The sequence below is a fragment of the Loxodonta africana genome, chromosome 1 (genome assembly GCF_030014295.1).
Source record: "Loxodonta africana isolate mLoxAfr1 chromosome 1, mLoxAfr1.hap2, whole genome shotgun sequence".
NCBI lineage: Eukaryota > Metazoa > Chordata > Mammalia > Proboscidea > Elephantidae > Loxodonta > Loxodonta africana.
Window position 1 is genome coordinate 188,866,559 of NC_087342.1, and position 57,483 is coordinate 188,924,041.

A 57,483-nucleotide genomic window follows, 5' to 3' on the forward strand; every position below is an offset into this window, starting at 1 on the left:
TCCATGTCTGATGAGTTGTCTTCTGGAATGGTTCCTGTCCTGGACCAACAGAAGTTTTGGGGACCATGACCGCCGGGATTCCTCTAGTCTCAGTCAGACCATTAAGTCTGGTCTTTTTCTGAGAATTTGGGGTCTCCATCCCACTGATCTCCTGCTCCCTCAGGGGTTCTCTGTTGTGCTCCCTGTCAGGGCAGTCATCGGCTGTGGCCGGGCACCAACTAGTTCTTCTGGTCTCAGGATGATGTAAGTCTCTGATTCATGTGGCCCTACCTGTCTCTTGGGCTCATGGTTATCGTGTGACCTTGGTGTTCTTCATTCTTCTTTGATCCAGGTGGGTTGAGACCAATTGATGCATCTTAGATGGCCACTTGTTAGCATTTAAGACCCCAGATGTCACATTTCAAAGTGGGATGCAGAATGTTTTCATAATAGAATTATTTTGCCAATTGACTTAGAAGTCCCCTTAAACCACAGTCCCCAGACCCCCGCCCTTGCTCCGCTGACCTTTGAAGTATTCAGTTTATCCCGGAAACTTCTTTGCTTTTGGTCCAGTCCAGTTGAGCTGACCTTCCATGTATTGAGTACTGTCCTTCCCTTCACCTAAAGTAGTTCTTACCTACTAACTAGTCAGTAAAAAACCTCCCACCCTCCCTCCCTCCCCCCCTCGTAACCACAAAAGTATGTGTTCTTCTCAGTTTATACTATTTCTCAAGATCTTATAATAGTGGTCTTATACAATATTTGTCCTTTTGCCTCTAACTAATTTCGCTCAGCATAATGCCTTCCAGGTTCCTCCATGTTATGAAATGTTTCACAGATTCATCACTGTTCTTTATCGATGCGTAGTATTCCATTGTGTGAATATACCACAATTTATTTACCCATTCATCCATGGATGGACACCTTGGTTGCTTCCAGCTTTTTGCTATTGTAAACAGAGCTGCAATAAACATGGGTGTGCATATATCTGTTCGTGTGAAGGCTCTTATTTCTCTGGGTATATTCCGAGGAGTGGGATTTCTGGGTTGTATGGTAGTTCTATTTCTAACTTTTTAAGAAAACGCCAGATAGATTTCCAAAGTGGTTGTACCATTTTACATTCCCACCAGCAGTGTGTAAGAGTTCCAATCTCTCCACAGCCTCTCCAACATTTATTATTTTGTGTTTTTTGGATTAATGCCAGCCTTGTTGGAGTGAGATGGAATCTCATCGTAGTTTTAATTTGCATTTCTCTAATGGCTAATGATCGAGAGCATTTTCTCATGTATCTGTTAGCTGCCTGGTATCTTCTTTAGTGAAGTGCATGTTCATATCCTTTGCCCACTTCTTGATTGGGTTGTTTGTCTTTTTGTGGTTGAGTTTTGACAGAATCATATAGATTTTAGAGATCAGGTGCTGGTCGGAGATGTCATAGCTGAAAATTCTTTACCAGTCTGTAGGTGGTCTTTTTACTCTTTTGGTGAAGTCTTTAGATGAGCATAGGTGTTTGATTTTTAGGAGCTCCCAGTTATCGGGTTTCTCTTCCTCATTTTTGGTAATGTTTTGTATTTTGTTTATGCCTAGTATTAGGGCTTCTAACGTTGTCCCTATTTTTTCTTCCATGATCTTTATCGTTTTAGCCTTTATGTTTAGGTCTTTGATCCACTTGGAGTTAGTTTTTGTGCATGGTGTGAAGTATGGGTCCTGTTTCATTTTTTTGCAAATGGATATCCAGTTATGCCAGCACCATTTGTTAAAAAGACTATCTTTTCCCCAGTTAACTGACACTGGGCCTTTGTCAAATACCAGCTGCTCATATGTGGATGGATTTATATCTGGGTTCTCAATTCTGTTCCATTGGTCTATGTGTCTGTTGTTGTACCAGTACCAGGCTGTTTTGACTACTGTGGCTGTATAATAGGTTCTAAAATCAGGTAGAGTGAGGCCTCCCACTTTCTTCTTCTTTTTCAGTAATGCTTTGCTTATCTGAGGCTTCTATCCCTTCCATATGAAGTTGGTGATTTTTTTCTCTATCACCTTAAAAAATGACATTGGAATTTGGATCGAAAGTGCATTGTATGTATAGATGGCTTTTGGTAGAATAGACATTTTTACTACGTTAAATCTTCTATCCATAAGCAAGGTATGTTTTTCCACTTAAGTAGGTCCTTTTTAGTTTCTTGTAGTAGTACTTTGTAGTTTTCTTTATATAGATCTTTTACATCTTTGGTAAGATTTATTCCTAAGTATTTTATCTTCTTGGGGGCTACTGTGAATGGTATTGATTTGGTGATTTCCTCTCCGATGTTCTTTTTGTTGATGTAGAGGAATCCAAGTGATTTTTGTATGTTTATCTTATAACCTGAGACTCTGCCAAACTCTTCTATTAGTTTCAGTAGTTTTCTGGATGATTCCTTAGGGTTTTCTGTGTACAAGATCATGTCATCTGCAAATAGAGATAATTTTACTTTCTCCTTGCCAATCCGGATGCCCCTTATTTCTTTGTCTAGCCTAATTGCTCTGGCTAGGACCTCTAGCACAATGTTGAATAAGAGCGGTGAAAAGGGCATTGTTGTCTGGTTCCCATTCTCAAGGGTAATGCTATCAGGCTCTCTCCATTTAGAGTGATGTTGGCTGTTGGCTTTGTATAGATGCCCTTTATTATGTTGAGGAAATTTCCTTCAATTCCTATTTTGGTGAGAGTTTTTATCATAAATGGGTGTTCGACTTTGTCAAATGCCCTTTCTGCATCAATTGATAAAATCATGTGGTGTTTGTCTTTCATTTTATTTATATGGTGGATTACATTAATGGTTTTTCTAATATTAAACCAGCCTTGCATACCTGGTATAAATCCCACTTGGTTGTGGTGGATTATTTTTTTGATATGTTGTTGAATTCTATTGGCTAGAATTTTGTTGAGGATTTTTGCATCTATGTTCATGAGGGATATAGGTCTGTAATTTTCTTTTTTTGTGATGTCTTTACCTGGTTTTGGTATCAGGGATACGGTGGCTTCATAGAATGAGTTAGGCAGTATTCCGTCATTTTCTATGCTTTGAAATACCTTTAGTAGTATTGGTGTTAACTCTTCTCTGAAAGTTTGGTAGAACTCTGCAGTGAAGCTGTCCAGGCCAGGGCTTTTTTTTGTTGGGAGTTTTTTGATTACCTTTTCAATCTCTTTTTTTTTGTTATTGGTCTATTTAGTTGTTCTACTTCTGATTGTGTTAGTTTAGGTAGGTAGTGGTTTTCCAGGAATTCATCCATTTCTTCTAGGTTTGCAAATTTGTTAGAGTACAATTTTTCATAATAATCTGATATGATTCTTTTAATTTCAGTTGGGTCTGTTGTGATGTGGCCCATCTCGTTTCTTATTTGGGTTATTTGTTTCCTTTCCTGTATTTCTTTAGTCAGTCTGGCCAATGGTTTATCAATTTTGTTAATTTTTTCAGAGAACCAGCTTTTGGCTTTGTTAATTCTTTCAATTGTTTTTCTGTTCTCTAATTCATTTAGTTCAGCTCTAATTTTTATTATTTGTTTTCTTCTGGTGCCTGATGGATTCTTTTGTTTCTTACTCTCTATTTGTTCAAGTTGTAGGTACAGTTCTCTGATTTTGGCTCTTTCTTCTTTTTTATGTGTGCATTTATCAATATAAATTGGCCTCTGAGCACTGCTTTTGCTGTGTCCCAGAGGTTTTGATAGGAAGTATTTTCATTGTCGTTGCATTCTATGAATTTCTTTATTCCCTCCTTAATGTCTTCTATAATCCAGTCTTTTTTCAGCAGGGAATTGTTTAGTTTCCAGGTATTTGGTTTCTTTTCCCTAATTTTTCTGTTATTGATTTCTACTTTTATGGCCTTGTGGTCTGAGAAGATGCTTTGTAATATTTCGATGTTTTGGATTCTGCAAAGGTTTGTTTTATGACCTAATATGTGGTCTATTCTAGAGAATGTTCCATGTGCACTAGAAAAAAAAGTATATTTTGCAGCAGTTGGCTGGAGAGTTCTGTATAAGTCAATGAGGTCAAGTTGGTTGATTGTAGTAGTTAGGTCTTCCGTGTCTCTATTGAGCTTCTTACTGGATGTCCTGTCCTTCTCCGAAAGTGGTGTGTTGAAGTCTCCTATTATAATTGTGGAGGTGTCTATCTCACTTTTCAGTTCTGTTAAAATTTGATTTATGTATCTTGCATCCCTGTCATTGGGTGAATAAATATTTGATATGGTTATATCTTCCTGGTCTATTGTCCCTTTAATCGTTATGTAGTGTCCTCCTTTGTCCTTTGTGGTGGATTTAAGTTTAAAGTCTATTTTGTCAGAAATTAATATTGCTACTCCTCTTCTTTTTTGCTTATTGTTTGCTTGATATATTTTTTTCCATCCTTTGAGTTTTAGTTTGTTTGTGCCTCTAAGTCTAAGGTGTGTCTCTTGTAGGCAACATATAGACGGATCGTGTTTCTCTATCCAGTCTGAGACTCTCTGTCTCTTTATTGGTGCGTTTAGTCCATTTACATTCAGCGTAATTATAGATAAGTATGTGTTTTTTATGTGTTTAGTGCTGTCATTTTGATGCCTTTTCATGTGTGTTGTTGACAATTTCATTTTTCCACTTACTTTTTTGTGCTGAGACGTTTTTCTTCGTAACTTGTGTATTCCTCATTTTTATAGTATTTGACTGTGTTTGCTGAGTCTTTACGTTTTTCTTGGTTTTTATTTTGAGTTATGGAGTTGTTATACCTCTTTGTGGTTACCTTATTATTTACCCCTATTTTTCTAAGTAAAAACCTAATTTGTATTGTTCTATATCGCCTTGTATCACTCTCCATATGGTAGTTCTATGCCTCCTGTATTTAGTCCCTCTTTTTGATTATTGTGATCTTTTACATATTGACTTCAGTGATTCCCTGTTATGAGCATTTTTTTTTCTAATTAATCTTGATTTGTTTTTGTGATTTCCCTATTCGAGTTGATATCAGGATGCTCTGTTCTGTGACCTTGTGTTGTGCTGGTACCTGATATTATTGGTTTTCTGACCAAACAATTTCCTTTAGCATTTCTTGTAGCTTTGGTTTGGTTTTTGCAAATTCTCTAAGCTTGCATTTATCTGTAAATGTGTTAATTTCACCTTCATATTTTAGAGAGAGTTTTGCTGGATATATGATCCTTGGCTGGCAGTTTTTATCCTTCAGTGCTCTGTATATGTCATCCCATTGCCTTCTTGCCTGCATGGTTTCTGCTGAGTAGTCTGAACGTATTCTTATTGATTCTCCATTGTAGGAGACCTTTCTTTTATCCCTGGCTGCTTTTAAAATTTTCTCTTTATCTTTGGTTTTGGCAAGTTTGATGATAATATGTCTTGGTGTTTTTCCTTTTGGATCAATCTTAAATGGGGTTCGATGAGCATCTTGGATAGATATCCTTTCGTCTTTCATGATGTCAGGGAAGTTTTCTACCAACAGATCTTCAACTATTCTCTCTGTGTTTTCTGTTATCCCTCCGTGTTCTGGGATTCCAATCACATGCAAGTTATCCTTCTTGGTAGAGTCCCACATGATTCTTAGTGTTTCTTCATTTTTTTAAATTCTTTTACCTGATTTTTTTTCAGCTATATTTAATTTTTTTTTTTGGTGTTAATTCCCTGGTCCTCCAGATTTCCCACTCTGCATTCTAATTGCTTGAGTCTGTTCCTCTGACTTCCTATTGTGTTGTCTAATTCTGGAATTTTATTGTTAATCTTTTGGATTTCTGAATGCTGTCTCTCTATGGATTCTTGCAACTTATTAATTTTTCCACTATGTTCTTGAATTATCTTTTTTAGTTCTTCAACTGCTTTATCAGTGTGTTCCTTGGCTTTTTCTGTAGATTGCCTTATTTCATTTCTGAGGTCATCCCTGATGTCTTGAAGCATTGTGTAAATTAGTTTTCTATATTCTGTATCTGGCAATTCCAGGATTGTATCTTCATTTGGGAAATATTTTGATTCTTTAGTTTGGGGAGTTGTAGAAGGAGTCATGGTCTTCTTCTTTATGTGGTTTGATATCAACTGCTGTCTCCGAGCCATCCCTAAGATATTGTAGTGATTTATTCTATATTTGCTCACTGAGTCTTATCTTGTTTTGTTTTCTTTCAATATACGTAGATGTGCTACTAGATTGCGCTTTCTGATTGTTATAGCCTTTGACTCACTTATGACCTATTACCAGCTGGTTTGGTCTGTTACCAGATATATAAGCCTGAGTCCATTCACTATTCTTAAGTAGAATCTGATTTTGGGTCATCAAGTGTGTGATGCAGACTGTCACCTATCCACCTTGAGAAGTAGTGGTGATAGTTGTGTGCACCAGATTCTAGTAGCAGCTGGGGCTCACACTTCAGTGGGGGCAGGATGCTGACAGGCTTCCCCCAAGTGTCAGTGAGGGAGGTGTGTCTCTATTCCTAAAACACCTTGGTGGGTGGGCTCTGCAGCTGTACCTTAGGCCCCCAGTGCAAGTACCTCTACAGATTGGTAGGTGTCACCCTCCTTAGACCCCTAAGGCAGGAGGCTAGGTGGTCTGGGGGGAGCTTCAGCCCTCAGTTCCCTGTTGTGGGTCAGTGAGGGCTCTGTTGATTACGCAGAGATATCAGACCTGGGAAACTTGTCTTTCCAGTAAATCTGCTAAAACAATTGCAGTCAGATCCCTATCAGAAATGCCTTTGCATTATAATAGCCACATTGTTCCTGTAGGGATGAAAACCCAAGACTGTGGATCACATATGTTTGGCTGCAGCTGGTTCTGTGTTTTTAGTCCAATTAGGGAAGGATTTTTGGTCCCTGGGTTTTTTGTAGTTGCTTGTCTCAGGCCAGAAGAATGGGCTAGGAAAAGACCAAAAAAAAGGAAAAGAAAAACCGCAGAGCAGCTCACTCTCTGGCTCAGGAAATTCCAATGTTAATGAAGCCGCCTGGGAAGGGGAGGGGAGGGTTCAGATAAACAGGAGAGAGTAGCACCCCAGAATATAGACAAAGTTACTTATCTTGCTTGGGATGACTGTTTTATCTGAGATTCCCAAGGGGCGCGTCGACTGCGAGCACTGGCTGGGTAGACATTGTCCCCGATGGTCAGGCCCTGTCCCTTGCTTGCGTTGTCTCAGAAGCCACGGTCAGTTCTTCCGCTCCCAGTCCAAAGCCCAGTGCCAAGTTTTCCCAGCTGGGACCCCGCACTCCTGGCTCCAAAACCAGTTACTGCCTCCCAGTGACTTCTCCTCCTGTCAGCCGCTTCGCTGTGCTGCTTGCATGCACTGGCTGGGCTTCTCCTGAGGTCAGTTTAGGGGGGTAGGGCTGAGCCCCGTCTTTGCGCTGTCACAGGATGCTGTGTTCAGCTCCCCTGCGCCCAGTCCAAAGCCCGGCGCCAAGGTTTCCTGACTGGGACGCTGGCTCCAGGCTCTGAAAACAGTCGCTGCTTCCCCGTTGTTCGTTCTCAGTGTCTGTCACTCAAGTCAACTCTTTAAATCTGTGTTTGTTGGTCAGCGTTCGTAGATTGTCATGTATGTGATTGATTCACTTGTTTTTCCAAGTCTTTGTTGCAAGAGGGATCCGAGGTAGCGTCTACCTAGTCAGCCATCTTGGCCCTGCCTCACATTAACAGGTTTGAGAGCTTTCATGAGAATACTCCTCTACCTTTATTCAAAGAAGAGTATGCTATAGTCATTTAAATCCTATATGATTACTGAAAAGTATATCAATTTCTCCTTTAAGCATATGTGATATTGTCATTATGTCTAGTGTTCTTTAACTAGAAATCCAGTGAAGTCTTTTAAGGAGCCCTGTATTTACTAAAAGAAGAAATGTCAATCTTTTTGTTATAGACTTCCAGAAGGCAAAAACCTACAAGCTCTCTTTTTAAATTGATTTCCTTGATAGTAAGATTTTGTTTGGAATGTGACTGCTCTGATCTGCACCATATGGCACTCACTACTTTAAGGGAAGAAAGCCAAATGGATCACCATCTCTCATAGAGGCACTCAAAGTTGCTTGCACATATCATGATTACAATCTTTTGACAAAATGTCAAGATACTGACTTTCACTTTCAGCATCACAGGGCTGAATTTTTGTTGTTTGTTTGTAGAAGGAGGAAAAGGAGGAGTAAAGGAGGAGGGGGCGAAGAGGAGAAGAGGAAATCCAAGGCATAAAGCTCAGAGCATCCTTAAATTTCAAGTGTATGACTGAGAGAGATCATTGTCACTTTAAATGTGAAAATAAAAATGTCTAATGAAATATTCTGACACAGCTATTTGAAGCCTTGATTCCTAAAAAGAATAATCAAAGGAGGTTTAAAAAAATAATTCTGGTTATTGCATTTAATTGATTTTTTTAGGCAAATCCTTGTTTACTAAAAGTCATCATTAAAAACCAGGAAAAAAAAGATGCAATAATATAAAAATTCCATGTTAGTGAAATGAAACTTTAACTTAAAAAAAAAATGAATCTTCACCAAGAAACTACATATTGCCCCTCTCCCTGTGACAACACCTCTGACTGTGGACTGACTGCTGCTAAACTGATATCTGGTTTGGGATGTGGGATTTTGGAAATAGAGTATATGGAAGGGTGGAAGAAGAACGAGGAGATGCCTGAGTAGATGTTTCCAGTGATAGAGGACTGAAATGTGCACAAAGTGTTTTTAGTGAAAATATGAATTATTTGTCATTAATATATATATTTTTCACACATTTCTTCTGGAAAAAAAATTTTATACACTGATCTTCTTTAATAAAAAAAATGTGGAAATGGATAATATCCCTGTCTGTTATTGATTTCTATATTTCTGTCTTAGATCGGCAAAGGAATTACAGCATTATATTATGATTAAATCACTTAATAGCACCGAACTCAAACTATTTCAATTTAGATGGTTATGTGAATATCCAAACCAATCAACAGTCAGGTCATGTTAAAGAAACCTATAATGTACTTAAAATAAATTAATGTTTAAGTAAATCCAGGTGAATGTCACTAGTCTTCACAATTAATTCAACTTTTGAATGATAAAATGTAGCTGCATTTATCTTCCTATTGGACATTTAAGATGTAGAATCCTTTTGCAAGGAAAAATACCCTAATTTACATACTATGCCAGAGTAACATAAGATTGTGTATAACGCCAAAGCTACTACCATAGGGAATGATAAAAATAAAGTTTTAGGTATGACAAAAAATCTTAAAATGAAACATATATGCCTTAAAAATTTTTGATCCCCTGTTACTTTAAATACTTTTTTTCAAAAAAGCAAGAACATATGTAGACTGTGGGGGGGGTGGGGTGGGGTGGAAATGTATCTTTATGTTTCATTAAATAACAATTTTGTTTAATTTAACATTAATTGCAAAGTGAGAAAAATATGACTTCAGGGTATGGTTTTTATACACTGTTCCACTGACTAATGGGGACTCTCCATGTCGCCTTCATTTCTCTGACTGATGCTTCTGTCAGCTTCCCCCCCAGCCCCCATCTTGCTCTCCCATATCTCTTCAAACTCTCCAACATATTATACAAGTTTACCAGTAATCTTTACCTTTTTAATGAAAAGCGTCAGTAAGTTGGCATTTTGATCACTAAGTTCACCTACATTGGTTAATACTTCATCCAGGTCTTCTCTACAGGCTAAATGTGCAAACATGCTTTATTTCTAACATTTAATATAGTAAGTACATTTCATGTTTTCTATGATTTCAATGGTTTACTAATACAGATACAACAGAAAATGTAATGTTATTTTGATAACAGGAACATATTACACAATTCTGAGTCCATTGCCATGCCCATAGAAAGTATTGGGATTAATTAAAAATTGTAGTTATTGTTGTTTCTGTCAAGCTGCCTCTGACTCGTAGGGACCCACGTGCGCAGAGCAGAACTGCTTCTTAGGGTTTTAAAGGCTTTGACCTTTCAGAAGCAGATTGTCAGGCCTGTCTTCTGAGGTGCCTCTGGGTGGGCTCTAACTTCCGACCTTTCAGCCAGTAGTTCAACACTTAAGCATTTGTACCACCCAGGGACTCCAGTTACAAACTAAATGTATTAAATCTGGCATGACCATATTTACTTTTAGTTCATACGATATACGTTGACATATGGAATATCAGAATCTACATAATTCCAAGCCAATTTCAATGGGAAGGTAGGAGGAACGATAAGATGCTTTAAAAATAACTCAATGCTTGAGTTAGGAAATTGGAGTTTGAAGGCTGGATCTGCCACAAACTACTAGCATTAAAAATCTTGACTTTTCAGGTTTTAATTATATATAAAATGAAGAGATTGAACTTAGTTTATCACTGAATGTCTTCTTACTGTAAAACTTGTTTAGGATTCTACTAAATCTGAATGTAGAGAATAGCAAACTATTCCAAGGAATTTTAAGTATTCTATTTTTCTTAAGACTTTGGTTTTGATACTATTCCTACGGTTCTTTGTTCCACTACATTCCACCACAGACCCATGGAATCAGAAAACAATGTGCATTTTTAAAAGCTTTTTTATTATGTCTGACTCGGGTACTCTCTCCTTTGTTGTTTCATAGCACTATTTCAAATTTGAAAATGGGAAATAAGTTCTTTTTCTTTGCTTGAAAACGTATCAGGGCATATGAAAGCTCTTATTTTTAAAAGCCTGAAAAAGAAATGATATTTTGTTGCAAATAACAGAATACGCAATAGGCAGATCAATGTGGCTTCATGTTTCATTATGCAATATTACCTTTTTCCTTTAGGGAAGCTGGAACCTCTGGAATCTTCACTTCTTTCGCTTTAACAGGCTCTGGAAAGAAACATTGAACATTTATTTGAAGCCAAAGTAAAAAGATTTGAGAACACATATATGGTGGAGTCAGTGAGTGATAACTAAGATGAAATCTGGGTAGAAATGGCACGATGCTTTCTTTCAAAGGTGATATGAATCATACAGAGACAAAGATACAACAGCATAGAATACAGCCATACTTCGATCGTTTTTATTTAGTGTAACTGTAAATTGTAGAACAAGCTGTGATCTACTTGCTTGCTTAAGAAAATGGACATTTGGATGGATAAGAACTTATTTTATCTGTAATTTAAAAAAATACATGACTTCAGCATCTAGAAGTATCCCAGAACTGTTATAATCAGCACTAACTGAGTTTATTCATTTCAGGCTATGTTGATTCAAAAATAAACAGCCAAGTGGAAAATTCTGCATATTTTATGCTAAATGTGGTGTTTTTGTCATAAGACTCAAGTGAAACAAATTTCAAGAATAACACAAAAATAAAATTTGAGACATCATCTGTGAATTTCCCAAATCTTAAACACTTTTACCCGAGCTAAAGTAAGTCAAACAAAACTTAATTTGTTCCACCAGCTTTAGATACAACGTGATTCTGAGAATACCATAGGATTCAGGGGTATATAAGGGCAATGACTTGGGACATCATCATACCTCCTCAACAGTCTGTTAAAAAATAAAAGGTAAACCAGTTTTCTGCCTCCTCTGTAATATTAAAGCTCAGAATTCATTTTACTGATGAGTTTTAATGTAGTGGGAAAGGTTGGGAAGAAAGAGATTTATCCTCATTGTTGTTGCTGTTAGGAGTTGTCCAATTTGTTCCAACTCATAGTGACCCCATGCACAACAGAATGAAATGTTGCTTGTTCTTGTGCCGCCTTCACAGTCATTGCTATTTTTGAGCCCATTGTTGTTGTCACTGTGTCAATCCATCTCGTTGAGGGTCTTCCTCTTTTTCACTGACCCTCTATCAAACATGATATCCTTCTCCAAAGATTGGTCCCGCCTGATAACATGTCCAAAGTACATCAGACTAGTCTGGTCATCCTTGCCTCTGTGGAGCATTCTGGCTGTGCTTCTTCCAAGATGGACTTGTTCATTCTTCTGGCAGACCATGGTATATTCAATATTCTTCACCAAAACCATAATGTAAATGCGTTAATTCTTCTTTGGTCGTCTTTGTTCAGCTTTTGCAAGCATATGAGGTGCTTGGAAATAGCATCTACTATCCTTACAGCCCTTTAATCTACTCCCACTTTATGCTTCAAGAAGAGAATGTGATGGTGGCACTTATAAATGGCAATGCCACTCTAGCAAGCACTTGTGAGTCCAGGCACCTCTGGTTGAGTCAAGACTAGATCTAGGGGTTCTATCAAAAAGACTGTGTCCCTCAAAGAAGGATTTTCGTGGTAGATAAACTATAGCCCTAGATATCCGTACACATGCAGATTTTAAAAAATGGTCTTGGTGACAAAGAAATGTCAGTGTTGTTATTTATAGTGCTAAGTGTAAATAGGGTAGATTTTTAAACTATCCTTCTGCATGTGATAATGAAATTAAGACCCACAGGTTGACCAACAACACTGGGAAGTTTTATTAGCTTCCCCCCACCCCACCCTGAGCTGATGAGAATAATCTGCTGTTCTGATTTTCCTGACTAAACCAAAAGAATTGATGTGTTGTGAAATGAGGAGTGGTGGTGGTGAGGACAGATGCTCAGTGGCGTGAAAGAGTGTAATGTTTGGGGTCTCAGAGTTCAAGATCGAGCACATTGATTTAAAAGGGTGAGTGTATACGTTCCTGTGAAATCAAAGCAGTTATAAAATATAGGACTTAGGGAAAGGGCCCAGCACTACTTTGCTTTAAGTAGAGAAGGAAGGAAGTGGTGGAATAAGAGATACAGTTATATAGGGTATTTGAAAATCATCACTTTAAACTCTGGAGAAAGTTCTCAGAAAATAGAAGTGGTTTTGCTAGCAGGAAGATGGCTTCTTCCAGCTTGGGTTATCACTTGCGTTGACTTTCCTGAAGTTCATTTCCTCGCAGTTTCGTTCTGATTCCAAGTGATTTAGACCCCATATAGGAAGCCTACAGGTTGTCTAACTACCCAAGGAAGCAAGTGGGATATTAAATCTGACAAAAATATGGAGAATTCCCGCACTTCTCTAATAGGAAAGAGAAACAATATTACATCAGTGGTTTGGGTCAGCTCTTAAGGCACCTTTCAATTCTTCGGTCTTGTTTGTCAGTAACATAAAATTGGAGAACATTCTTTTACTAACATAGATCTTGCATTTATCCAAAAGCCTACAGGGGTGTTTATGAATCTTGATTATCAGGGCCCAAAAAGTATTTAGTAGTGTTGTAATATAAACTAAAACTTTGTCAAAATAATCAGGGCAAGAAAACCGTGATGAAGGAAAATTTCGAGAAGGAATGAGAAGACAGTTTCAGGCTTTCCATCCCCCTTACACTACCCACAAAGAGAAAAAGCAGGAATGAGCTGGGATGAACATCCATGAGAAAGTGTAGCATCGTTGGGGACAGTTTCAGAGTCCTCAGATAACTTTCCCCAACCTTCGCACTAGCTTTGGTTTGTTGAGTGTGACTAGCCAAGAAGAAGTGTGGTGAAGACAAATAGATTCTGGAGACTCATCAGGAGAGTGATCCTGAGCGTCAGCACATGGGAATAATCACTCAGTTTATCAGGATGTGGAGCAAAATAAGCTCTGTTGAGAACCCCCTGGTAGTAGATCCAAACATATACAGAGCTGTGTCACAAAACCAGGAAACAGTTCTGATAATCTATCACACTGCTTCCCTAACAGAGGAAACTAAAGGTAGCACTATTGCATTCCAAGAGAAAGGGCAATTAATTAATCTCTTTATTTCAGTGTTCGAGTTTGGTTTACAGTTTCTTGGCTTCCATGGCTGAATCTTTCATCTTCAGATAGATCAGACCAGCTGAAAGAAGCAAATGGCGATGGGGTAGGAGTAGGTATTAAAAGTAATATAGTCAGTAATACAGGTAACTAACAGGGTTTTCTGATTTCTGAGTGCTCAAGGCCACATAAGCATACCATGCCCCTGTGTGTGCATTGACAGGATTTAAGTGAGTCCATTATTCCAGGCAACTTAACAGCTAAACCAGCAGCAAAAGCCAGCAAGATTTGTCTTTCTCCTGTTCCTCTTCTCTGGATCAATTATCCTAGAGCTTTCTACATCTCCTTAAACAAAGATGCAAACCTAGTGTTCTCCAAATGCCTGATTCACTCATGATTATCACTTATTCAAGACAAATGACATCCCAAATTATTTATCTGCAATAATGTTACATTTGATGTTATTAGGTGGTCAAGTTGGCTCCCACTCGTAGCAACCCTATGTACAACAGAGCAAAACAATGCCAGACCCTGCACCATCCTCACGATCGTTGCGCTTGAGCCCATCATTGCAGCCACTATGTCAATCCATCTCTTTGAGGGTCTCCCTTTTTTTTTGGTTGGCCCTCTACGTTATTAAGCATGATGTTCTTCTCAAGGGACTGGTCCCTCCTGATAACATGTCCAAAGAATGTGAGATGAAGTCTTGCCATCTTTGTTTCTAAGGAGAATTCTGGCTGTACATTTAGAATTGCAGTGTTTTGATCAACATGGGTTTGGGTGTGTGCACACAGCTGTAATCTATGAGAGACTGGCAACTTCTTAGCTATTTAAGAGCCATAACTCACAGAATACAATGATTCCAATCCATTAAGTGGCTTTTTAGCAGTTGAAGTTGCTGAATTCCCATTCTACCATAGCATGGCAGTAAGTTCCAAAGAGGCTCTCCAGAAACAGTAACACTGCAGAGGTTTTCAAAGTCCCTAAAATCCCATAAAAAGTATTGTATTTTTTTCCTTTGATTTTTGATAATGGTTAATTATATTCATAAATTAAAGGAATGGCACTAATACAATTCTTATGAAACATTGTTCAACTTATATGTAACAATTTTTTTTGGCATTAGGGCAGCTTGAATAAAAAAGCGGTGCATTTTAAATTGTCCAGAATCAGTGATCACATGCAGGGAAGTTTTATATGCAGGATTTTCAAGTGATTGTGGAGTCATCTTGCTAATAGTAGGAAATTCTACATCGAGAAAGAAGTGTTCACTAGGAAATTGCAGGCAATTGTACATTAATAACAGTAAAAATAATAATAGAAGTGAAAGGTGACTACTTTGGGAAGTGTTCAGTGTGGATTTAAATTCCCCAAATAATCTTTTCCAGGACAGATTATTATAACTATTCTTTCCAATTAGTTTAGGCTTTGGCACAAGTGATACCTTTAAGTGGTAATTAAAATTTTTGATAATTATCATTGCCTAAAGGGTAGCTTTGGGGGTAAGCCCCAACCTTTTTTTTTTCCAGCTGCTTTTATAATAAATGATAATTGTTACTGTGAGGTGCCATTGAGTTGATTTTGACTCATAGCAACCCCATGTGACAGATTAGAACTGCCCCTGTAGGGTGTCCTAGGCTGTATGTAATCTTTTTAGAAGCAGATGGATCACCATGTCTTTCTCCCTTGGAGCTGCTAGGTGGGTTCGAATTGCCAACCTTTCAGTTAGCAGCCGAGTGCTTGATTAACCACTGCACGAACAGGGCTCCTCAAATGATAATATATGATCTAAATAATTCCTGTGATGTAAGTGAAGACTAACATAAATGTATTCATACTATAGTGCTTATTACTCCTTAACAAAATACATTATAGGAAGGATGGAATGTTTAGATTTTACAAATTGTGATTGCAAATAATATATATATGAATTTTCATAGTGGTTTGTTTCAATGGTTCTTTGGTTCTCACATAACCAGGGACACTGTTTTAGTTGTCAGATAAAATGAGAGCAGAGGATGGAAAAAGGCCTTTCCCAAAGTGTAGGTAATCACTGGAGAAAAATAGACTAAACCCCTCCGCAGAAGTTAAGTGGAGTCATCCTAGCAGCAAAAGAACCAAGGCTATTTTTCTGTGCTACATATCCGATGGATCTATGCCTCAAAGATTTTCCAGGCTCATGCAATGAACTCTACACTCATGGGTGCTTTGATGAGTACCTATAGAAGAACTCTATTCTAGGGAAAACATAGCACCAGTATTAAAATGAAAGGATGAACTTTAAAGTTGGGCACTGCTGACTAAATCTTGCCTTTGTCTCTAATCCACAGTGTGACACTAACTTACATTATCTAAACCTCAGCTTCTTTATAAAATTGAGGTAGCAAGCACAATTTTGCTGAAACAAAATGTGTAAAGTATGTATCAAAGAACTTTGCAAAGAGCAGGTGCCCTGGCAACAAGCAGATGCCCTGTTTCTGGATTTCTCCCAAACCATCCCCCACACCTTGGCCTGGCTAACCCCTCATCCTTCTCACTTGAACTTAGTATAACTTTTCCAGCAAAGCCTTCCCTGATCCCACATACTGGATTAAGTTACCCTATTATACCCTCTCATAGCACCCTGTATATCTCTTTTATCATTCTTGTAATTTTAATTAATTATGTAATTAATACCATGAATTCCACGACAGCATAGATCATGCCTTTCTTGGAGTCCCAGTGTTTTGTGAGTATCTGTACTTATCGATTCATGTTAGGTGCACAATAAATAATTATTGAATGCGGTACTGATCAGTGTACATAAGAACAAAATTAAGGTAAATAACACCTAGTTGTGATGCTTCACATTTAATTTTGTTGTTCTTGTTGAGGCTATATACAGGAAAACAGAAACCAATTCAACAGTCTCTCCAGGTACCATTTGGTGCAATGCACTTTTTGGGGGGACATAGTGAAGAAGAAAACAGTATTAGAGTTACAGGTAAATATGATTTTTCAAAAACATGCATGCAATCTGTACAATTTTGGCTCATACATCTGCAAGGTAAATACTTATAATGTACTATGCACTCATTCAGATATTTTTACTAATAAACTTATAATATTATATTAAATTGACTCTATTACCTTTGTCCTTCAGAACTGAAGATGTCTTCCCATATTTTTCTTTTCTAATTTCTGCAAGAGGAATCATGGGGAGGAAAGATTACAAGAAGCAATAGAGAACAAAGTTTAAATTTCTTCACATGTTTGTTTACTGAGGTACTGAGTTGATATTCAACATAGAGATGCCTGTTAGGATCAGCTGCATGTACGATGCTGAAATAAATATGCAGATGATAGAAAATAAGCCCACAAATTATTACCACAAGGGGAAGACTATGACAGATACAAGAAAGGTACAAAGAAAATGGGCTTTGGAAAAAGAGATATGGTAACAATAATAACATTTATTGTCTTCTTACTATGTGCCAGACAATGTTCTCTGCTATTTTGTCATTTAACTCTCACAATAACCCTATGAGACAGGTAGATCCTGTTATTATTCTTTCTTTTCACATAAGTGGATTGAATAACTGTCCCAAATTCCTGTAGCTCCTAAGTACAAGACCTGGGATTTGAACCAATGTCTCTCTGAACTCAGCCACCAATGTTGTCTCCTATAGCTAAACAATGGAATCAGGAAAGGCTTTAAGCAGGTGGTATCAAGACAGAACTTGAAAGATTAAAAAAACAAACCAAAACAAAAAACAATTTAGGTTAACAGATAAGAATTAGATCTGGGATCAAGATCTAGCAGATCTTGAGCCAGGAGGGTCAGTTAGTTTGACAGTGTGAGTCACTTGTAACCAGCAGAATGCAGTAGAAGTGATGCTGTGTGATTTCCAAGGCTAAATGAGAAAAGGCCATACAGCTTCTATCTGCTTCTCTACAAACACTGGCTTTAGACAATCCAGCTGCCATGTAAGTAGTGTAATTGAGACCGCCATGCTGGAGAGACCATGTGTAGGTAGTTCAGTCAACAGCCCCAGCTGAGCTCCCACCCAACACCTAGCATCAACTTCCAGCCATCTGAGTGAGCCATTCTGGACATCCAGGGATCCATGACTTAAGCCCAAGCCCAATGTTTGACTGCAATTACATTAGATACCTGAGCAAGGACTTCCTGAATTTCTGATCAACTACATTGTAAGCAAAATAAATGGTCTACATAGAAGAAATAGTATGTGGAACAGTTAGCAAAGGACAACATATTGTAATATGTGATAAATTCTCCAGTGGTGTTACATAGATAATAGAGAAAGCACTATTTCTACTTTAAAATGGGGGTAGGTTTTTACAAAGAAGATGCCATATAAGTTTAGGTTTGTAGATTGGATGGAATTTAGAATGTTAATCAGATAAAAGGGCAAGAATGGCTCCTGAGTTCTTGTTTGGTTTACAGAAGGATAATTTGCCATTAACTGACATATGAAATGTAGGATAGAGTGGTGTTTGGAGGAGAAAACTATATTTCCTTTGAATGTACTTTGTTCGATATGTCAAGACATCCAAAAAGGAAATGTCCAGAAAAGTGTTGGAAATACAGGTGAAGTGCAGATTATATGTAGGTGTTGCAAAAAGCAAAGCAATCTATAATCTTTCATAAGCAGAGTCTATCAATATAAGCAATCATTTTTTTTAATACTCCACCAAAAAAACCCACTGCCGTCCAGTCGATTCCGACTCATAGTGACCCTGTAGGACAGAGTAGAACTCCCCCATAGAGTTTCCAAGGAGCGCCTAGTGGATTCAAACTGCTGACCTGTTGGTTAGCAGCCGTAGCACTTAACCACTATGCCACCAGGGTTTCCTTAATACTCTAAGCAAATACTATTTGCTTTGGTCACACAAATTGACTTGTTGTTGTTGTTATGTGCCGTCAAGTCGTTTCTGACTCATAGCAACCCTATGTACAACAGAATGAAACACTGCCCAGTCCTGCACCATCCCCACAATCGTTGTTATGTTTGAGCCCATTATTGCAGCCACTGTGTCAATCCACCTCATTGAGGGTCTTCCTCTTTTTCCCCGACCTGCTACTTTACCAAGCATAATGTCCTTCTTCAGGGACTGATCCCTCCTGATAACATGTCCAAAGTATGTGAGATGTAGTCTCACCATTCTTGCTTCCTAGGAGCATTCTGGTTGTACTTATTCTAAGACATTTGTTTGTTCTTTTGGCAGTCCATGGTATATTCAATACTCTTCACCAACACCACAATTGAGAGGCTTCAATTCTTCGGTCTTCCTTTTTCATTGTTCAGTTTTCCCATGCATATAAGTCCGTTGAAAACATGACAGCCTGGGTCAGGCACACCAGATTGACTTGACCTAGTGAATGAACCAAGTCTATAAAGGCAAAATATGCCAGAAAGTTTTTTAAAAAAATGTTTTCTTAATAATACATACAAAGCAAAAAAGAAAGACTAGTGTCATGGGTTATAACTTTTTACCTACATATTTCAAATCCATTCTCATATAATTTGCCTACATTGATATGTTATTCATATATTGGTGATAATATTCATTTCATAAACTCTGAAGATCTAGTGATAGTTGTTTAAAAATAAACAATACGTATGGACTGTGATTAAAAGAGCTATACAAGTCGAGCTTTAAAAAATCTGTTAGATAAAAACTATTTCTTTTTAGAGAAAAATGTTCAATAACAACATATCCAACAATTTTTTTTAAGTTGGGATCCTGAATATATCTAAACTGAGAATAATAAATATATAACAGATTTTGCTTTTTCCTCTAACATCATTCTATAGAATATAAAATGTATATAGGGCGATAGTGTTTCCTTCTACAAGAAGCAAGAAAAAAGAGTTCCATGAAACTGACAAGATGAGAGAAAAATAATGGGGGATCTTATAACAGAGAAAATCATCAATAGAATGCTTCCCCAGTACTTTATTATTTTGACTCTCAACCAGTGAATACTTGAGTATGATTAAACAAAATAGCTGTAATTACTAAATAGCTTTGATCTGGCTATTATTTACCATTCATTTCTCAGAATGATCTAGTTCAATATCAGTTTATCATTAACAACATTTTATAAGAATATTAAGAAAAATATTTCTTTGGGAGTGCCCTTGGCTTGATGACAAATACCAAACATAGCTAGACTGAAAAAGACAATTGGGAGATTTAAAGTATCCTAACAGAATCATCAGCCAGTTCAACCCTCCTGGCTGTGCACAGGACCAAACTAAAAAGTTCTTCACCTTTCTTAAAGCCTAGCATTACTGAAGGACTCAGATACATCATTTCAAAACTGTCTTTCTTTGCTTTTTTGTAGATATATATGTCTGCTGATTTGAGGTTCTTTACCCTTGTTTATTGGTTTGTTTTATTTTTATAAGCATAATGAATAAGATCAACGTATGAAAGTTTTTAGCCTCTTCTGAAGGAAACAATAATTTAATGAACCCTGTGGAGAGATCTGGAGCCCTGGTGGTGCGCTGGTTAAGAGCTCAGCTGCTAACCAAAAAGGTTGGCAGTTCAAATCCATCAGCCGCTCCTTGGAAACCCTGTGGGACAGTTTTACTCTGTCCTATAGGGCCGCTCTAAGTTGGAGTAGGCTCGACAGCAACTTTTTTTTTTTTTGGTCTTATGGAGAAATCTATCCCTAAGTTCAAATATATCAAATAATTTCCCAGAATAAGACTTGTAAGATATACCATACAGTATCAAAAATATTAAATTGTTTAATAACATCTCTGTTGCTTCCTAAAGTAATACTGTGTTTTTCCTAAAGTGATACTGCATTGTTTTAATATTTTATATGTGAATGCCTTACATGCATTTGTCATTGTTTTATGTTCATTTGAACATAATTTTTGACAACTAGGGATATTTTAGAAAAGGTATTTTTTGACATTAGTCTATTTTAAACTTATAAAATATATAAACAATTACTGAGAAAAGCATTCTCAAGTTGTCTAAATGATTGAAAATATTTGCTTGTGATCCCCATGAGGAAAAAGAAAATATATTATTGTTTTATATAATACTAATTTTAAATGTTCCTGAAAAGATGTTCTCAGAGTTTGATTTTATTCAGGACACTGTCCATTAATTTTGTAATTAACTATGACTTGGTCAAGAAGCCATCTTTAACTTTCTCTTGGTCTTAATGATACATTTAATCACTCCCAACTCTGTGAACTAAAGAACTTGGTACACATATTTTTAACATTTAAAAACTTTTTTTCTATGTGTCTGTTAATAATTTTTAAGTTATAACACTTCAAATTCAATTATATTTATTCATCTGTGTCTCTGTGTCTTTTTTTTTTTTTTTTTTTTACCTTGGAGGCCTCATTACATTTATTTCTTAGTCTTTATGTTTTACTAAAAGAATAATGTGGTATTATCACCAATATTATTTCTTGGAGCCCTGACGGCACAGGGGTTAAAAGCTCAGCTGTTAATCAAAAGGTCGGCAATTTGAATTCACCAGCTACTCCTTGGAGATCCTATGCGGCAGTTCTACTCCGTCCTGTAGGATCGCTGTGAGTCAGAATCAACTTGACCACAAAACGGTTTGCTTTGATTTTATATCATTTCTTATATCTGATTAGATAACCTAATTAAAAAAGAATAATTAAAAATTGGCTGGAATCCTTTCTGAACGGTGCTGTCAATACTTGGAGATTATGTTGTTGTTGCTAAGTGCCTTTGAATCGGTTCCAATTCATAGCGACCCTATGTACAACAGAACGAAACACTGCCCAGTCCTATGCCAGCCTCACAACTGTTATTATGCTTAAGCCCATTGTTGCAGCCACTGTGTCAATCCATCTCATTGAGGGTCTTCCTCTTTTTTGCAGACCCTCTACTTTACCAAGGATACCATTATCCTTCTCCAGGGACTGATCCCTCCTGATGACATGTCTAAAGTATGTGAGATGTAGACTCTCCATCCTTGCTTCTAAGGAGCATTCTGGTTGTACTTTTTCCAAGACATTCGTTCATTCTTTTGGCAGTCCATGGTATATTCAATATTCTTCGCCAACACCACGTTTCAAAGGCATCAGTTTTCCTGTCTTCCTTATTCATCGTCCAGCTTTCACATGCATATGAGGCAATTGAAAGCACCATGACTTGGATCAGGTGCACCTTAGTCTTTAAGGTGACATCTTTGCTTTTCAACACTTTAAAGAGGTCTTTGCAGCCAATTTGACCAATGCAATGCATCTTTTGATTTCTTCACTGTTGCTTCCTTGGTGTTGGTTGTGGATCCAAGTAAAATGAAATCCTTGACAACCTCAGTCTTTTCTCTGTTTATCATGATGTTGCTTATCGGACCAGTCTTGAGGACTTTTTTTTTTTATCTTATGTTGAGGTGTAATCCATATTGAATGCTGTGGTCCCTGATCTTCATCAGTGAGACTATGGTCAGGTATATTTCAAGAAATTATAAATAAGTGGAATTATATATATTGTTTTCTGAAAGGTACGCTATATAATAAACACATGATGGGGAGGAGGGTTCTTGAGTTTTGAAAGCACTAAGTTGTATAATGCCTTGTAAGTACACATCTGAAGAGCTTCCATCAATTATTCAAGCACTGTGGCATGCTATTCAAGCTAGGCCATGTTAACATGTTAAAACGTTGACATGGACCATGGTATAAGAATTGAAAACAGCCAACTGTTAAAGAACTTTTTAATGTGTAGCCTGCATTCTCCATGAGAGAGAAAGTCTAGTCCAATGTAGTCCGGTATGCTGGTCCCTTTGACAAACTCTCCCTATAGTAGGATAGTTCTTCAAATTATATTTGCTGAGGGATCTCTCTTAAAATCATCTAAGTACACATTTTCTTTAACTAAATTCTGACTGAACTTTATAATTATGATGCTTTTAGCCTGTGCACCTTGTCTTCAAAGATTGGATACACTCTTCACACATACTTTGATTTTCTTGTCCTTATTTTACATTAATAATGGAAATTCTAATGTTTACCTCAATCAGGTACACCTTAGTTCATCTATGCTGATCTCTTTCAGAAAGATCAGTAATATGTAATGATTTAACAAGTAAAATTAGCACTGTTTTACTTGATAAGAAATTAGATAAGCATGATTTAATTTCTATTTGAATGTTTTGAAACTGAAAAGAATATGATCTCTTAGTGACAGTGAACTACTGATCCCTAAATCCAGTGCAAAAGATTTTGTTTCTCAAAGAAAACTTTATTAGTCATGAATGTTTTCTCATGTAATCATGTTCAACCTAACATATCAAACTTGCCATTTTTGCATGAAGAAGGAATGTTTATTACAAGACTGTTATTTCCTTGAGAGCAGGGCTAGGTCTTGATCTTTCCTGTACCCACATAGGATGATAAAGCTTCTATTTTGTATGGTTTAGGCACTTTTACATAAGATCTCTTTTAATCCTCACCCATCTGCAGAGAGGTAAGTATTAGAGTTTACAGATATGATGAAGCCCTGGTGGTAAAGTGGTTAAAGAGCTTGGCTGCTAACCAAAAGGTCAGAAATTCAAACCCATCATCCACCCCTTGGAAATCCTATGGGGCAGTTCTACTCTGTCCTATATGGTCACTATGAGTCGGAATCAACTCAACTGCAATGGGTTATAGATGTGATGGCTTAAGCTAAGAGAGGTAAATAACTTGCCCAGGGTTATATCTACTAAACCTCACTGGGAAATTTGAGCTCAGACCATCAGACTCCAAAGTCAGAGCTTAGCTGCTACACTATGCTCCTCAGGTAGACAGGAAGTGGATTATAAAGTAAGTAGCACTACATATAGTCTCTAAAAGTGGACAGTGAACATAATTACACCAGCAAATCACATCAGTGCTCTTCATAACTGCCAGCCTGTCATATGTTTCCAAATGCTATTCCTGAAGCAGAGACCATATCCTCTGACACAAAGAAGGAAATCATAATTATTTGCTTAATAAATTAATAAATTTGCCACATTTCCTGCTGACCTTATTATATCATGAAGTGTCTTTTCAAAGAAGTCTAGCAATCATTATGATCACTTTTCAGAGGTAACTATGTCCCAATTTTGTAATCCCAACCTGGCTAAGGGGTCAAAGTAAAAATCTTGTAGGTGGTATCTGCATAAATCAGGATCTGAAATTACAATAACTAATGTTGATAGAGGAGCCCTGGTGACACAATGGGTTAAAAGTTTGGTTGCTAAACAAAAGGGCAGCTTTTTGACCCCACCAGCTGTTCCTCAGGAGAAAGATGTGGTAGTCTGCTTCTGTAAAGATTTATAGTCTTGGGAACCCTATGGGGCAGTTCTATCCTGTCCTACAGGGTTGGTATGAGTCCAAATCGACTTGACGGCAACAGGTTTGGTTTAAAGATGGTGCATTTAGATAGTCTTCCATTTTTTTCACACAAATATTGACATTGCCTTCATGGGATAGTGGCAGAAGATAATGAAAGTGAGTTTTATAAAATAATTTATGATCCCCAATAATAGTAAGATAGTATTACTTTCTTTATTCTTCTTGCTTTTCATGACTATCTATGCCTCAGAATTATCAGTGGCCCCAATTATATCCACAGATATTGCTTCTGTTTGGGAGCTCTCAAATCCTAGGAGTATTGCTGACTCAGACTTGTGCAGATTTGGGGTAAAATACTCGATGATTTAAGTAATGGGTTACCAAAACCCAAAAAACAAACCTGTTGTCCTTGAGTCGATTCTGACTCATGGCAACTCTATAGGACAGAGTAGAACTGCCCCATAGAGTTTTCAAGAAGCATCCGGTGGATTCAAACTGCTGACTTTTTGGTTAGCAGCTGTAGCTCTTAACCACTACGCCACCAGGGTTAAACCCCTAATTTAGAGGGATATAATATAAAATGTAAAGGGAAATAATCAAATGCATCATTTATTCTTGACTCTCAGCCTCTGCCTCTGAATAACCAATGTGACCAACTTTTGACAAAATGTTCAAGATCTGGATTTTATCTCTAAAAATTTAAATACATGAATACTTAAAAAAACAAACTATTCTTTTAAAGGTGCTAATTTTGAGAGAAGAAAGAGTAATGAATAAAGTGAACAGCATTTATTCCTCTATAAATAATGTATTTGCTAGTCATATACTCCAAATTTGGTGATTACACACAACATTTGATAGAAATTACTTGTCTAACTTTTCTAAATGCTTATGCATCATTTATACTATTTTCACTGACATAATATCAAGAATTAGTTTGAACAGTGTGAAATTCTCAATATTTGACAGTTTTGATGGAAAACATGAATTTATCTATGAAAATCAGTAATGATGGCACACAGGATACTAAAATTATGTCCATGACACAGAGGGAAGCAAATAAAAGATGGAACAGAAAAAAATTAAAAAAAAAATAATGTCTCTGGAATCAGGAGAATATGAATGACTAGTGGTTTCAGTTTGGATTATTTCAAAACAAAATGGCAGTAATGACTTTATATTGTCAGTTCTTCAGTATGTATCATATTTTGTTATGAGCAAAACTGTTAATTACATTGACACAGTGGTAGAAACAAGTTTGGATTTAGGATCTTTATGGCTACTCACTGCTGGAGTGACATAATTTTAAATTTCTTAGCAGGATACTGTAGGTCCCTTCACCACCAAGCCTCAGTGTAACTTTCCAGTCTTGGCTCACTGCTTCTCCATAAACTTCTATACTCAGCCACATGAGCTTTCACACCACATGGTGTGCTCATGTTGTTCCTTATGTCTGGGATGGCTTTCTACTCCTTCTTTGACGGCAAATGTATATCCAATGACAGAATCCATTACAAATGCAAGTACTCCTGTGAAGTCTTCTCTTATTTCGTCAGGTAGAAATTGTCAGTCCTTCCACTGTGGGCCTATCTGCCTTGTGTATGTACCTTTGTCACCATTTTTTATGAATGTGTCCAAACATTGGCTAAACTCCAGGCTACCATCCTTGTGCTTCCAGCACAAAAGAGACATTCAATAAATATTTATTGAGTAGATCAAGTTTATCTTTTAAAAATAAAAAAATGGAACTTTTACAAAAAATACTGTATCAAACTTAAGAAACTTAGACATGAGGTTCTTGCCCTATGAGGGAGTCACTTTGTCACACTGGTAGGCTGAGGGAAAGACAAGTCTGAATTACTAAAATGGTATTAGCTTTTGGTTTACTCCAGCCAAACCCCTTCTGACCATCTCAGACCTCAACTAGCTTTTACACGTACATATCCATCAAAATGTTTAAAGCGCTGCTAGAGCAAAGTTTTTTTTTTTTTTTTTTTAAGTGAAGGAAATCTGAAATAATTAGGAACTGAAAATGTAGGTACGACTATTACCTGCATAAAATGAGGTCAAATGAGTTACACATTAGCTTATTAGGCTGGACCATAAATAACAAGGAACTTTCAATTTTTAGGATAAAGGTACGTTGTTAATGACTGTCTCATAGCTTTGCCTCCAAATCTCACCAGCATTATTGACACGCATTGTCCCTTTACTAGGCTGAAATCCTCTTAGCAATGAGTGGTGTTCCTACCAACAAAAGTTTGAATCCAATGAACCAAATATTGTGTGACAGGAGGTGGTAAGTAAAAATTACTGTGTGAGAAATCAAGTAACAATACAAATGTCCTTTGAATAAGTATTTTTCTGCTGTGATAGGTAGGAGCTAGATTTGCTTTTTTATTAAAGAGACGGGTGGGAAGGGGAGGAAGAAACGGAGAAGGAAAAGAAAATAATTATGAAAATAAATAATTTGAAAAATATTAAATGAAATAAGAATGTGAAGAAGTGAAGTGTGTTACGTGAGCAAGTAAGACCACGCAGAATTGCCAAAGGTCCTCTTGACAGTATATAAGCAAGCAGAGCATGCCCGTTTTCACATGTGCTGCATAGCCCCCATATTAGACCATCTTCTCTCCATGACCGGCTCCATGCCCCTCATACCCATTCATGTCATTTAATTGAGTATTCTCACTTTCATGTTATTTAATTGAGGATTCAAGAGTGGGAAATCAATGTTCCTGAGATGTACTTTTTGAAATTTAAGTGTAATTAATTGTACCAGTGGAGACCCTGGGTGGCACAAACAGTTAAGCGCTCAGATACTAACCAAAATGTCATTGGTTTGAATTTACCCAGAAGGGTAATCAACTCAATGGCAACTGTTTTGGTTTTACTGATTAATTGAACCAGTAAATATTTCAAATGTCATCATTCTATTCTAGTCTATGTATACCATATTTTAAAATATTTTCATTTTAGAATCTGAATCTGACTCTCTTTTTTGTACTTTTTTTCCCCTTTCCTGTAATTTGTCTTCTGACTGCAAGATAGTACTTGCAATCAGAAGACAAAGTCTTCTTTTTTCTGTCTCAGGCATGGGAGACATTTTTTACAAATGAATATTATACAGATACAGGGCTGGAAGATCACTAGAGGTTTCTTAGTAAAATAATTCTGGTTTAGAAAAAGAAGCTGGACAGGGCAAATTACTAGATCAACGTTTCAGAACAAATTAGTGTTAGGGTTAGTCATAGCCCTAAGTTTTATTTTGAGAACTCTGCACTCTTTTGTACAGTCTGGTTAATGTATCTTAATCATCACTAGCTTTCATCAGTTATTTAATCTTCAAGGACCATTGTTGCAAGGTGTTAACTCTAAGTCAAGAATTGTTTGCCATGCTTTTTATTGTCAAGATTTTTGGCTCCTTTGATGGGAATATAGATATTTTATTTTGGTTGAGTGTTGTTGTTGTTAGGTGCCGTCAAGTTGGTTCCTACTCATAGGCTCCCTATGTACAACAGAAGGAAACACTGTCTGGACCTGCACCATCCTTAAAATCCTTGTTATGCCTGAGCCCATTGTTGCAGTCACTGTGTCAATCCATCTCATTGAGGGTCTTCCTCTTTTTCACTGACCCTCTACTTTACTGAGCATTATGTCCTCCTTCAGAGACTTGTCCCTCCTGGTAATATGTCCAAAGTATGTGGGACATAGTCTCGCCATCCTTGTTTGTAAGGAGAATTCTGGTTGTAGTTCTTCCAAGACAGATTTGTTCATTCTTTTGGCAATCCATAGTATATTCAATTTTCTTCACCAACACTGCAATTCAAAGCAGTACCTCTTTTTTCTTACACTAAGTTAAGTGAAATAAAGTCCAAACTTTGAAAGACTAATGAAGCAAATCATCATTTTTAACCTATATTTTGCCATTCCAAAATTTCAAAGAAAGACCTGGATTGAATTTTGACTTTTTAAAAATTGCTTTTCAATTAACTTATAATACATTGTCAATCTGTGAAACACTGGGCTAGTAGTAGTCAATAATGTACAAGTAAATTTTCCGTGGCATGTTGATAAATTTGTGTTCATTCTTGAAATAATTTGATGTAAAATACCTAATTTAATTTACAATAAAAAGAAAATGACAATGCTTCATTATTTAAAGCTGATTATTTCAGATGAGTTTTACAACTGGGTTTCTAGACCCTGTAGCTTAAACTGCATTAATCTGTTCCAGAATATGGTGTAACAATTGATTTTAAGCTATTTTATTCAAGAAAGTGTATGCAATTTCTTTTTTTACCTAAACAGCACTTTAGTATAAAACAGGTCTAAATGGAAAAAATAAGTTTATAAAAAGGAGGACAAATCTCAGGAAACAATTTTTGCTTCTGGCTGATTTGCATTGTGTCATAGCAACTTGTAATACACCTTCTGTTAAAAATTCCTAAGGGGAAAAATAAATCCAACCCATACATGGTATCATGATCGTTTCAGAAATGGAAGTAAATATAATAGAAGGAAAAAAAAAAAAAAAGCTCAATATTCTTAAGCCTGAGAGGAGGTATTTTCTTGGCATATAGTATGGTAAACACTTCAATGAATTTCTGTATTTAAAAAATATATAGTTTAGTATAGAATCAGAGGATCAAACAAAATTGATTACTCTCTCTGCAGAAGAAAATTTTAATTTTTGAATGCCTATCTTAAATATTTAAAAATTGATTTTACACTCCAAATCCTGGTGATGGTGATCAAAATCTGTATATGGAAATCTAGTATTTGCAACAAAAATTTCCTTACGAAGAGAATGAAAATGGCATATTATAGGTTTAAGGTTATCTTAAAGAATCATTGACTTAATATTAAGATGGGGACAATGAACAAGAATACAAAATTTACATTATTTTAAAATTACTTTAAATTATGTAATGCATTGCCATAAGAAATCTGAACTGCACTATGATTAACTTTAGAGTTCTCAATACAATTTTATTCATGTTTATAATTAAATTAGTTTGGACTTTAAGAAATGGTTTATATTTGCATTCTATTTGTTTTACATAAAGATTGTTGGAAGTTAAATCAAGACAGTTTAACTATTATAAAGTAGATGAAGAATGGACACACATTCAATTTCAAAAGCTGTTTACATTTAAGACCTAAAAGATTGATAAATTTTCCATTAAGAAGCTTCATTGATGAATTATGGAAGTGGTGAAATGAATTCAGGGCAAGAGTGACACCTTGATCTTAGGGATGTGGTATGTTCTGGTAACATCAGGTAACTTGATTTAGCCCATCTGCCCATCAGATCCTCTGACCTGAGCATTGCTGAAGGTATGGGAATCCCAAATGAAAGACAGGGGAACATTCCTGGGAAGTTCTCATTACAGTTTTATTTTCCCTCTCTCCAAAATCCGTAGGGTTTCTATGAAAAGGGACAAAAAAGATGGGCACAGAGGCCACACTGAGCAAAAGAGTGGTCCATTTTCCTGATGATCAAAAAGTAAAATATTTGAATGGAAACAAAAATGTAGGTACTACCATTACCTGCATAAAATGAGGTTGAATGAACTACACATTAGCTTATTAGAGAGGAATGATCATTAATAAAAAAGAACTTTTGATTTTTAGGATAAAGGTACCTCATTAATGAATATCTCATAGCATTGCTTGCAAATCTCATCAACAGTATTGACACACAGTGCCCCTTTACTATGCCAAAATTCTCTTAGTGGTGGACAGCTTTCCTGCCAACAAAAGTTTGAATCAAACGAACGAAATATTGTGTGACAGAAGGTGGTACTCTGTGAGAAATCAATGTAACAATACAAATGTCCTTTGAATAGTATTTCTCCGCTGTGATAGGTAGGAGTTAGGCTTGTTTATTTAGTAAAGAGATGGAGGTGGGGAGGGGAGAGGGAAGACGAGAAGGAAAGGAGATAAAATAATTGTAAGAATAACTAATTCAAAATTATTAAGTGAAAGAAGAGTATGAAGAAGTGAAATGAGTTATGTGGGCAAGTGAGACCGCGGAGGATTGCCAAAGATCCTCTTGACAATATATAAGCAAGCAGAGCATGCCCGTTTTCACATGTGTTGCATAACCTCCATATTAGACCATCTTCTCTCCATGACCCACTCCATGCCCCTCACACCCTTTCCCCAGCGCCTAGCCTGTTGTGGGCGCTCAATAAATATTAAACAACCAAAGCACAAAATAGTGTCGAAAATTTTTGAATTCACAAGATCAATAGTATTGTTATTATCATTTAACATTTATTGAGGGTCAACAGCATGACTTAGTCCAACAGGTGCAAATAGATTATTTTATAATCACATTTTTAGCAAATATTTAAATACATTTTAAATTTATTATCTAAACCTAGAGTTTCACTTGATTGACTTTAAATATAAAATTATTTCTCTCTCTTTTTTTAAAAATAATTTTGACACACCAAGAGATAGAAACACTCATTATTCAAATGAATAAGCTTCTCTCAGGGAAATAATTACTCTTGGGTATTATTAACATACAGTTGAAAGTATGGGATAAATCTACAATCAGTACACATCATAGAATTCTAACAGACCAGTGCATGAAAACAGAAGAATATGATAAGGTAGTTGAAGACAGTTTCAAATATACAAAACATGTAATTGCATTTGAGTTTCCCTTGCTCTTGTGGCAATTTAAAACATGAATACAATTATGTAGGACACCATTGTTTACAGAATAGCATCAAAGGAAAAGAAAGGCAGAAACTCTACAGATGCATGCCAATTAGTTTGTTTAGGAATTTAAAAGCATTTCTTAAATTAAGGAAAGTGGAATTTTTTAATATATTAAATTAATTAATTGGCAGATTTATGATCCCTTTGCTTCAAGTTTACTCTTAGTAAAATGTCTAATAATTGTGTTCGCATTTATTCTGGGTGGTTAGTAGACACTCAAATTCTATTTAGTCTTTTTCCATGGAGATCTCTCTTTTGGCATATCATGGCCATCTTTATACATCTCCAATAAACTATGGCAGTTTTCAACCTACTGAGAGTTACTTAACTGGATTTTGAAGTGATTTATAATTATCAAGAGGGTGACAAACTATACTTAATATTTCTATAATACATCTTACAGCTTATATTTAGAATACTGAAGTATCTGTTGGTATTCAAGTTTTTAACCTGTGCTTTTTCTTAGCATTTGGATCTTAAAATCTTAGAAATGAGACTCCTTGTAGACCAGCCTTGCCCTAAAGAAGAAAAAAGTCTCTATGTTCTGAAGTAAGGAGCACACTATTTACATATTTTGTTGAACAGAAAATTCTTAAATTTGGAAAAAATGTTAGAAATCACTTAATTCAGATCCCTATTTTTAAATATAAGAAAACCCAGGCTATGGCCTAACTCTTCTAAATTTAGACACATACTACATTGGCCCAATTAGGTAATTATTTAATTTTATTTTACATTTTAATCTTTTTTTTTTTTAATTCACAATGTGATTGTTTCAATTGCTATAATTTTTTCAGTACCTTTGTCCATATGATGACTATGTAACCATAAAAAAATGTAACCATAGGCAGTTTTAAGTAAGACCACCATCCATAATTACCATAATAAAAATGATATAATTTGTGAATAATGCATATTTAATTATAAATTTCCATTTACTATTTCCACTTTATAATGAGGGAGAAAAATGATCTATTCATTTAGATTCTGGTTTCTGAAATCTTTGGTAACCTTTACTCTTGGAAATCTAATTTTCCGATAGTTATCCAATATTTAAAGATTCCAGATTAATGAAATTTGGATCACTTAATTTTCTTTTCCCCGACAATTCCTCCATGCTTTCATTCACCCTGTAAATGTTTATTGAACACGTACTATTTTTATGTGCAAGACATTACCATAGTTTCTTAAAAGAGATTTTTAGAGTTATAAAAGGACTCAAGTGATGCACAGGTAAAGAGAGAAAGAAAAGGAAAGATGATTTTTTTTTTTTTAACTTATAACTATTTCCTTCACCTTTTCACTGTTGGACTTAAGTTGCTTTGATAAGAGGAAATGGAAAACAGGAAACTGCTAGGAAATGTAGCTAGAACTTAGATCTTTAAAGGTAGCTGTTTATACTGGTGTCCTCCTTCTCTGCCCCAGTAAGTGACAAACTTCTGACTGCTTCCTTAGAGTGGCTGTTTTGTCCCACCTGGCTAGTGACAAGCCTATGTTATTAAGATTTTCTACTGGGGGTGAAGTGGGATTTGGGAGGGCAGGACAAACTTGAAATGAAATTCCAAGGAGGAAAATATACAACTACAATTAAATATGACAAATATTAACAGATGAATAAATTAAGCTTAATGAAATGCAACTTATTATTTCTAAATGAAATACTTAAGTATAACATAATCAATAGTGCAGTACTTTTAGTAATTTTTTTATCTTTGACATTCCTTGTTCTCATTATGAAGATAGCAACATTTATTGAGAAAAGCATTTATTGAGGAGACCTGTCAATCTCCTGATGTTGTTCTTGTTGTGTGCCGTGGAGTCAATTTCGACTCATCGTGACCCTACGTGAAAGAGCAGTACTGCCCCATAGGATTTCCTAGGCTACAATATTTACGGGAGCAGATCCCAGTCTTTTCTCCCTTGGAGCCACTGGTGGATTCCAACCTCTGGCCTCCTGGTTAGCAGCCAAGCTTAATTACTTCTAGGTAATTGCTTTCTAAACAAAGAGGAGCAGTTCATGATGTGTGTGCGTGTGTGTGTGTGTGCCTTTAATGTGACAGTTTTTTTCCGTAAAGAGCTTCTTAGTACTCAAAATTGGAGGTTAGTTAATTTATTATCTTCAAGAGAAAAATAATAGAACAGTACATGATTTATCATAAATTAGAGATAAAATAGACCGAAATTTTTAAACTTCTGGGGCAGTTAGATTAACTAAGCTTCTATTTTTTACATGATATGCGGTCTAGTTTACCATTTTACGTTAACATAGAATTCATTCCACTTTACGCATTTTCACTATATGCGTTTCCCCTAATATAAGTTTAGCTTAATCAATGTTTCCAAGTACAATTATAAAGTCGACTAAATCTGGGGGCTCAAATATATGTAATGACACCTAGCTCACAAACTATCTTTGAAATCTATTAAGAATTAAAAAAAAAAAAAAAATCATTTTTTTTCCATCATACATGCCCACAAGGTCAATCTTAAATAATGAAAATAAACAAGTCTTTAAGACTACTTAATTGTATTTCAATGCATTATGAACTAGTTATATATATTAAAAAAATATTTTTGAAAATAGCTAACAACTACATAATTAAGGAAGAAACCTGAAACCATCATTTTATGAATAAATGTTCAAATATTATGATATCTGTAAAATGTCAATATTTATGATTTATTCTCATTTAAACTCCTCGTTTCATTAAAACCAGAATATATGCATTTTTCACATCAGTTATTAGTGATCAAATTCTTTCCAGATTGATCACAGGTATACAATTACAAAAATATACAAGGCATCTGAGTATGCTATTTCTTATGATTTTTATATTGGAAGAATATGCGACCATTGCTTGAGAATTATTTAACCCTGCAAGGATTTTCTAAGTCAATCTACAAAAACCCATTGAAAGAATTCTTAGTTTTTTTTTTTATATCTATAATCTAAGAACCTAAGTTTTCATAAGATAAAATGTATTTCTGATAAAAATGAATTATAAAATCATCTGAGGAAATAAGTTCACATTTCCTGAGATGTTTCCAGTTTCCTGTCCACTTAAGGAAATATTAAATAATTTATGAAACTGACATTACCACTTAAGCAATGAAAAAAAGAAGCAATCTGGATATAAATCAGTTATCTGCTAGGTAAATTATTAGTGTGGGCATTTTATATTCTGGTCAATCTTCTCTTAATGTGCTGTGGCTATAAAAGCAATCTACTAGTGTTATCAAACGAGTAATCCACACATACATGCTAGAGGGGGAAAACTACGGAGCTCAGTGAAATCAAAGTAGTTGGATAGTTTGCCTCCTGAATTGAAACTGATTTTATTAGGAAGAGGGCCTAAGTAAATACCATATGCATACATAAGAATTTATCATTTTTCAAATCCTTTCACATATGTGTTCTTATTTGAGCTCCACATCTTGTCAAACAAGGCAAGAGAGGTAGAAATAACTTCTTTTTTTTTTTTTAAGGAAAGCCTCAGTGCTTTATCTACGTGAAGGAGTTGAAATTCAGATCCACAGCTCCTACCCCTATTCTTTGTATTTTGGAGACTAAAATATAGCCATTTTTCTTGATAAAGGAGTAGAAAGAAACATCTTACTGAATCTTTAAATTTCAGGAAATCCACTGAAGTCAGAATTAATTTGCAAGCTTTCTCAATGTGGTTATAATATGATTTTATTTTGAAAAGCCTGGTGGGGATCCATCTCTTTACTTAATTGAATTCATAACCTCATTTTACTTTGCTGAAAATATGAGAAATTGAAGGATTTTTCTTGCTATATTTATAACAAATTCTCAAGTTCGGAGTTTAGGAATTTAACTGCATCTCACATTTAAGAGGGGAAATTACTTTGAGTTTGTTCTTGAAAAAATTATTGCTAGTTCTGATTTTTCCCTTTTTACAATAGACAAAAGCAGACAAGGGTGGGGAAGAGGCAGCAATTAAAATGATTAGTTACCTTTGAGCTCTGACAGAGGGTGTAACAACACTTTAAACGTTTTAAGGCTAGTGTACTTTAATATTTGTCTCAAGGACTTCTTGGAGTGGTGTATTTATTACAAAGCTACATAAATAAAAACAAAATGTGTAACTAGCTTGTAGTGTTATGATTGTTAATGTTGATACATCAGACCTCTTGGAAGGATCCATGGCTGAAGTCATCATAAAATTCAGATAACTGACTTTTGTTGTTTTTTGTTTTCACTTTTACATATATTTTTAAAGCAATAGAAATTATTTCATGTAAGTAGAATTGGGTCATTTTTATTCTTCAAACTATGATCGTTTAGGTCATGTTAAAACCACAAGTCAAACAGAACTATGCCTACTAGTAGCCCAGGATCATTTCCTTCTTCTCGACAATCTTCAGCATTTCTCCTGACGTAAATAAGCAGTTTGTGGTTTCTGTTCTGAACTTGTGTTCAAAGCTTTAGTTACACAAAAGAAGGACAAACTCAGATTGCTGCCTCATTCCCCCGGCACAGGAAAACATGCCAGAGCAGTGACATAGAGAGATTTAAAGGTTATTGTCTTCCGCCTTTCTGATTCCAGTGTTTTCCTCCTCATGTTGTTGTCTTTCTAAAGAAGATAACGTCAACCTCCTTCATTTTTTTTTACCTTGCTCCACTGCCTTGGTTGTTTTCTCTTCCTTCTTCCCAGGTACAGCTGCAAAGCAAAGATAAGGTTTAAATAAGAGTTCTAGGCAGAAATGCTCACTTACTGCCAAATATTTTTTAAAACAAGCCACTTTAAGCTTTTTCAACATTTTTCACTTATCTATAAGTCACCTGAAACCTATTTTAAATCTAATCTTGAAGAATTAGCAGAAAAAGAAATAATCTCCGGCCTTCTTCAGACTAGCTTTTCCACATTCTTTTCTACTTTATTCTTTTATGCTCTGCTTTGATAAACAAGCTCTACAAACAATTCCACTTGACAGGCCTTTGATTAATGGACTTACATTCCAGGTTATTGCTAGAGCCACTTAGTGTCTTGAAAATGACAACTAGATGCTCGTTTAACTTCAAACTTAATAGCTTAATCAGCTGAAAGGGCAGTGCAGTCATGCTTGAGAGCTATTTAAATACTAAATGAAGTTATTCCAAAACACAAGTAACCAAAAGAGAATAAGAGCATCAGTTAGGTGCTGGATCTTCTCTACTACAGTTTCTGTAAGATTTATTGCTCTCAGTGGTATATTTACGGTTTACCTATTTGTACATCAAAACAGTAAAAATTATTCACAAAAACTTCCGTTTACCCCAATGAAACAATTAAGTCCAGTGAGAAGCATCAGAGGATACCAAAAACTGTTGAATGAAAGGTTGATGGGAAACTAATATTGCCAACACGCCCAAGTATCACTTCACAAAGAGTAGCAAGGTGGGGATGCAACTTTGAAATGAACAATAAAGTTTAGAACCATTTGTAATGGCGGTGAGTCTCTGGGTGGTGCAAATGGTTAAGTGCTGGCCTCAGAACTTCAGTTCCGGTTCAAATTCACCCAAGACACCTTGGAAGTAAGGCCTGGTGATCTGCTTTCAGAAGATCATAGCCTTGTCAATCCTATGGAGTTCAAATTTACTCTGCACACGGGGAGTCTCCATGACTTGGAATCAACTCAACAGAAGTTAGCTTCAACAACAACAGCACAGTGAGAAATCCAAACATCCTGTGCCTCCTGATGAGGGTAATATCATGTATACAGCATCACCTCTGAAGTATTTTTGCCAGAATATCCATAGAATCCAGTCAAGCCATAGATTTACCCATCAGTTTGATCAAACACTGGGCACAGAGAACATGTTAAAAAATATCCCAAAGATATCTAGGTCAACTGGCATAACAAAATGTATTAAGAAAACATTCTGTATCCCACTTTGGTAAATGACGTCTGGGGTCTTAAACACTAGCAAGTGGCCATCTAAGATGCATCAATTGGTCTTAACCCACCTGGAGCAAAGGAGAATGAAGAACTCCAAAGACACAAGGTAAATATGAGCCCAAGAGTCAGAAAGGGCCACATAAATCAGAGACTCCATCAGCCTGAGACTGGAAGAACTATATGGTGCCCAGCTATCACCGATGACTGCCCTGACAGGGAACACAACAGAGAATCCCTGATGGAGCAGGAGAACAGTGGGATGCAGACCTCAAATTCTAGTAAAAAGACCAGACTTAATTGTCTGACTGAGACTGGAAGGACCCCGGAGGTCATGGTCACCAGACCTTCTTTTAGCCCAGCACTGGAACAATTCCCAAAGCCAACTCTTCAGACAGGGATTGGACTGGACAATGAGATAGAAAATGATACTGGTGAGGAGTGAGCTTCTTGGTTCAAGCAGACACATAAGACTATGTGGGTAGCTCCTGTCTGGAGGTGAGATGAGAAGGCAGAGGGGAACAGGAGCTGGTTGAATGGACACAGGCAATACAGGGTAGAGAGGGGGAGTGTGCTGTCTTATTATGGGGAGAGCAGCTAGGAGAACATAGAAAGGTGTATGTAAACTTTTGTATGAAAGACTGACTTGATTTGTAAACTTTCACTTAAAGCACACACACACACACACACACACACACACAAATGTCCCAAAGAAAGAATCAGACTGATCAAAAAATGTCTACAAGGAGACTGATCTGATATTTTTAAAAAGTCAATGTCATGAATAATAAAGGACAGAAGGAGGGAAGGAAGGAAGGAAGGGAGGGTGGAAGGAAGAAAGGAAGAAGGAAAGGAGAGAAGGAAGGAAGGAAAGAGGGAAGGAATGAAGGAAGGAAGGAAGGAAAATAAAGTAAATTTGACCTTTGATTAAACCAAACCAAAACCAAACTGTTGCCATCGAGTAAATTCCAACTCATAGCGACCCTGTAGGAGAGAGTAGAACTGCCCTATAGGGTTTCTAAGGAGCAGCTGATGGATTCAAACTGTGGACCATTTGGTTAGCAGCCAACTTTTAACTACTGTGCCACCAGGGTTCCAAACTTTGATTACATCTGGTTAAAAAAAAAAAGGCTCTTTGCGGACAATTGAAAATTTTACATATGCACTGGTTAGAATACAATAACAACAACTGTATGTCCAGTAATATGAAAAATTAAATGTAAATTTTGTAGTATCTCAGTTATAGAGAATAAAATTTTTCTGGGCCTGTAGTAGAGATATAACTTGCAGTACATAATCATTTTCAACTTCAGAAAAATAATCTATTATATTACCCAATGCATCATTCCAAAATAAGTCAAGTCATATGATATTAAATAGAAGACGTTGTTAAATTAAAAAGTAAATAAGTATTTATGAGCCTCGCAAATCCCATCTCGTAGAGAAATACAAAGGAACACATTTAGAGTGAATGCTAACGAATGCTGCGTTCCTTGTTTTGCTGTTCTTGTTAAATCGCTGTCAGTTTTAGGTCAGGATGATGAGGGTAATGTTAACTTGGTTTTGATCTTGACAAAACGGCAGTGATCTGAAACACTCCTGGGCTGAAGAATTCTAGCAACTGAGTTACAACCAGAACAGAACTATGTGGGTTAGCCAACTATCCAACTGCATTGAGATAATCTCATTATTATATTACCAAATTCTCTTGTTGAGCAACCACAATTCTGGTTATTCTAGGGAAACATGGGTCCTAGAAGGAGGAACAATGGTTTTAGACTGTACATTCCAATTTCGCCACTGAATTGTTGTAAAAATGAATGCATGTTATTTAATCTTGAATACAATTATTAAAGTAAAAAAAAAAACTGGTAATTATATCTAGTGCGCAGATATAATTATTTGTGATGTCTAGGTGAAAACATTTTAAAGAAATCAGTCCAGACACATAACAAGTGCTCAGTAAATAGAAGCTGTTATTATTTTATTTACCTCTGCCTTTCACATGATTGGAGCCCTGGTGGTGCAGTGGTTAAGCATTGCGCTGTTAACCAAAACGTCCAGAGTTTGAATCCACCAGCCGCTCCTTAGAAACATTATGAGGCACTTCTACTCTCTCCTATAGGGTCACTATGAGTTGGAATTGATTTGTTGTCAACGGGGTTTTTTTTTTTTTTTGGTTCAGCACACAATTACCCCCCTTTACAGGTTAAATTGTATTCATTCTTTCAATCTTAATTACAAATCAGGTACGTTCAAAAAAAGACCAATTTAATTTAAAAATTAAAGCTTCTAGGAAAACATAATTGATTGAAATTGGAAATTTCAATGCATGAGTTCTGAAACTAAAAAACCAAACCTATTGGCACCGAGTCCATTCCAACTCCTAGAGGCCGTATAAGACAGTAGAATTGCAATGGATGAGTGAGATGCAGCTGATAAGTTAAGTAGTAAACTGGAAACTATAACTGAAGAAATAATTTGAATTAAGCCCAGAAAGACGAAAAGATTGAAAATATGTAAGAGGTTCATGGACACAAAGGATAGAGTAAGTGCGTTGAACACACATCTAATTGGAGTTCTAAAAGAATAAAAAAAATGAGGGAGAAGTAATATTTAAAGAGAAAATGGATAATACTTTTTGAAATTATGATCACTAATCCTCAGACAAGAAAGGACAAGAAACATTAAGGTGAAAAGACTAGAACAATTAAATAAATGAATTCCCACACAAAATATAAAACCAGATCTCTCCCTCACCCTGTAATAGAATAAATAATAAATAAAACTAAGATTTACTTATTAAAGAACACAAATTCTAATATTTTTCCTCTTAAAAATTTTAGTATTTCTCATAAATTTGTGGTAGTATCACATTGTGGTTTTAATTTTAGTTTCCCTGATATCTAATGATGTTATATGTATTTTTATATGCTTATTGGCATTTGGCATACCATGCCTCTGTCAGTTTCTCCTACTGTGGTGGCTTGGGTGTTGCTGTGATACTGGAAGAATTGCCACCAGTATTTTAAATACCAGCAGGATGACCCTTGGTGGAAAGGGTTTCAGCAGAGCTTCCAGACTAAGACAGACTAGGAAGAAAGACCTGGCAGTCTACTTCTGAAAAAATTGACCAGTAAAATCTTTATGAATAGCAGTGAAACATTGTCTGATATAGTGCCGGAAGATGGGCCTCTCAGGTTGGAAGGCACTCCAGAGCTGCCTCCACAAAGTAGAGTGGATATTAATGGCATGGATGAAGTCAAGCTTTCAGGACCTTCATTTGCTGATGTGGCATGACTCAAAATGAGAAGAAACAGTTGCACACATTCATTAATAATCTGAACTTTGTACATGTGAACATATGAAGTATGAATCTAGGAAAACTGGAAATTGCCAAAAATGAAATGGAACCCATAAACATTGATATGCTAGGCATTACTGAACTGAAATGGGCCGGTATTGGCCATTTTGAATTGACAACCATATGGTCTACTATGCCATGAATGAAAACTTGAAGAAGAATGGCATTGCACTTGTCATCGAAAGAAAAAAAAAAAAACATTTCAATATCTATCCTGAAGTACAATGCTGTCAGTGATAGGATAATCTCCACAGGCTTACAAAGAAGACCAGTTAATACAACTATTCAAATTTATACACCAACCACTAAGGCCAAAGATGAAGAAATTGAAGATTTTTACCAATTTCTGCAGTGTGAAATGGATCAAACATGCAGTCAGGATGCATTGATTATTACTGGTGATTGGAATGCAAAAGTTGGAAACAAACAAGAAGAATCGGTAGTTGGAAAATATGGTCTTGGTGATAATGATGATGCCTGAGATTGCATGATAAGATTTTCTAAGACCAATAACTTCTTCATTGCAAATACCTTTTTTCAACAACATGAATGGCAACTATGCACATGGACCTCACCGGATGGAAAACACAGGAATCAAATTGACTGTGGAAAGAGACTAAGGAACAACAGCTCAGTATTATCAGTCAGAACAGGGCCAGGGGACGACTGTGGGCAGACCATCAAATGCTCATATGCAAGTTCAAGTCGAAGATGAGGAAAATTAGAACAAGTCCATGAGAGTCAAAGAACAACCTTGAGTACATTCCACCTGAATTTAGAGACCATCTCAAGAATAGATTTTACGCATTGAACACTAATGACCAAAGACCAGACGAATTGTGGGAAGACATTAAGGACACCATACATACGGACAGCAAAAGGTCACTAAAAAGTCAAAAAAGAAAAAAAAGGACCAAAATGGATGTCAGAAATAAATCTGAAACTTACCCTTGAACATAGAGTAGCTAAAGCAAAAGGAAGAAATGATGACGTAAAAGAACTAAACAGAAGATTTCAAAGGGCAGCTCAAGAAGACAAAGTAAAATATTATAATGAAATGTGCAAAAACCTGGATTTGGAAAACCAAAAGGGAAGAACACACCAGACATTTCTCATGCTAAAAGAACTGAAGAAAAAATTCAAGCCTCAAATTGCAACTTGAAGGATTCTACAGGGAAAATATTAAACAATGCAGGAAGCATCAAAGAAGATGGAAGGAATACACATATACCAGAAAGAATTGGTTCAATCATTTCAGGAGGTAGCATATGATCAGGTACTGATGGTACTGAAGGAAGAGTTCCAAGCTGTACTGAAGGCATTGGCAAGAAACAAGGCTTCAGGAATTGATGGAGTATCAATTGAGATGTTCCAACAAACGGATGCAGCTCTGGAAGTGCTCACTTGTCTATGTCAAAAAATTTGGAAGACAGCTACCTGGCCAACAGATTAGAAGAGAACCATATTTATTCCTATTCCAAAGAAAGGTGATCCAACTGAACACAGAAATTATCATACAATATCATTAATATCACATGCAAGTAAAATTTTGCTGAAGATCATTCAAAAGGGGCTGCAGCAGTATGTTGACAGGGAACTGGCAGAAATGCAAGCCAGATTCAGAAGAGGATGTGGAATCAAGGATATCATTTCTGATGTTGGATGGATCCTGAAAGCAGAGAATGCCAGAAAGATGTTTTCCAGTGTTTTATTGACTATGCAAAGGCATTCGACTGTGTGGATCATAACAAATTATGGATAACATTGTGAAGTCCAGAGCACTTAATTGTGATCATGAGGAACCCATACATAGATCAAGAGGAAGTTTTTCAAACAGAACGAGGGGATACTGCATGGTTTTAAACCAAGAAAGGTGTGCGTCAGGGTTGCATCCTTTCACCATACTTATTCAATCTGTATGCTGAGCAAATAATCCTAGAAGCTAGACTATATGAAGAAGAACGTGGCATCAGGATTAGCAGAAGACTCATTAACAAGCTGCGATATGCAGATGACATAACCTTGCTTGATGAAAGTGAACAGGGCTTGAAGCACTTACTGGTAAATATCAAAAACTGCAGCTTCACTGTAGATTACACCGCAACGTGAAGAAAAATCCTCACAACAGAACCAATAAACAACATCACGATAAATGGAGAAAAGATTGATATTGTCAAGAATTTCATTTCACTTGTATCCACAATCAATACCAAGGGTAGCAGCAGTCAAGAAATCAACAGATGCATTGTATTGGGCAAATCTGCTGCAAAAGATCTCTTTAAAATGTTAAAAAGCATAGTTGTCACTTTGAGGACTAAGGTGCTCCTGACCCAAGCCATGATATTTTCAATTGCCACAAATGCACACAAAAGCTGGACAATGAATAAGGAAGACAGAAAAAGAATTTATGGCTTTGAATTATGATGTCGGTGAAGAATACTGAGTATACCATGGACTGCTAGAAGGAAGAACAAGTCCACCTAGGAAGAAAGCCAGAGTACACCTTGGAAGCGAGGATGGCAAGACTTTGCCTCACATACTTTGGAGATGTTATCAGGAGGGACCATTCCCTGGAGAAGGACATCATGCTTGGTAAAGTAGAGAGTTAGTGAAAAAGATGAAGAACCTCAAGGAGTTGACTTAAACAGTGGCTGCAACAATGGGCTCAAACATGGCAATGATTGTGAAGATGGCGCAGTGCAGGACCGGGCAGTGTTTCCTTCTGTTGTAAATAGGGTTACTATGAGTCAGAAGCAGCTTGAGGGCACCTAACAACAACCTTGACCTTTGGATTGCCTCCATTGTGAAGTTCTTGTTCTAGATTTTTGCCTAATTTCTTTATGAGTTTGAATTTCTTTTGTTTGATGATTTGCATACATTCATTGTATATTCTAAATATGAATATTTTAAAAATATGTTTATAGCAAATATCTTCTCCCACTTCCATTTCTACTCTTCTGCTGGTGTGTTTTATTACCATACGTTTTTAATTTTAATGAAATATAATTTTTCCTTGTGTTTGAAGTCATTTGTGTTCTGCTTAAGAAATATTTGCCCCACACCAAGATTACAAAGGTATTTTCTACATTATTTTTCTAGTGTAGCACTGTTTTTTTAATTGTAGTTATACAATGCAACTGGAATTGTTATTTGCATATGGTGTGAACTAGGCATAATATTTTTTTCCTTATAGATGTCAATTGATCTTGCCCCATTTATTGCAGAGAACGTTATTTCTCCACTGCTCTGCTTGTCATAAATCAGAATACTGTACATGTGTGGGTCTATTTCTTAAATACTTTTTTTCCATCTATCTGTCTGTCTATCTGTCATCTATCCACCCATCTGTCCATCCGTCCGTCTGTCCATCCATCCATCCACCTATCTACCTATCTAACTACCTACCTACCTACCTATCATCTATTTATTTATCTTTGGCTAATACCAAAAAAAAAAAAAATTTTGTTTTTTAATACCAAACCAAAAAACGAACTCGTCGCCATCAAGTCAGTTCCAACTCATAGTGGCCGTATAGGACAGACTAGGCCTATCCCATAGGGTTTCCAAAGGGCAGCTGGTGGATTTGAACTGCCAACCTTTTGGTTAGTAGTCATATCTCTTTACCATTGTGCCACCAGGCCTCCCACATGGTCTTAATTACTGAAGCTTTAAAATAATTCTTGAATTTATTTGTATTAGCTCTCTCCAGTTTGATCCTTTTCAATATTATTTTGACTGTTCTTAGCTCTTCGCTTTTTCATAAAAAATTTTTAGAATCTGTCAATTTAAACAAAATCAATAGGAACAACAAATAATCTGTTGTGATACTGATTAGGATTATAAGGATTTAATTTAAAGTGAATCTACAGATCAGCTTGAGGAAAATTTATATCTTTACAAAATTGAGCCTTCTGATATGTGAACGTACAATATGGTTACATTTATTTAAAAAAAAAACATTTATTTAGGTATGCTTAATTTCTCTCGCTAATAGGATGTTCTATGTACATTATTTGTTATATTTATTTCAAGACATTTTATAGAATTTGATGCTAATTTAAGTAGAGCATTATTTTATTAAAGTTTCATTCTATTTCAGTTCAGTTGTTTTCTAAAATAAAACTACACCCACTCCTCATTTACCAATGTGATTATGTTCTAAGACCAGGTCATTATGCAAAAATTGGTGTTATGTGAAATGTAAGATGACAATATCAGATGACAAAACGGAGTATGACTACATCATTACATAAATGCCAAATTACATAACTGCCAAATTACATAACTGTATAACTGCCAAACTACTGAGAATCATGACCTAGCCAAACTAACACATAAACTTAGCCATCACAGCCGTTACTTTCACCTCACAACTTGGCATTTGTTACTGCCAGACGTATGTCGTTAGTGCACAAAATAGAAAGTAGATTTTTTACTATTGTTGTAAATGCAAAATGTCGAATAATGAGATTGTTGGTGAGGAGTATGTGTACGGTAAAATCTCTGGTTTACTATGAAGTTTTTTTTGCATTGTTTTAGGAATTCTTTTAGCCAATTTGCTTCTCTATGTATTTTTTTAATTTAAAATCCACTTTTTAAAAAAAATTATTAATTTATTTTACACTGAATTGTATATTTTTTATATTGCCCTTTTACTCAGGAAACTTGTTAAATTCACTTATTAATTATAATAGTTCATCTATAGATTCTTTAGGCTATTTTAAGTAAATAATCACATCATTTGTGGATAAGTTTTATTTCTTTTTTTCTATTCTTTTATCTGCCCTGGTGGTACAGTGGTTAAGAGCTCTGGCAGCTAACCAAATGGTTGGCAGTTAGAATCCACCAGCCTGCCCTTGGTAACCGTATGGGGCAGTTCTACTCTGTCCTATAGGGTTGCTATGAGTTGGAATCAAGTCGGGGGCAATGGATGTATTGTGATATCTATTTTTTTTTCCACATCATATAGCATTTATTTTATATTGCACTGGCTAAGATCTCCTGTATATCTTATGATAGAAGTGTTGTTATCAGACTTCCTTATCTTGTTCCGATTCTCAGGGAGTAAACTTTTAATATTTCTCTATTGAGTAAGATGTTTCTAATGGTTTTGTAGATGTCCTATCAGATTAATAAACTTATCAAATACATATACTATGATGGATATATTTTATTTTTATTCTATTAATCAGGTTAATTACATTCATCAATTTTAATGTTGATCTCAGCTTATACTCATAAAATAAAAACCAACTTGGTTACATGTTATCTTTCATGTATATAATCAAATTTGATTTATTAATATTTTATATAGGTTTTTGTTTCTATGTTTATGAAGGAAGGTGGTCTCTATCTTTTCTTGTTATATTATTGTTAGATTTTGGAATAAAGGTTACTCTGGCACCACAAAATGACTATTTCCTTTTTTTCTATACTCTGGAAGTGTTGATGTAAGATTGGTGTTATATCTTCCATAAATGTTTAGAAGAATTCACCAATGAAGTCATTTATCTAGAATTTTCTTTGTATTAAGAATTATAATTATGGATTAAATTTTCCATTTGTTAAAATTTTCAAATTTGAAGAATATAGAATGTTTTCTTATTATCTGTAGGCAAGGGCATAGCAAGGCTAACCAGTGCCCAGTGGCAATCTCTAAGTTGCACTCATTGTCCAATTTCAAGATGAATAACGTTGATAGCAGTGACATGTCAGTAAAAACGCCTTCTCCACTCTTGCCCAGCTGCCTCAGTTAGGCGCCTTTCATATTTTTGGTGCCTCTGAATGTCATTTCATGCCTCATCTAGCACCTCCTTGGACTAGTGCCTGGGGGAAAGTGCTCCCTTCTGCCCTTCTCACCATGCCACTGTAGGGCTGTAACAATGCCCCAGTTTTCATTTCTGATATTGGTAGCTTGTGCTTTCTCTCTTTTTTTCCCTAATAAAGCCTTCTTAAGGGTTATCAATTTTTATTTTATTTTCCTAGAGAACAAAACTTTGGCTTTCTTATTTTTCCTATATACTTTTTTTCTACTTCATTTGCTTTTTCTATTTATTATTTTCTTCCTTCTGTTTTCTTCAGGTTTAATTTTCTGTTTCATATTTCTTAGCTTCCTGAAATGAACTCTTAGATAGTTGTTTCACACACTTTTTTCATTTTTAATGAATGTTTTTAAGTGTATAAGTTTCCCTGTAAACACTGTACAGCTGCATTTCAAGTTACTACATCATATTTTAATAAATAACAAGTTCAACATATTTCCTAAATTCCACTATGTTTTCTTTTTGATGAATGGAATATTTAAAAATTTATTGTTGAATATTTGGGGATTTTTAAACATTCTTTTCATTATTTATTTCTAGTTTAATTCCCATTGTGGTCAGAGTACACATTTTATAAAATTTTAATCCTCTAAAATTTGTTGAAACTTGTTTTATGACCTAGCATATGGTTAATTTTGATAAAGTTCCATGTGCACTGAAAATATTGTGTACTGTGCAATCTTTTAGGGTAATGTTCTATACCATATTCTTTGCATATCACACCCAGGCAAATAGCCCGCCCACAAGTATATGTGTATAATGCACCTAAGAAAATAACACATGAGGGTGTTGTGCAGTTGGCAAAAAAAAAAAAAAAAAAAAAGATATGTAATGCATATGCTATTTGCCAAAATTTTTTCCCAGTCTGTGGGTTTTCTTATCACTCTTTTGGTGAAGTCTTTTTATGAGCATAAGTGTTTAATTTTTAGGGGCTCCCAGTTATCTAGTTTATCTTCTGGTGTTTGTGCATTGTTAGTTATGTTTTGTATTCTTTTTATGCCATATATTAGAGCCCCTAGTCTTGTCCGTATTTTTCTTCCATGATCTTTATCGTTTTAAGTTTCATATTTAGGTCTTTGATCCACTTTGAATTAGTTTTTGTGTGTGGTGTGAGGTATGGGTCCTCTTTCATTTTTTTACAGATGGGCTTTCAGTTTCGCCAGCAGCATTTGTTAAAATGACTGTCTTTTTCCCATTTAACGGAGTTTGGTCTTTATCAAAGGTCAACTGATCATAGGTGGGTGCAGTTATGTCTGGGTTCTCAATTCTGTTCCATTGGTCTATGTGTGTTTCGTTGAACCAGCACCATGCAGTTTTCACTACAATAGCTGCATAGCAGGTTTCAAGTTCAGGTAGTGTGAGGCCTCCTACTTTGTTATTTTTCTTCAATAATGCTTTGTTTATCTGGGAACTCTATCCGTTCTATATAAAGTTGGCGTTCCCCCCCACCCCCATCTTATTTAGAATGCTGCTGGTATTTGGATCAGGCATGCATTGTATCTGTAGACTGCTTTGGGTTGAATTGACATTTTCACAATGTTGAGTCTTGCTATCCATGAACATTGTGTGTTTTTCCATTTATGTAGGTCTGTGTTGGTTTCTTGCAGTAATGCTTTGTAGTTTTCTTTGTATATGTGTTTTCTATCCATGGTTAGATTTATCCCTAAGTATTTTATCTCTTTAGGGGTTATTATAAATGGTATTGTTTTCCCGATTTCCTTTTCAAAGTTCTCATTGTTGGTGCATAGGAATTCGAGTGATTTTTGTATCTTGATCTTGTATTCTGTTGCTCTGCCAAATCTGTCTATTAGTTTCATTAATTTCCTGTAGAATCTTTGGAATTCCCTGTGTATAGGATCATATCACCTGTGAATAGGGATAGTTTTACCTCTTCCTTTCCAATTTGAATGCCCTTTATTTCTTTTTCTTGCCTTATTGCTCTAGCTAGAACATACAGCACAATGTTAAATAGGAGTGGTGATAAAGGGCATCCCATCTCATTCCTTTTTTTAGGGGGAATGCTTTTGGCCCCTTTGCTTTGAGAATAATGTTGGCTCTTTTTTATTGAGAGTTTTAACAGTTATGTATGTTGGACTTTATCAAATACCTTCTCTGCCTCAATTCAGATGATCATGTGATTCTTTTCGTTTTTTCTGCTTATGTGGTGGGCTACATTGATTGATTTTCTAATGTAAAACTATCCTTGCATATCTGGTATGCATACCACTTGGTCGTGGTGTATTTTTTTTTTTTTTTTTGCTGTGATGCTGAATTCTATTGGCTAGAATTTTGCTGAGAATTTTTGCACCTATATTTATGAGGGAAAACCTGGTGGTGTAGTGGTTAAGTGCTATGGCTGCTAACCAAAAGGTTGGCAGTTCAAATACACCAGGTGCTCCTTGGAAACTCTGTGAGGCTGTTCTACTTTGTCCTATAGGGTCGCTATGAGTCGGAATCAACTCAACGGCAATAGTTTTTTTTTTTTTTTTTGGTTTATATCCATGAGAGATATTAGTCTATAATTTTCTTTCTTTTTTTTTTGTGGTGTCTTTTCCTGGCTTCAGGATTATGCTGGGCTTCTAGAATGAATTCAGGAGTATTCTTTCCTTTCCTATGCTCTGATATAATGTCAGTAGTACTGGCATGAGCTCTTCTCCAAATGTTTGGCGGAAACCTCCAGTGAAGCCATCTGGGCCACAACTATTTTTGGGGGATAGTTTTTATTTATTACCTAGACTATCTCTTCTCTTATTATGAGTCTGTTCAGATATTCTATCCCATTTAGTATTAGTTTAGGTAGGTAGTGTGTTTCTAGAAATTTATCCATTTCTTCCAGGTTCTCAAATTTGTTGGAGTACAATTTTTCATAGTATTCTGCTATGATCCTTTTTATTTTAGTTGGGTCTGTTGTAATGTCCCCCATTTAATTTCTTACTTGAGTTATTTGCTTCTTCTCCTCTTTTTCTTTTGTCACTTTGGCCGTGATTTGTGGATTTTCTTGATCTTTTCAAAGAATCAACCTTTGGGCTTATTGATTCTTTCTATTGCTTTTCTGTTCTCTATTTCATTTATTTCTGCTGTAATCTTTATTATTTCCTTCCTTCTGGTGCCTGTGGGCTACTTTTGCTGCTTTTTGCTATTTGTTCAGTTGAGCTAACATTTTAATTTTGACTTCTTCTTATTTTGATATGTGTATTTATTGCTATAAATTGACTTCTAAGCACTGCCTTTGCTGTGTCCCAAAGGTTTTGGTTTTTATTCTCATTTGACTCTAGGAATTTTTTGACCCTCTCTTTGATTTCTTCTATTACCCAGTGATTTTCAAGCAAGGTATTATTCAGTTTCTATGTATTTGATTTTTTCCTTTGATCTTCCTGTTATCGATCTCTACTTTTATTGCGTTTTAATCAGAGAAGACGTTTTGTATTATCTCAATATTTTGAACTTTATTTTAACTGTTACTTTGTGGCCTAAAATGTGGTCTAGTCTGAAAAATGTTCCATGTGTGTTGGAAAAGACTGTGTAGTTTACTGCTGTTGGGTGGAGTGTTCAATATATGTCTATAAGATCAAGTAGGTTGATTGTGGCCTTTAGATCTTCTGTATCTTTGTTTAATCTATTTCTAGATGTTCTGTCCTTTACTGAGAGTGGCGTGTTGAAGTCTCCTACTATTATTCTTGAACTGCTTATTTCTCTTTTCAGTGCTATTAGAGTTTGTTTTATGTATTCTGGAGCCCTGTCATTGGGTGTATACATATTTATTAATGTTATGTCTTTTTTGTGGATTGTCCCTTTAATCATTATATAATGTCCTTCCCTGTTTTTATGGTTGATTTTGCCTTAAAGTTTATTTTGTCTGAGATTAGTATTGCCACTCCTGCTCTTTTTTGGTTACTCTTTGCTTAATATATATATATTTTTCCATCTTTTGATTTTTAATATATTTATGTCTTTGTGTGTAAGGTGTGCCTCTTGTAGACAACATATTGTTTTTCATCCATTCTGCCACTCTCTGTCTATTTAGGGGTGCATTTAGGCCATTTATGTTCAGTGTAATTATTGATAGGTATGAGATTATTGCTGTCATGTTTGTGCGTGTGCGTGTTTCTTGTGGTGCTTATATTTTCTTTGTTTCTCTTACTTTCCTGTAATGAGTTACTTTTGTTTGTGGACTTTCTTTTCTAACGTTTTATAGATTTTGTGTTGACTGAGTCTTTATGTTTATCTTCCTTTTTATTTTGATGAGTTGGTTTGTTAACTTCCTTTGTAGTTATCTTGAAATTTACCCTTATCTGTCTAATTTGAAACAGCCTTTTATTACTTGATATTGCCTTAACTTCCTCTCCATTTGAAATTTCTATACCTACACTGTTCCCCCCTTTTATTGTTTTGGCATTGTTGTCATTTACAGAATTACATCTATTTCCCTGTTTTAAGTCTTTTAGCCTTGTTTTATTATTGAGAGTTCTCTACCTAGGTTGGTATCTGGCTGATGCTGTCTTATGACCTAGGTTCCAGTTCTCTGATGTTGTTGGTTGTCTAACTGAAGGACCCTCTTTAATATTTTTTGTAAGTTTGGTTTGTTTTTTATGAATTTCCTTATTCTGTTTATTTGGAAATGTTCTAATTTCACCATCATATTTGAGAGAGAGTTTTTCTGGCAATTTTTTTCTTTTAAGGTTTCATATTTGTCATCCCATTGCCTTCTTGTCTCCATAGTCTCGGCTGAGTAATCAGAGTTAGTCTTATTGTTTTGTATTTGTGACTTTTCACTTTTCTTGAGCTGCTCTCGGGATTCTTTCTTTGTCTTGGGTTTTGGCAAGTGTGATTATGATATGTCTTGGTGACTTTCTTTTGGGGTCTTTTCTACATAGAGTTCATTGAGCTTTTTGGAAAGTCAGCTTCTCAACTTTCATATTTGGGGATTTTTCTGCCAGCAAATCTTCAACAATCATCTATGTGTTTCCCATTTTCTCTCTCTGTTGTGGAGGTGCAATCACATGCAAAATTTTCTCTTGATTGTGTCCTACATAATTCTTATGTTTTCTTCATTCTTTTCTCTGACTTTTCCTTAAACAAAGTGGTGTCCATCAATTTGTCTTCAATCTCTCTGATTCTGTCTTCCTTTATTTCAAATTTGTTTCCAAGACCTTCTATTGAGTTGTTCCTTTCTGAAATTTTGTTGTTTATCTTTTCAATTTCTAGTTACTATTTTTTTATGATTTTTAATTATTTATTTTGACTTTTTCTTCTTGTATTATTTTCCTGAATTCTCCTATTGCTTTGTGTTTTCCTTCATTTTGGCTATGTTTTCATCAGTTTTGTTTGTGTTTTCCATGATTTTGTCTTTTTTTTCCTGTGGTTTTGACTGTGTTTTCATTGATGCCTTTCCTCATTCTTGGAAAGTTATAAATATTAGTCTTTTGAATTCCATATCGGGCCATTCCACTGCCTTTTCTTCTACTGGAAGGTCATCTGATTCTTCATTTTGGTCACTCGCTGGAGCCATCTTGTCCTTCTTGTTTATATGTTTTGATGTTTTCTGCTGTCTCAGAGACATTAAAGTACTATTTTCTTTATTTATTAATTTTATGTCCATTTCTTTCATCCTGCTTTTTCATTTTGTTTTATTATGTCAGAGCAGGCAGGCCAGCCTTACTTTGCTGCTTGCTCATCTGTGGCTATTACCACCTTGTCCTTGTGGGCAGGACAGCAGCAGGCAGGACAAACCCACTTTGCTGTACACTGGTTTAGAGTGGACTGTGGGTCTGCCCACAGTGGGTGCTATCTGCCTCCTAATGTTGGTACAGCAGTGTGGGAGCATTTGAAGCTAGTGCCTGATAGGTAGGGGTGTCATATGGGGAGTGGTACGGGCTTGCTTGCCAACTTTCAGCAGCTGATCAAGTGGCAGGAGTGGAGGGGCATTGCAGGCCCGATTCAGCAGCAGACCTGAGCACCTGGGACTCTCTAGCCCCCATGCCTTCATGTGGGGGTTGGCAGGAAGGGGGGTTTCATATGCAGTTAGGTGGGGGAGAAAGAAAAAATAGAGAAAAAAAAAAGCATAGCTGACAGGTGAGGGCAAGGTGGGCCTTGGGGTCAGCTTGAAGGGTGGGGAGGTGGCATGTGGGGCTAGTTATGAGGTAGAAAGAAAGAAAAAGAAAATAGAATAAAATAAATGGTGGTGCATTGTGGGACAGTGGGTGTGGGCAGGGTGGATGTGGGACAGTGGCATGCTACCGTACCGGTGACACTTTATCCATGGCAGCATGGCATGGTCCTGCAGGAAGGTTGGGAGGTGGCCTACAGGGCTAGGTGTGAGGGAGAAAGAAAAATAAGAATGAAAAAAATGGTGGTGTAATGGAGGCCTGTGAGTTGGCACAGGGTGGGCCCAGGGTCCCATGGGAAGGGAGGAGAGGTGGCTTACAGAATTAGGTGGAATGGGGAAAGAAAATAAAGAAAAAAAAAAAGAGGTAAAAATAATGTCAGTGTGGTGGGAGCTGGCAGGTGAGGGCTGGGTCGACACCAGTGCATAAGCAGACCGTTGGCTCTACCAAGGCGACACACAGTGGCCTAGTGGGAAGGGGTGGAGGTGGCATGCAGGGATAGATGGGAGGAAGAAAGAAATGAAAGAAAGGGAAAAGAAGAAAAAATGTATAAAATTTAAAAGATTTTAAAAAGTACATGGTGGGAGCTGGAGGGTGGGGGCTGATCAGGTTTGGGATGGTGGGGGGTCAGTGGCTTTCTAGCTTCAGAAGTACCGTGTGGACCAAAGGGAACATATAGAGGTGGCATATGAGGCTGGTGGGAGGGAGAAGGAAAAGGAAGAAATGGAAAATAAAATAAAATGGCCTGGCGGGAGCCTGTAGGTGGGGACAGGTGGACCTGGGGTGGTGGTGGGCTAGAGACTCTCTAGCTGAGTGCTGTGGAATGGTCTGTTGGGAGTGCGTGGTGTTGGTGTCTGGGGCAGAAGGGTGAGGGATGGGAAAGCGTGTTTCTATAGTTACCAGGTACTCTGTCTCCTGTTGGGAGCTCCATGAAGTTGCTTTTCCATATTCACTGTCTGAGGTCGTTGCTGGCTGTGTTCCAAGATGGCAATGTTGTGCTGTGTTAGTTAGTAGGGGCCTCCTCTGTATCCCTCTTTCTTCTCTATTTTCTGTGAGTTTCTTCTTCTACTCAGTGTTTGATCTAGTTCTTTATCCCTTCATTTGATGCTTCATGTTCCAGGAGTGATGTTTGTATCTCTTTTACTTAGTTTTTTTTTTTTTTTTTTTTGAGTCTTTGCTGAAGAGGGTCAGCAAGGTTAGTCTTTTTACACTGCCATGCTAGCTCCACTCCTGCTTATTTAATTGTTGTCTGCCTGTTCTATCAGTAACTGAGAGAAGTATGTTAAAATCACCAAGTATAGTTTTGGATTTGTTTATTAGCTTTTAGTTCTGCTAAATTTTGTTTTATATAGTTTGAGATTGTGATTAGATACTTATAAGTGGGTCCTCTTTTTGATTTGATACTTTTTTTATTATGGCATTCCCCTTTCTATCTTTGTTAATGCTTCTTTCTTATAATCTATTTATATTAGGATACTCATACCACTTTTTCTTCTAAGTTTTTACCAGATATCTTTTACTTTCCGTCTGTTAGCATCTTTATATTTAGTTGCATCTATTATAAAAACCAAAACCAAACCCACTGCCATCAAATCAATTCTGACTTATACCGACCCTATAGGACAAAGTAGAACTGCCCCATAGGGTTTCCAAGGCTGTAATCTTTAAAAAGCACACTTCCCCATCTTTTACCTGTGGAGAGCTGGTAAGTTCAAACCACTGACTTTTCAGTTAGCAGTGAGCACTTAACCACTGTGCCACCAGGTGAGAAGTAGTATTAAAACAGACTACTGGCTTTATCCAGAAGTTTGGCTGAGAAATGGAGTGGAGAAAAATGGAGGGTGACAGGGAGAGGAACAGAGAGGGAGAGAGAGGAATTAGTAAAGCATAATTTGAAGCTGAGAAAACATTTACAAGATGAGAAACAAAGCAAGTAATGAGAAAGTGGATGATGCCACAAATAGAGAATGTAAAACTGAGGAAGTAGGACATAGCTGAAGAAGCTGGTTTTGATGAAAAGGAGAAATGCCTTAACTTCTCAGAGTGGAGACATGGACATAAATTAAGCAAGAACACTAAGTTACTCTTCTTTTTCTCCTTTCATCCCCAGCCATCTTTCTTTTGCATCATCACCCATATGGCTCATTTCCTCCCCCTCATTCAATTTGCCAGCCTTTAGCTTTGACTTCTGTCACTTGCTCAAAATTCTCTTTTGAAAATCATTAATAATTATCTAGTTGACAAATTTAATCACCAAATGACCACCACTTTGCCATTGAAATGATTTCTTTTTCAGTGGTTACTATAACATTATAAACCATTAAATCTATTTTAACCTCTGTTCTCTCTGACCACTTTTTTTTTTTCCTATTTTCTCTGACTTGCCTTGCACTTTTCCCGTTAAATATAATTGTCTCCTAGCATTCCACTCCAGCCCCATTCTCTCTATAGACCATCCTGTAGTGGCAATCTCACTGACTCTTACTGTTTCTACCATTACCCCATGTAGAGATCTCTCTAGTAAATATCTCCAGCCTTGCCATGCTCTGTACTCTAGTTTTAGCTTTAGTCATCTACACGATGGAGCTACCTGCATGTGTCATGAGCATTTTAACTTTACATATGATCCAAAGTTAACCTTGGATTTCCTCCCTAAGTCGTTTCTTACATTTTTGTCTTAATTTTTATTAAAAATATGAAGAACATTCTTTTAGCACCCAGTCTGAAATTACTGTCATTAAATTATCTCTCTTTTGCCCTTCCAAAGCTGATCAGTTATCAAATCCCATTGAATCTGCTTCTATAAAAGTGCTCACATAAAAACAAAACAAACAAAAAACAAACTCTTTGCCATTGAGTGGATTCCAATTCATAGTGACCCTAAAGTACAGAGTAGAACTGCCTCATAGGGTTTCCAAAGCTGTCAATCTTTACTGACGTAGGCTGCTATATTTTTCTCCCTCGGAGTGGGTGATGGGTTTGAAATGTTGACCTCTTGGTTAGCAACCAAGTGCTTAACCACTGCACCACTAGGACTCCTCTGAACTCCCTCCTTTTCAACCTCATAGCTAATACACTAGTGCATGTCCTAATACTTCCACCTAAATTATTACAAAAACTTCCTAACTAGCCTGGTTTGTCTAACCTTTCCTCCTCTAATCTCTTTCATACATTGTTACCAGGGTGAATCTTCCTAAAAGGTCTCAGTGTTATTCCCATACTCAGAATTTTTCATTCACCCCCTTATTGCCCATGGTATAGAGTCCAAGTTCATCACTGCCTTGCCTTGCTCTAGTTACCTGTGCCCAAAATAAACATAAAAAATAATAAATTATACTATACTTAAATTATAATTTATAAATATAAAAAATAATAATTTACATTAGTATAAATTATTATGCCCAGCATAACTTAGGGCCCTGGTGGTGCAACGGTTAAGAACTTGGCTGCTAACTAAAAGGTCGGCAGTTCAAATCCACCACCTGCTCCTTGGAAACCCTATGGAGCAGTTCTACTCTGTCATATATGGTCACTATGTATAAATTATTTTATTTTACGCCTGTTTTTAAGTCATATTTTCTTTGGAAGTATATACTATTTAATTATAAATATTATATCATCTTTCTAATTTATTTTTTAGGTATAAGTTGAAATGCACATGAATTATTAAATTATTCCTTAGGATTGAAAATTTTAAAACATTTTAAAATCAGTAATTTACACTTAACATTGCACACAGATCCCAGTTTAGACCTCAGTTTAGAGGAATAATGCTCCAATGTTTTAACAACAAAAATAACCCCTCAGTCTCTTTCTTATTCTGCATATTTGGGGAAGACTAAAAGGTGGTCATGTAAATTACGGAAAGTGTTGTAGAGACTGAGGGACATAAGGTATGTTTCCATGTGTGGCGGATTGTCGGTAAGTGTTTCATGACTTTATCCGAACCTACATTCAGATTCCTATCCTTTTCATTGTTCTACAGTCTGATGCAACCTGAAGCACCCAGATTTTTCCCATGTTCCACTTAACGCCCCTGAACAGAGTCAATTTAAGAAAACGACACCACAATAAACAGAAATACATTAATTTGGGCTTTTCTGGACTTCATGACTCCACCATTCACAGCACATTGATACCTAGCAAAAGATATCAATGAAACACGTGTTGAGATCAAAAAATGGCATCAAATATTAGGTTGTTAGGAAAAGAATTGACTAGGAAATGGATTTTCACTCCTGTGTGCTGTAATTTCAGAATAATAAAGAGTACTGTATTTAAAGCAGGGCACATATTAATTTCTGTAACTTAATTGTTGCTGATTAAATACTACCTTTCGATTATGGTTTATATTTTTCTTTACACATATACTATCCAATTTTTGTTATCTTCCCTTAGATCTATATGTATGTATATATTAACTTAGAATGTATATTTAGTTATATATGTTACATATAATTGCATTAATTATATATATAGGAAAAAAATTTCTGTTGAGTCAGTTCCTACTTAGGGCAACCTCATGTGTATGTACAACCTCATGTGTATGTACAACCTCATGTGTAGAACTACACTCCATAGGGTTTTCAATGGCTACAATCTTATGGAGGCTAATCTTATGGAGGTCTTTCTTCTTCAGTGCCAGTGAGTGGATATAAACTGCCAACTTTTCAGTTAGTAGCTGAGCAAAAACTGTTTCCACCACCCAGGGACCTAATTATTTTTTTAATATATGTTAATGCATATTATTTTATTTTCACATATAGAAGTCCCTGGTTGGTGCAAACAGTTAACACATTGGGCTAATAACCAAAGGCTGGAGGATAGAGTTCACCCAGAGGCTTCTCAGAAGAAAGTCTTGGAGATTTACTTCCCCCCTTCAAAATCACATTGAAAACTCTATGGAGCACAGTTCTACTCTGACACACATAAGGTAGCCATGAATCGGAATCTACTGAATGATCTTTATATATATATATACACGTGTGTGTGTGTGTGCGCGTGCACGCACACGCTGAGGGTAGGGTTGTTAAATTGCCTCCTAAGATACTTCCAAAGACATTGGATACATTACTGATTTCTTTTTTATTTGTAAAAGAGAATAATGCATTTCAGATTGTTACGGTTTGTTTCAAATTTGGATTATTTAAAGCCTTCATCATGATAATTGTTTTAATGCATATTAATAGTCTTAAAATATTTTTAATATCGCCCCCTGAAAGGAATCACTATTAATATAAGCAGCTGCTTCTGGCTAGACATGAAAAGAAAAGTAGCTTTGAAAACTTAAAGTTCCAAAATGCTTCTTAAAGCACAGTGTCCCCAAGTCAGCATCTCATCTTATAATTGGATATTATTTTTTCAAAAAGTTGTCATTGTTCATGTAATTTCTATTAGTCAGAGTCTTGCTTTTCTAACCATTAACCTCCTCAGGCAGTACAATTGAACTTGAATGCTCTTCAGGTGATTGGGATGCTATTGAGCTTAATACAGCTACGTTTCTCCAATTCTTTCAAAAAACAATTTTGCAATTTGACTACAACTAGTAGTTTTAATTTATGACTCTAAAGG

At 36.1% G+C, this 57,483-nt stretch overlaps 1 protein-coding gene across 1 annotated transcript; it reads right to left on the minus strand.

Annotated features, from left to right (window-relative positions):
* Nucleotides 1-10,599: 10,599 nt before the first annotated feature.
* LOC135232303 (triadin-like) lies at nucleotides 10,600-35,700 on the minus strand. Its single transcript, XM_064290411.1, has 4 exons — nucleotides 35,359-35,700; nucleotides 16,782-16,832; nucleotides 10,708-10,767; nucleotides 10,600-10,620 (listed from the first exon to the last, which is right to left on the minus strand). Exons 1-4 carry the CDS (start codon nucleotides 35,504-35,506, stop codon nucleotides 10,613-10,615), a joined length of 267 nt encoding a protein of 88 aa, XP_064146481.1. The 5' UTR covers nucleotides 35,507-35,700; the 3' UTR covers nucleotides 10,600-10,612.
* Between the last annotated feature and the right edge of the window lie 21,783 nt (nucleotides 35,701-57,483).

Bases quoted from the DNA above. Each gene is read 5' to 3' on its own strand.
- LOC135232303 (XM_064290411.1), bottom strand. From the start codon at position 35,506: ATGTTGAAAAAGCTTAAAGTGGCTTGTTTTAAAAAATATTTGGCAGTA. The intron at 16,833-35,358 runs GTAAAAAAAAAT...TTCCTCTTGCAG, and splicing joins AACCAAGGCAGTGGAGCAAG to AAATTAGAAAAGAAAAATAT. The intron at 10,768-16,781 runs GTAATAGAGTCA...GTTTCTTTCCAG, and splicing joins TTCAGTTCTGAAGGACAAAG to AGCCTGTTAAAGCGAAAGAA.